We start from the raw sequence: 72,089 nt of genomic DNA, 5'->3' as shown, positions 1-72,089 counted from the left end.
CTTGTGTTTTCCACTTCATTGGTTTTGGTAACCTCTTAAGTTTGACAACAATGCCCAAGTAGGGTATTATTGTGTTGAATACTTTGGCCAGGTCAAGGTAGGCAGTGTAAACTGTTTTGCCTTCATCCATTGCTTTGCTGACCTTCTCAAAGAAGTCCACCAGGTTAAGTGGGCATGAACTGCCCTTGATGACACCAAATGGAGTTGGGTCCATGAGTATAATGTCTATTTTGGCATGTACTTGTCCAAACTATTGGCATAACTTGAACTCCCACAGCATTTTTTCTCACCAAGAAAATAAAGAGTCTATATAATAAGAGCTACACTGATCATCTCAAATTCTTATCCCTATTCTTGGTTTCATACAGGTTGCTGGGAGGTGACATCTGCCATGCATACAGAACCTCAACAGATCCCAAACTCTCAAACCTACTGCAGATCTGCAATTCCACTGGTGACATAAACACCTGCTGAAGAAATCTTAATCTCTCCTACAACATAATTAGAACATGTTGGAGGGATAGATATGTATCACAGAGAATTCCACATCTTTGGAATTGTCTTCTTCTGTACATATAATAAAGTACTTCTCTTACTTTGTTCAAAACTTTATCTGAATAAATGGATATGAAACCACAAATTTATCCTTGGAGTAACACCTTTGTCCCTTATGGAAAGGGATAGCTTGAAAATTTTCTGCCCGCCATGGGTTACTCATATTTAAATTACAAGGGCTAAACAACTTCACGGGAATGCATGGCTATGCTTCTAAAGATCCTTCATGTTCAATAACCTAGTAAGAAACTATGAAATTAAGCTATGAAACCATGTACCAACTTTACGGAAAAAATTCTTCTCTATCCCACAATTAATCACAAAGTGGATCTCATCTAAAACCAAGGAAGTTATTGTTCTCCTGTATTCTTCCCTGGTTAGACCCACTATATAATAAAATCCACCCTTTGACATATATCTTATTAAACACAGCAATAAACCTCAAACAAAAAATAGAGATTCCTAACACAAAAGATATCAAGCCTCAAAAATAAAGTTTAATCATCAGAAAAGGTTGAACTCACTGTCCCTTACCCTATACTTCATGTTGCATAGGCTCTTGATGGGATACCAGGCATGGTTTACCTAAGAGCTGTTGACTGTCATTTTTTGGCATGAGCATGAGCCATAAACCCTGCGAGCATGAGCCAAAAAACTTAAAAAAACACAAATACTTTTTGCAGGGGGCAAGTGCCCTGCATCCCTTAATGTGGGGGGTAATTCCCCCCAAAATTACAATTTCACAGTCAAACTGCAATGAAAACAAAATGAAAAACACTGAAAGGTGTACAATACACTGTAATACACAATGCAATACATTGTGGTAAAACTTACAGTGACATTAAATTATTGTATTTGAGCAACTCAACCACCAGCAATAGTCTGTAACTATATCCTCGTGTCTTTCTGTTTATGCCAGCAGAAACCCTATTATTCAAAATCTCATCTTTTTTGATGTAGCAAATAGAGTGGCCAACACTAGAACAAGATATCTCAATTTATTTCACATAATAAATAAAAAGAAATATAGGTTTATAGTTAAGTAGTAGGCTACCTGCCCTTATGGGCATTTTAAGTCTAGCCAGTTTTCCCCAATGGTGAGAATCAGACCTTCTATCTTGTGTATGTGAAGTAAGCACTTTTACCATTATACCAACTCCCCACCCCTGAGATAGATTAGGTTGATGATAGAGATAGGTTCATTACCCACTGCCTCCCCTTGCTCTGAAATAGACTCCCTTGCATGTCAAGCAATGTGACTTCATGTCATCCTTCAAACATAGCTTAGACAAATGGATTGTGCCCTAAAATACAAGCCTTGCCTTCCTTGAAAAGTTTGGTAGAGTCTGAGGGCCCATCAGGTTTTAGAGTCTGAAGGCGGTTATCGGCAAGGCACACATGGCCTCTGTTTGAATAACCTTGCATTTCCAATAATTCCTACAATTCCTATGATATGGTTTCTGTGAATATTTGCTTTGTTCCTGTGAATTTAAGGTATACACATCTGACATAGAGTTGCATAGTGTTTCAAGTAGTAAGTGCTACATGTAAAGCTTCTCTTCCAGTGTCTGATGGAGGCTACACATGGTAGACAGTCAGATCTTGAATCTTCATTATGCAAATATCACCACTCTACCAGATCATTTACCTTAGCTGTCCCATCTGAAGATTTCATAGCCTAGTACTGCATATTCATCATCCTGGATATATGGTCTAAGCCATGTTATAGGATGGCTAGGATGCAAGGTTGAGCAGTGGAACCCAGATAAAAAGTGTGATAAAAGTACATATCTGATAAAATCTGCATACATGCACACACACACACACACACACACACACACACACACACACACACACACACACACACACACACACACACAAAACAAAGAATACCAATAATGTTGCACATATAGAAACTAGAAAGATCATAGAGTGTGTGTTTTGGCTGCAGTACTCTCCAGCCACATGTGCACATATGTTCACAGTATGTGCTACGCTACACACTATGGTCCTCTGGGCAGCTGGAGAATGCCATGGACATTTTGGGTGAAGTGCAGTACTGCAGAAATAGGGACAGATGTCTGTAACACACAAAATCCTGGACTGGAGTACAGGTAGGTGTGGCCTGAAGCCACTTTATAAGTACTGATAGTTCCACTAGGCATGCCCATACAGTTAGTTAAAATAAGGGCAATCCTGTTGCCCCTTGATCAAAATGACTTGTCATGTATACATATGTTTATATATATACATACATATATTTATACATATCCATCTGTCAATATCTCTCTCTCATATACATAGTATATCTATCTCTATGTATTCTCAAACAGATATATAACTATATATATATATATATATATATATATAGAGAGAGAGAGAGAGAGGTATATATATATATATATATATAGTTATATATATAGTTATATATGTGTGTGTGTGTGTGTGTGTGTGTGTGTGTGTGTGTGTGTGTGTGTGTGTGTGTGTGTATGCGTGTGTGTGTATCCCCCTGCCAAACAACTGCGAATCCCTCATTGGCTATCAAACTGCAATGGTCATGCACGTTTTAGCCCTGTAAGTTGCTGCTGGTTTCCAATCTGCCCTATTCTACAAGGCCTGATGATGTCATGTACCTTAAGACTACCAGTCTCATTGTAGCATCTGACTTAAGCCATAGTGCATGCGATAAGTATTGTGATCTGTAGTGTATAAGACTAGATAGGTAAGGGCTCTGATCTCACTGCAGGCCACTTGGTGCATGTGTGTGTCCATATGGTATAAATATGATCACCTCAGTAACATAGAAAGAGGTAGGGTTTTGCAGAATTTTCTTTGTAGCAGGTGATGTGGCCCCCCAAATACCTGACTACAACTAAGTCTGCTGATGTCATCAAGCATAATATGTCCTAAACCAATAGTACTATCAGACATGATGTTTGTTGCATGCATCATGTACTGTGATCTGTAGTGTGTACCATTACATAGGTAAGTGCTCTAATCTACATACAGCCAACTTGCACTATGTGTGTGCCGTGCCATGTCCTGTAAGCAGTAATTGGAAGTGGTGCTATCCTCAATGTAGCCACATTTCTGTGTGTGGCTGTTAGAGCAATTTACATCAGTTTATGGAACCATAGGATGTTTGAACATCACTAGCATAATGGCCATACAGCCATCACAGTCATAGACAACTGAATACCCTTATTTACATGATCAGCACATACTGCCCCAGTCTAAGAGGGACACAGGCAGAAGCCCTGTGTTGAAATGATGGTCGCCCAGCCAGTCATACAGATGGCATGTGCTGAGGTGCACTGAGGTGCTCTGCTTACCATTAACCAGGGCTCTGTTTCAAAGGTGGGTAAATATTTGCTAGACAAATCTCTCCCACCAGCATGTATTACTAATGTCACATACTAGGTTAATATCCTTAGAGTGATTAATCCATGTACTATGCCACCTACAAATATGCAACATTTACAATCAAGCATGGTCACTCATTGCCCTGTATGCAAGGCAAAGGTCACATCTGCATAGTCTATATGCCAAAGACTACAATGACACTCATTTCAGACAACTCCCATTGAACACATGCTGAAGACGTGAACTTCCCTTGTGAGGGACAATACTGTTGTGTGCAAGTGCCAGTACTGCTTGAAAAGGTCCATTACCAAATGGCCCTTGCACTCAGATATTGGCATGTTGAGGGAAGAGTATATGGAGGTTATGAGAATGTCAATTATGGGTGATTGTGCCCTCAGCTATGACAAATGATTCCTGTCATACCACTGGGGAGACATGGTGATCTCAGGAACATTAGGTGCAAATCTCTGTGGCCAGGTCAGTGTGCCCAGTTCTTTCACCCCTGAGTATATACATCACATGTTGCAACTGATGTGCTACTTACCAGGTACATACGTTTTATAAGTTTTAGTGAGGGAAATGATACTATATATATATATATATATATATATATATATATATATATATATATATATATATATATGTGTGTGTGTGTGTGTGTGTGTGTGTACATGGAGTTTATGGCCATTACTATGTCAACAGACATTTGCTCAGCAATACCCTCTTGTAAGATATTGACATTACACACAGACTCCACAAGTGCTCACAGTTTGCAGGCATCAGCCACATTGTTAGCCACAGACAGTCAGTATTCAATTGTATCATGGTTAAATGGATTCCAAGCAGTAGACAACCCAGGACCGAGCCTGCTGAACACTGCTGCTTACAGATAAGCTATTGAAGGCAGATGTCCCTATGCTGAGTATGTGTGCCATCAAAGAGCCACAATGTGACCCCTACAATGATAGTACAGTGGATGCCTAACTGGGTGCCTTGTAAACTATGCCTGAGTGGGGAATATAGTCAGACAGCTTGGCTCAGTCTGGGGGGTTGTACGTCCTGATGTCCACTCATCCAGAGTGGGGAATATAGTCAGACAGCATGGCTCAGTCCAGGGGTTTGTACACCCTGATATCCCCTCACCAAGGTCCTTGGTGACTGCCACAAAAATGTCCACCAAGTTTAACAGTCATGAGCTCCCTGTCAAAGATCTACACTGTGTACAGTCAACTGTGTGTAGCTCACATATATGTGTGTTGAGCAGCTCCATGATAATTAATACATGATGCCTGTACTCTGGCCCAGCAATCAAGGAGCGTCAATCCTCACCACTAACACCAGAGAGGGCATCTCATATCTGTGGAAAGGATAATAAATACACACAGTAAAGTGCAATTTCCCTTAAGAGCAAAGAGAGATCACAGTCAGTCCAGGGCTGGTCGCTCCCTTGCTCTCCAGGTCCTCAATAAGACTCCACACTGGCACAGCTATAGGGTCCAGAACTCAGCTTAGTGGGCAAGCTAAAACCTCTAGCACCCTCTCTGTCCAACCAGTGCTTCATGTCCCTGCCCATGTAGCTGACACACACACATGCACTTTGAGATAAGAGTTTATACAACCACACAGACACTCCTGGGAAAGGCTCCCACAGTTTCTTCAGCTGTGCCCCTTTCTCCCAGACTATATGGTAGTTCCACTTGCCACCACCCACTAATACTTATCAGCTACTCAAAGGCCCTTAAAAGGATATGCAATTACTACTGTGCAATATTAGTATCCAATTGGTAGTTGTGACTAAACAGTCAAGGCTTATTTAGAGTGACTTGGACAGTAAACTCTATAAATATGCAATGTACTCTAGAGCTTAAATTATCTCTACACAAAACAGCCACAGTTAAAAGGGTTTAAAATATTTAATAATAAATAATTAAAAACACAAGACAATACTTTCTACTACAAAGTGCTAGTCAAGAGTTCAGAGATCACACAGAAATACTTAAAATAAATCAGTAGTACAGTTCTGACATCACAGAAAAACACTTAGTCTAATCTTTCTAGTTCCTAGATATTTCTAAAAGAAAACACAAGTCTAGGATAACTTACATATGAGCAAGACTGTGCTGTGAGTTGGATGATCAAGACAATAATGCTTAATGCCTTCTGATTTTCTCTGTTTAAATTGCTATTGCAGTCCTGATTCCTGTTACATCATTTTTTTACACTTTCCTGGTGTTCCCAGGCTGACAGAAACTGCATTTACATTTTTTTACACCTAGGCAGGAACCGGAGCAATAAAGGACATTCCACATGTAAATTCTGGTCATTAACTTTAGCCTTAAAACAATAGGCAGGAAGCCTTCATCTAGCCCAGCCGGAGCCGAATTTTAAACATCAAAGACAGTCATGAAATAATTTCAATTTCAAAGGACAGACAGGAAATGCTTGACTTAGCGTGCTTTACAGCAGAGGGCAATGTTGCTATATTGTTTTGAGTTCAAAATTTCACAGCATATTCTTTCATTTAAGAAAACAAGCCTGTAATTCAACATTCATATTTACAAATGACAGAATTATGTACCAAATTCTATTTGACTATGCTAGTAGCCTTCCCCCATCTCTACCAGTCTTCACATCCCCGGAGAAATCAAGCTAGTTTTTCAAGTGACCCTTGAGAAATGCTGCTTGAGAGGGTCAGGCCTATCTGAGTATACCTACCCCATTCCCTGTCTTGAGAGCCCATCTGCATTTGTATTGCTACTCCCACTGCGGTGCTGCACTGACATATCATATGCTTGCAACCCCAGGCTCCATCTTAGCAACTTGGCATTTTGCTGGCTGGCTCACCATGTTAAGGGGTTGTGATCTGTCATAACAGTGAATTTCCTTCCATACAGTTAAGGCTGAAGTTTCTGCGGTGCCCACACTATGGCTAGACATTCCTTTTATACAGCTGCATAGCATTCCTCCCTGGGTTGGAGCCTACGATTGAGATAAACCACTGGGTGCTGTTCTCCCTCTGAAGAAATACAGCCTCCACCCCATGGTTTGAAGCATCCACCTGCACAACAAATTATTTGCTGTAATCTGGATTGGCTAACACAGGGGTGAGTCCCAAAGCTTCTTCAAACTTCTGGAATGCCTGCTCATATGCTGGGATCCATGCTACCTTATCTGGCCTGTTCTTCCTTGTCAGGTTTGTGAGGCGAGCAGCTATGGTACTATAACTGGGGATGAGCTTCCTACAATATTCTGCTGTTCCTAAAAATGCCCTCACCTGCTTTTTGGTAACAGGTACAGGCCATGCCTGAATGGCTTCCACTTTGGCAGGTTCTGGCCTTATCTTACCACTCCCCACTCTATGTCCTAGGTAGGAGACCTCTGCTATACCCACCTGACATCTGCTCGGTTTAATGGTCAACCCTGCCCTCTGTAGTCTGCTCAGCACCTCCCTGACATGCTGAAGGTGGTCTGGCCAGGAATGGCTGTAGATGGCAATATCATCTAAGTAATCAAGGGCAAACCCTCCTGCTAGGATATGATCCGCCAGCCTCTGGAAAGTCACTGGGGCATTCTTCATCCCAAACGGCATCTTGTCAACTCATACAATTCAAAAGGAGTCACAAAGGCTGACTTCTCTCTAGCACTGGGAGTCAATGGCTCCTACCAGTAACCCTTGGAAAGATCAATGGTTGTAAGATACTTAGCCCCACTCAGCTGCTCTAGAGCCTCATCTGTCCTAGGCATGGGTTAAGCATCCAACTCTGTGTCCCCTATAAGGGGCCTGCCTAATAGGCCTTTGGGGCCCTGTATCCACCTGGTGCTACACCAGGTGGGTGCACCCTGGTTTCCCAGTGAACATGTCCCCAAATTCCTGCAACACTGCTCAGATTTCTCGAACCTGGGTAGGAGATAGCTGCTGCGACATTGCTATCCCTTCCACCAAGATGTCAGGCCGAGCCTCACTGAGGAGATCAGTCCCCAGATCTCCCTCAGATTTCTCCTGCAATCCACTGCAAACTGTCAACACAATGGCCTCCCTATCTTGGTAAGGTTTCATCATGTTAACATGGTACAACTTGTGTCCCTGCCTTCTGCCTAGCAGTTCCACCATGTAGTTAGCATCACTTACCTTTCTTACCACCTTTAGGGACCATCCCAAGCTGCTTGCAGCTTGTTGTGTCTGACAGGAATGAGAACCATTACCTGCTGCCCCACAGCATACTCTCTAGCTCGAGCATACCTGTCATACCACACCTTTTTCTGTTGTCGGGCTTCTGTCAGATTCTCCTGGGCTAAGCCCATGAGTTCCCTGAGCCTTGTCCTGAGGTTTAGGGTGTATGCCACAACAGACTCCTTGTGAGACTCGCACTCACCTTCCCACTCATCTTGAATTAAATCTAGAGGTCCCCTCACCCTATGCCCACACAGCAACTCAAAGGGTGAAAAACCTGTGGATTCCTGGGGAACCTCTCTGTAAGCAAAAAACAGATGGGGCACATATTTGTCCTACTCCTTCTTAAACTCATCTGAAAATGCCTGTAGCATGGACTTGATTGTAGAGTTTAACCTCTCAACAAGACCATTAGTCTGGGGGCAGGGGGTGGTCTTCATGTGTTTCACCCCACAGGACTTCCATCACCCCACAGGACTTCAACAGACAACCCAGCAGGTCTGACATGAAATTGGTATCTCGGTCAGTCAGTATTTCTTTTGGGAAACCTACCCTGCTGAAAATCTCTAACAAAGCATTTGACATCTTCTCTACCTCAATGGAGGACAGAGCCACTGCTTTAGGGTATTGTGTAGCATAATCCACTACCACTTGGATATACTTTTCCCTCTGGAACTTGGGGTACTCAGAGGACCCACAATATCCATAGTTACCCCCTGAAATGGCTCCTCAATCACAGGCAAAGGCATCAAAGGAGCTCTCACCTTGTCTCCTGCCTTGCCTACCTTTTGGCACTGCTCACAGGTCCTGCAGTACCCTGTTACATCTTGGGACATTCCAGGCCAATAGAAGTTCTCATAATATGCCTCTTTGTATGTTTTATGCCCATATGACCTGTAAAGGGAATATCATGGGCTATGGCTAGAAGCACCAGACAGTAGGCTCTAGGCACTACCAACTGCTGTGCTCTCTCACCTTCTAGCCCTCCCTCAGGGGTCCACTCTCTGTATGGTAATCCTTTGTCCCAGTATACAGATTCCTCCTTTCCTTGAGAATCAGGTCCCTTCCTAGCTACCTGCATCGAGCCTTGCAATGTAGGGACTGAGAGCTGAGCCTGTCTCAACTCTCTACTTGTAACCCTTCCCAGCTCCCCTTCCACAGGAAGTCTGGCATCCTCTGACAGTGGTGTCTCACTCCACTCTCAGCCTGGGTACTACTACTCACCTCTACCTTTGCAGTCACTCTGTCCAAGGAAACATCAGTATCCACAAGCAGCTGTGGCTCACATTCAGTCGCATTGCTACAGACAAGCTCCCTCCCTGAAGTAACCACCTCACCAATCCTGGTTGCAAGTATGCAGTCTGTCTGGGTCTCCCCCAGGCTACCAGACCCACATGCTTGTCTCCTAGCCTGACCGTGTGTAACTGCATAAGCACATGGTACTGCCTCATCCAAATCCTTCCCTCTCAGGACATCTGCAGGATGGTAGTTCGGTACCCTGTTGTCTCAAGACAACCTACTATTGGCATTTTGTCTTTCCCACTTACTGGCTCCCTCACCTTTGGTTCCCCACCTTGCCTCCATGGACACATGTATGCCACATGGCCCCACTGGTTGCATTCAAAACATTTAACCCTAGCTCCTGGATGTGTACCTGTACTAGTGGCTTCCCCTGCTACTTGCAGATTCTGTTGTGGCAGTCTGTGCTGCCCACCATGGGTTCCTTTAGACCCATGAGCAGTACTGGGGGTCCCTTTCCTGTGCAGGGCTGCCCTGCTTGCCAGGTATAGGTCTCCATTCTTCTCCAACTCATCTGAAGTAGCACATTGTCTATCAGCTTACCAGATCCTCATGTCCTCAGGCAAAGTGCTAAGGGATTGTTCCCTCACCAAAAGGTCTGCCAGCCCTTCAAAAGTGGTGACCTGACATCCACTCACCCACCTATGGAAATAAGTGCTCAATTCAGCAACATATTCATACACACTTTCATCTGCCATGCATCTATGCTCACAAAACTTTTTCCTATACGTTTCAGGTGTTAGCTTAAAAAACTCTAATGGACATTTTTTTACAGCAGTATAATCAAAACATGCAATGTCAGACATTTTAGATAATACAGTTACAGCTTTACCATGGAGTAAGGGGGTCAGGAACCATACCCAGAGCCCTTGGTCAACTTCATACTGTTTACATACCCCCTCAATAATATGAATGAAACTATCAAAATTATCCCCCTCTTTAAAATGCGGAAGAAATTTACTGACCTTTTGTGCTTCTGGGTCCAGTTACTCCCTTCCCCATTACCTCCATGACTCTGGTGAAAAGTCAGCATCTCCTTCTCATGCTGCCTCTGCCTCTCTTTTTCCTCAGCTTCTAGGTGTAACATTTTCTCATTCTTCTCACTCTCTAGATGCCTCAGTCTCTCAGCTGCTTCTAATTCCACACGCCTGGCCTCCAACTCAAGTCTCTTTAGCTCCAGCTGGATTTTTAGGTCCACTGCAGAATGGTTGAACTGTCCATTCTCCGAGGGTATTATATCTCCACTGCCAGTCTGATTGTCCAACTGGTTGCTGTTTTCTGATGCAGCTGTAACCAAGACTGCAATCAGGTCTGCCGTAGTCAGTTTTTCATGCACCAGTCCTCTTGCCTAGCACATCTCCACCAGCTGGCTCCTTGTCAGCTTTCCATACTCCTCTGCTGACATACTGCCTACTCACCCTGACAAACTAAGCTAACAAAAGAAATAAAACAATTGTGATCTGAACTGAACTGATGAATATTCATTGTGTGGCTGTTTTAGAGTACAAAAACACCTTCAAAGCTCACAGTACACAAGCTACAGGATTCACTCTATCCACACCACTACAAGCCAATTAGTATTTGCCAACTAATTAATATGTGATGTGGATATCCCACCACTGCCAAACAATTAATATGTGATGCCTGTGCCCTGGCCCACCAATCAAGGAGCCTCAATCCACACCACTAATACCAGAGAGGGCATCTCATATATGAGGAAAGGATAACAAATACACACAGTAAAGTGCAATTTCCCTTAAGAGCACAAAGAAATCACAGTCGGTCTGGGGCTGGTCACTCCCTTGCTCTCCAGGTCCCCAGTAAGACTCCCCACTGGCGCAGCTATAGGGTCCAGATCTCAGATTAGCGGGCAAGCTAAAAACTCTAGCACCCTCTCTGTTCAACCAGTGCTTCGTGTCCCTGCCCAAGTAGCTCAAAACATACACACACACACACACACACACACACACACACACACACACACACACACACACACACACACACACATACACACACGCATGCACACACACACACATACGCCCACACATGCACTTTGAGATAAGAGTTTATACAACTACACAGACACTTCTGGGGAAGGCTGCCACAGTTTCTCCAGCTGTGCCCCTTTCTCCCAGACTATATAGTAGTTCCACTTGCCACCACCCACTATTACTTATCAGCTACTCAAAGGCCCTTAAAAAGGTGTCCAATTACTACTGTGCAATATTATTATCCAATTGGTAGTTGTTACTAAACAGTCAAGGCTTATTTAGAGTGACTTGGACAGTAAACTATAAATATGCAATGTAATCCATAGCTTAAATTATCTCTACACAAAACAGCCACAGTTAAAGGGGTTTAAAATGTTTAATAATAATTAAAAACACAAGGCAATACTTTCTACTACACAGTGCCAGTCAAGAGTTCAGAGAACACACATAAATACTTAAAATAAATCAATAGTACAGTTCTGACATCACATAAAAACACTAATCTTTCTAGTTCCTAGCTATTTCTAAAAGAAAACACAAGTCTAAGATAACTTACATATGAGCAAGACAGTGCTGTGAGTTGGATGATCAAGACAAAAATGCTTAATGCCTTCTGATTTTCTCTGTTTAAATTGCTATTGCAGTCCTGATTCCAATTACATAATTTTTTTACACTTTCCTGGTGTTCTCAGGCTGACAGAAACTGCATTTACATTCTTTTACACCTAGGCAGGAACCAGAGCAATAAAGGACATTCCATATGTAAATTCTGGATATTAACTTTAGCCTTAAAACAATGGGCAGGAAGTCTTCATCTAGCCTGGCCGGAGCCGAACTGTAAACATCAAAGACAGTCATGAAATAATTTCAGTTTCAAATGACAGGCAAGAAATGCTTGACTTAACTTTCTTTACAGCAGAGGGTAATGTTGCTACATTGTTTTGAGTTCAACATTTCACAGCAAATTCTTTCATTTAAGAAAACAAGCCTGTAATTCAACATTCATATTTACAAATGACAAAATTATGTACCAAATTCTATTTGACTAGGCTGGCAGCCTTCACCCATCTCTACCAGTCTTCACAGCCCTTATGGCCATACAGATATGGATACTCAGGCACAGGGGTCTATAATTCTATAATTCTTGTGGTCAGTGCATGCACCACCTCTGTGCAAGTGTATAACAGTTACCATTGTCCAGTCTGCTGGGGTTCAGCCAGTGGTTTCCATATGATTGCAAGGTGTTCCCAATTGTGTTAGTAATCCATGACAGATCCCCTATACGATACAGTATGGGATGTTAGCATGTCCAATAGATGCTGTGAATCCTCCACAGAGAGGACATTTATGACCTGCTCTGCAGATATGGAAGTTATGGGACAGGTTGTAGGAATGTTATGTGGCACATGAGGTGGGGACAGGGGAGTGAAGTTGACACAGAACATGTGGGACTACAGGTTAGCTATGAGTACAGACCCATTCTATGTGGCATAATGTATGAGTTCACCAACAATCTGGGCCTGTCCTTTGAGGTTACACATGTAACTACACTGTGCATTGTGGTTCTGTTTTGTATAGGTGGCTAATTTTGTCACTTACTGTGTCTACACAACATCACAACAACACTATGTGGTTGTTTTAGCTGAGGAGATTGTGCCTCCATTTTAAGGGGGGACACCCTCACCCCAACTGTCACACAGCAATGTCTACCTCTTATTGTATAGCCTGATAATGCCAGTTGTCCACCAGGCATATTTGCTGTGCCATGAGAGGCATGTGTTGCCCCTGTCAGGTAAAACTGAGTTCATGCAGTTGTATTGCTGCTGGTATAATGCATGGGTGTAGAGCTCTGCATAGTTGCCTGTCAAATCAGAGGGGGGAGGTGCAGTCAAGCTATGTAAACCATCCCACAGAAGGTAATAAATGGTTTTGTTGCAATATATGTCCGCATTTTCTGCAAGGGGGGGTTTAGTGATGGTAGTTTTAATGACACTGATCTGTGGTCACATCCCACTAGGGAGTACCCCACATTGGGAAGCTGCAGTGGTCACCCATATTGGTAAGCACATGATGCAATTCATTGGTTCTCCTTGGGGGGAAGTCATGGCACTGCTCCAGGGCATTGTAGTTAAGGATGTAGACTAACCTTTGGGCAAGTGAGCTGCAGCATGACTGAGCAACACAGTTGCTGGTCACTTAATTCCACCCCACAGCATGGTGTAATGATACATCTTGATAGACACACATACATACAAATACACACAATGGATGTCTGGATTCATGGAGCTGCTCCTGTAGCCAGTTATTGCTTCATTATGTGCCCTTCCAGTACTGAATGGTACTTGCAGTGTCTCTGACTATGTATACATCACCCGCATTACCTTGAACACTGTCATTTTGAGGTGTGAAGATGTGGATGGATGGGTAGTCTGGTATGGCTGTAGTGTTGTCCACAGCCTTGAAGCAGATGTCCTTGACTGCACACATGTCTGCATAATCCAGGGTGGAGACACTCCCCAGAGTGGGATTCAGTATTGCCATACCCACAGTGTAGCAGCATAACCTTGATGTTGTATAAAGATGGTGTTCTCATTGCCAACTTTTACATGAACAGTGCATCTAAGATGCATTGTGGGAGTGTAAGTAGCCTTGGCTGGTATTCCAAATCTCTGGGGTGAGAGATGACCAACACTAATGAAGCATTGATGTCTGTTGAGCAGAGCATCCCTGGCAGACATGTAGTAGATCCCCAGACAATGATACCACATGCTAAGGAAATTATTGACTTCCATCAGTTTCCATGTGTATAGAGCCATCACCCTAGGTGAAGTTCAACTGCATCTGAAAGCTATGCGTATACCCACGAGAGACACAGACTGTGTCTCCATACAGGCCGGTGATGTATGATCACCATCAAATACCCTTGTAGGAACTATGATGTCAACATTATATTAACTGATATTCCTTGATTTGCTACAATGTGTGATAAAGCCTATTGTGTCCACCCACAGACAGCTATCTGTGATCTTTCCCATATGTAGCCACTTGACACAGACATCAATGTGTCTCATAACGTAATCACCTATAACTAAGAGGTGTGATTTTGTGTTTTGCCTTGGATGTTTGACCAGTGAGAGAGTGGTGCATGCAGTATTATGTGTACTGTGCACTCCAAAGGCAGGATTTTCTGAGGTGTCTGGGAATGTGTCTGTTAAGGAGCTGCACACATGCAGATGTGTGTTGTGGGTGTAGGTGGTGCTGGATGTGATCTGTGCATTTTGGCATAATGCTCATTGCCATATGTAATGACTGCTGTTGAAGATACCATGGCAGCTAGGTTAGAAATGCAGTCACATCTGCACATGTTGTGTTTGTGTGTCATAGGAGTAGAGGGGTGAGGACACTCCCAACATCTCAGCAGCAGGTCCTGCAAAGTTAGGGTCAGGCTGAAATACCTTTGGAGTTGACAGCCTCATATACAGTATTTGTAGGCACACCTGGCAGTGAAGATGTGGATGCCCATGCATGCATAGAGGACTTGTTCAACTTTGCTGACATTACATTGGCCTTGCAAGCATATGATGCCTGTCAAGCAACTAGACAGCACACTGGTTGTTGTGTGAAATGATGTGGGAACACAAACATGTGTGTCAGGTACATAACTGTATAATATGACACGCCTAGAACATGTGGCAGGTGGACACACATTGGCCAAAGGGGGCCAGTCTCCTGCAGTAGGCCTTATAGCCATGCCATGCAGATATCCACTGGTAATCTGTTGAAGGGCAGGATGCATGACTAGCTGTGAAATTTTCACCTACGATGGCTCATCACCAGTGTGCTGATTGCTTCAGCAAGACTAGACATCTATGTTACTGGACATTATACATTATATTCTGGCACTACAGCAGTGCTACTAATCCCCCTCTTGTCAGTTCCCTAGTAACATACCACCAATCCTGGAATAGAAGGCATAAGACATGCAAAAGCCAACTGAGTGCCCAGGTTGCTAATCAAGGCATCTACTTGAAAAAGGGTATGTGAAGTCTCCAGATCCTTTTATGATGTGGGACAGCTATATGGATGAACAAACAGGCTGTGTCCAGATTGTCATAATGGGCTTTGTAGTAAAGTTTTCTGTGTGTTGACAGAAAACGTATCGGAGCATGGTATCCTATGTGAGAGTGGTGTCGGTTAGACCAGCAGTGGTAGTTGCCAGGCACCAGCAATTCTGTGGACTCCCATGCTTAACAAAGACTTCACAAGGTCCTTGTGTCCTTCCAGTACACACTGCTTTGGTAAATGTCCAACTGCAGAATACCTGTGCAAAGCCCCCACCTTACCTTCACAGGGTATACATATTACACTTCCCAAATGTGTTTGTCTGCGCCCTGTACAGACACCTTGGATGACTCTCTTCTTGGAGCATGCTGCAAGCAACTGCAATACTTAGTTGCACAAAGGGCAACTAGCATATCATGCCAAGCAGTGTCCTCAGATCTCTGAGTCATGTGACATGAAATGCCATGAAAGGAGTTGGCATGGAAACAAGCAGTAACACTGTCATACACCTACTGACACTGGAGCACACACTGTTTGTTATGCTCAGGACCAAATCATGCCTACCACCTCTAACTGGTGGACCCCATTGAGTGTTACACTATGCAGTGGATGATGGGAATATTACTCACTCTACCTACCATGGCTTGACAAGGTGTTTGACAATATTAGGCCAGCAGGCCTTGCTGGAAACTGTGTAGGTTATCTACAAAGTGTTATGTCAGCTGGTGGATAGGCAAGGGTCTGACAGTCATAATCTGGGAAGATAGCATTGGGTGGCCTATGCTGCAATGACATGAGTCACCAGTGGATTTCCCCAGACATCATTAATGGGGTACCCCTTCTAGCCATTCCCTCTCTGCAGTGACAGCCACTGTCACTGCCCTCTGAGTGACTACATTAGCAGGTGATTGCATGTCAGGAGCTGTCACTGCATCTCACACAAAACCAACAGTTATCCAGGATGGCCTGAGGCACACATTAAGTTATTGTCTGAGCCACTGATAAATACTAAATGCCAACGACTGCACAATACTATCCTGTGGAAAGTCATCCACCACTGGGAAATATAGTACCGTCCACACACCACACACAATTTAGCCATTACACATGGACTTATGGACACAGAGAGTAATACAGCCTTTGATTTTCACTGGTCGGTAAGATGTGGGGATGCGTTCAATGTTGTATAACCTAAACAGAAAAGTACATGATGCAAATCCCAAACTTTCATTGCTATATTGAATGTGGCACTCATCACACGTATCATTGTGTACAATGGCACCCTTGCTATGTCATTACACAGGATATCTTACAACTGTAGCAGCCATACAGTTTCCATGGTACACCAATGCCCATTGCAGACAACATGTCCTATGGAGTCTGTCTCAAGACCATACATGTGTAGTCTGTCTCCTAAATGTTTTGGAGGGAATGTGTTTGGCTGCCATACAGGGAGGTGTCAGATCCCACTGTGTACCTCCCACGTATCCATGACAGGACGAACACAAATCTTACCTGTTCTACACACCTACACCATCACTGTGGTATAAATAGTACATGCTGGAGAGTCAGGTATGTAACACAGACAGTACACTCTACATGTAACAGGCCCCCCCATGCATGTGAAGCACACATATGCTGTGATATACATCATGTAAAGGTTACACCATGGAATGCAGAACAAGACAATCATAGCTGTTGTCGCACAAATGTCTGTACTGGACACAGGAAATTTGTTGATGAGTCATCTCCAGCACCATAGCTTGTAGATGTGTCAGCTCCCAAAACCCTGGTGACACTTATCAAGGGTATCAGACCTTTTCACAGATTAGGGATGCCTGCATATTCTGAATAATGCTATTGTCCTTGTTAGCTTGTTATGCACATATGGGCCTTTGGAGCCATGAACCTATACTGCCGTACCTTGCTGAAGACATATTTCATCTGTGCTGACATTCTATCCTGTGCTGTGGCATCTATGGCTTTATTGCCACTGTGTATCCATAAGTGTCCCCAACAGAATCCTGAAACAGAAACAGAAACTGGTCCATGACACACCTTTCATTGCATAAGTATACAGCCATTACAACATCATACAACATAAGGTACATAAAATTATGTGGCGTATTCATTACAAATATCAGCATACAGTATCTGTCAGTAATTGCTACAAGTAGCATGGCAAAACAACAATGCATTACACAAGTAAATGTTAATTGTTATAGTCACCCTGTGCATCAGACACATTGCTTCATTTCTCTGCATCAGTGATGATGCAAAGCCATCATCACTTGCACAGGGTGTTGTGTGGAGGTGCAGGAGGCCTAGGCTGACCCAAAAGGTTGACAGCATGTGTGTGTGAGTCAGGAATGGAAGCAGGCAAGATGGACCATGAAAATGGGTGCCATGTGTGCCTGTAGATGACCTGCATTTGACAGTGGTGTGTGAGTGTGTGTGTGTGTACACAGTCAAGCTCAGTGCTAGCTCTACATGTGTGTATGTTGGACAGCTTTGAACTGTGCATGGTACAGCTGGCAGTTCACTGTCACTGGCCCCGAACATGGGAACTGGTTCAGCCAGAAGTCGCACTGGCACCTCCATGCCCAAGGTCAAAAGCGATGCTAGAACCAGTCCATGACAGCTGTATTCTGACACCATGTACTCCACAGGAATGCCAGAACCATGAGCCCATGGCCTGCCACATCTTGGTGTGGACAGCACACTCCACTATGAAGCTGTGGTTGGGAGCATGATTGTGCATGGCCTTGTGGACTCTCAGCAGATGGGTTTGCTGACTGACATCCATGAGGTCAACACTGAACTCCAACCACATGTTCCAGCACATATACTGTGCATTACAAGACAGACACTGTCTCAGCTCACCTTCTTTCCACTGCATCATTGAACTGATTCAGGGTGTCACCAATGCGGTGGAGGCAGTCACAGATGTCAGACTGTGCTGCACCCATAATCCTGAGCATACATCTGAAGTTCCTTTCAGAATGTGCCTGTGCCTCCATGACAACCCAAAACATATGCTGAGTGAACTGTGATGTGACACCTGCAACAGGTGGTTGAAGGACATCGAGCACCCCTATCAATCTGCCTGTGTGTACCCTTGCCAGCTCTCTGGCTATGGCCAGTGTCTACAGTCACTGGAGCCATAGTTGCCACACTTTCTTATTTGATGTCCCCACTCTCTGATTGTCCAATATCTGTGACCTCCAGGTACTGGGTATGTGTAGGCATACTGACTGTGTGTGATGACAATGAGGCATAAGAGTGATGAGTTAATTATAAATAATACTTTTGATGCAAAATTATGAACTTTCTAGATAGTAATGAATTGAGTGACTCAGTAGATAGTAAGAGTAAAACTTTGTTACTTAAATCAGTTAGTCAGACTTCTTCAAGTTTATACTGGAAAGTTTTTATATGGAAATATATGCATATGATTTTTTTACTCCCTATATAATCTCTAAGTTTAATAAAATGACTTCTTCAGTTTGTTGGAGATGTAGTAAAGATGTAAAAGCTGATTGGATACACATGTTTATGAATTGTGAAAAATTAAATGTATATTGGAAGAGATAAGTATGTTTTTAAGGGATTATGGTCTTGTAATTTTTCTTTAACTAGATCAATAATACTAATGAGTGTTCCACTTCCTGTATCTGTAAGAGCAGAAAATTGTAAAGTTTTGGGCTATCTTGGCAGTTTCTAGAATAATTATTAAAAAAAAATGGAAACTGAGTTCAGTTCCTATGTGCAAAAAAAAAATTTTTAAATGTAACAACAACACTATGTAAAACTGAAAGTAAGTGATCAGAATAAGGTCTAGGAATCATACTGAGACTTTTAGTAGTTGGGATATCCTTGAAATGTTGCTATTGAAATACCAATATTCTTAATGTGTTAATTGTATAAGATTACCTTGATGATTCAATGAATTCTTATCATTGTATAAAAATATGTGAAGTTGAATGTTTTCCTTTCTGTACATATATTGTAAATATGTTAAATTAATAAAAATTTCTTAAGAAAAGAAAATGCTTGCTAACACAAAACCTATTATACAAGTGACTTTCTTAGTATAAAACCAATATTTAAAATCTGTTCCTGATTCTTTGTCTTTTCTCTCTGATTATTGAGTTAAATGTCTGGGAGGTAATGGGGGTTGTAAAGTATACATCCAAGTAATTATCTATGTAGTTTTTCATGCAATTGCAGGCAAACATCTGAGGTGTACACAGTCATACAAAGGGCTATACTTGTCCACATCTGTGTGTGTGTGTGTGTGTGTGTGTGTGTGTGTGTGTGTGTGTGTGTGTGTGTGTGTGTGTGTGTGTGTGTCTAAATACTTGGTTCCCACATCTCACAGAAGTTATGGTGTAAAGGAAGGAATTCATTTTATTTTATTTTACTTATTTGTTTGACATTTTTTACTGGGATTGTCCATCTGGGTTACATAACTCATTTTCAGCAGAGGCCCTGGGAAAAAAGCTCCACAGTTATAAATTGTTCACATATTATACAAGGCTTACATGTGTTATGCAATAGGCTCCACATTTAAACATTGTTCACATATTATACAAAGCTTACACATGTTATGCAATAGTTTACTTATAGGAGAAACACACATATGGATATTACCAGTATATTACTGGGCTGGCATGTGCAGTTGTTTATATAGTAATATAGTATAAACCTTTAGAAATTATACTCATAAACAAGTTATATACATCTTCTTTAGGGTAATATTATTAGCAACAAGTGTATTCGATTGTCATGATACAGTTAGGGGTGGGTCAGTCATGGTGTTGGACCTGAGGTAAGTGAGTAGTGTTTTAGAGATAGGAGCTACACAGTTTTGTTAACTTAGTAATATTTGTTGGTAGTAGAGATTATAAGGAGGAGGTTGGTGTAGTGAGAGGAGTAGAGGGGAAGAAGTGGGTTAACCTGGAGTTAGGCATGTACATAACCATGATTTGTTTAGGTGTTCTTTTAGGGAAGCTTTGAAGACTGGTAGATTGAGAGTTTGCCTTATGCTAGATGGTAGGGTGTTCCATAACTTGGTTATTGTGTATAAGTATAGTGATTTTCCTGGTTTCCCAGAAGGTTTGTAAGTTTCGAGAAGGTCCTTGTCTTCAGATCTAAGTGGTCTATTAGGTTTGTAGTGTTGGATTAGATTGACTTGGGTGGCACAGTCAGAGGGCCTATAGAATAGCTTGGGAGTTGTAGTTAGTAGTGTATAGGCTAGTTGGTTTGGTAGTTCCAGCCACTTTAGCACCTTCGGTGGTATACAGTGATGTATATGGTTGTTGGAGTTTGTTGCAAACTTTGCTATTTTGTTGTAGCATTGCTCTATTTTAGTCCTGATGGAGTTTTGGAGATTTGTTAGTATACAGGAACCATAGAGTAAGGAGGGTAGTAGAAAGGTTTTAGCCAGTATGATCTTGGTTGGAATGATAAGGAATTTTCTGTTTCATTAGAGGAGCTCTGTTTTTTTATATCTCTTCCTGATGTTTTGTTGGATATAGAGGTCAAAGTTGAGTTTGCTGTCTGCAATAACACCTAGTAGTTTAGTTTGTTGTACTAATTCTATGGTGGTTTTTAAATTGGTCTGGGCTGACAGTGGTATTTTTGGGGTGAAAGACTATAAGTTTTTATTTTTTTGGGGGGGCTAAGAAAGAGTTGAGCCTCTGTGAGACAAGATTCAATTGCTGAGAATAATTTTTGGGTTTTAATTGCTAGTTCAGGGATGGTTGAGAAGTACAGATTAAGGCTGAGTCATCTGCATACTAGATTAATGTTTATGTTAAACAGTAGGGGTCCTAAGATGGAGCCTTGAGGGAAACCTGTGAGGTTTTGTAGGAAGGAGGAGAGTTGGTTAGTCAATTTCGCTGCTTGCTTTCTATCATGTAGGTAGCTTTGGAACCATTGAGTTGTGGCAGTGGAGCATCCTAGGTTTGATAGTGTGTCTAGCAGTAGCTTGTGAGAAACTGTGCCGAAGGCTTTTGAGAGATCCAAGAATACTGTAGATACTAGGTATCCTTTGTCTCTGGCCTCATTAACAGTGCTTGTGAAGGATAGTAGTGCAGAGGATGTGCTATGATATGGCCTGAATCCATGTTGAGTTTGTGTAAGTAGATTGTTTTGGAGTAGATGTTTCATAAGTTGTTGGTGAATGCACCTTTCCAAGATTTTGCCTAATGGGGATGGTATTGATAAATGGGCAGAAAATGGATATTTCCATGGAGTGTCCCCCTTTATGTATTGATGTGATATGTGACAGTTTCCATACTGCGGGGACTGTGCCTTTGAAGAGTGATCTGTTTATTAAAATGCTGAATGGATATGCTACAGAGTCTGCAGCAAGTTTCAGGTATTGGTGTGGAAGGTTGTTCGCTGATACGGAGCAGAGTTTTAGCTAGAGCAATATTTTTTTTTATTTTAGAGGTGGATATGGGCTGAAAGGATAAGGTTGTGTTGGAGTTATTTTGCAGGTAATTGATGTAGCTATGGGCTTGGTCTGTTGTAGGAGATGTTATGTTGTTAGTGTGTAGGTTCTTAGTGGGGAGTCCTGAGTTGGTTTTGGTCATGAGTAGGTCTGCTGTAGATTTTATAAAGTATATGTTAAATTCCTCTGCTATTTGTGAAGGGGGGGCATTTGGTGCAGGGGAGTAATCCTTATTGTTTCCTGGGCTAAGGAGGGTAGTAATTGAGTGCCAGAATTTCTGAGGGTTATTTTTGTGTTGTTGCTGGAGGTTTGAGTTGTATGATTCCTTGCATTTGTCTACTAGTTTGGTTACTTTATTTCATAGTGTTTTAAAGCTGTGGAGATTTTGTTGGGTTCTATTTTGTTTCCATGCTATGTCTCTTTGTTTCATGAGATCAATACAGTTAGTAGCTAACTATGGGGTTTTAGTGTTCTTTACTCTTTTTGACTGTAGAGGGGCAAAACTGTCAATTATTTTCATGAATGTAGTATTAAAGTATTGTACTGCATCGTTAAGGGGAAGAATTTTTAAAGGTGTCCAGTTAATGTTTAACAGCAAGTTTTTATTGTTTGTTGGTTTAGATTTTTTAGTATTTCTAACTGTTTTTATGATATGTTTTTTTTTTGGGGGGGGGGGGTTGGTGATGGCTCTGATAGTGAAAGCTGGAAGATGGTCGACTAGAGAGATCGGGAGTGTTCCTGAGGGGGTGAACCTGGTTGGGTGGGATATAAGGATCTAGGGTTGAGTGTCTGGTTAGGTCTTTGTTGAACCTTGTGTGGTCGTTGATTAGTTGTTTGTAGCTGTATAAGTTTAACCTTGTGGTGGGGGAGTTTGTTGTGATGAATTGCCAATTTATATTTGTGTCACCTAGAATGATTGTTTCTAACTTGATGTTTACAGTGGTCCAGGACAGTATTTCTTCTAGGATTGGTATATTGTGTCCTGGTGGGATGTAAACTGTGATTATGCAGTTTTATGTAGTAAACAGGTATATCATAATATGAGCCATGTTCATTGGCTATGGTCCTTGTTTTCTTGAGTGTTAACAATGTATTGAAGTGTAGGAGAATGAGTTTATTTAGCTAAGAATAAACTGGATAGCATGATAATTCCAAATTTAATGTTAATATTTTAACTATTAATGCATTTTTTATTTTATTTATTTATTTAGGCAGACACATTGGTGTGAAATGCACTATGTTGAGCTACAACAGTTTTGCCTGGTACTTAGTACACGTGAGTTATGCTATGAGCTCTTAATCAGCTGTTTCTATATTACAAGACCTGATCCCTACATACTTCATTTGTCTACTGTGTGATTCCTGGGTTGCCTCTGAAAAGGGACACTTGCATGCAGTGAGATGTTCCAAGCTGTTAGCAAATTCATTACACATTTGTCTTTGAATGCCTGCCCCCTTCACATAGCCAGTAATTACTGCTTCACTATATGTTGTTTACCTCTGAAACTAAGCACATCTTTTGTAGTTTAATGGTTCACCAGATGCACTTTCAATGAACGTGAGTTTAAAAATAAGAAAAGTTTACTGTTACTGTTACTTATCTTAAGTCTGTTTTCAATATGAGGCTGCTTTCTTTTGTTATGCAAGTAGTCATCAGTATTTGGGTTATAAAATCTAGTGCAAAAGTTTTAAATTAAATCAAAATCTCTTTAATCATTGTAAAAGTAAGGAAGAAAATAGTATTCACATTAACAACTTTGAACAGTGTTTATGGTAATAGGAAGAGATATCCAAGCAATGGGAAAATGGAATGGCTGATGGGATCCATAGCCAATTACTGTACACAGATCCCCATTTGGCCATGATATGGCACTGACTACTCATGAAAGAATTTATAAATCTGCACTACATTAAAGTATGAGTGAAGGACTTTACTTAGGTTCATAGATTCATAGATTAGCACTAGGCTAACTGTCCTTGAGGGCCATTTTAAGCCTAGCCATTACCCCAAGTGAGAATCAAACCCTGTACCTTTTGTCTATGAGGTAAATACCTTAAACATTATGCCAACCTCCCTAATTTACATATTGTATTATAATGTAGGTGAATGAGTTTAGCACTACATTACATTACCAAAAGGATGAGGCACTACAAGTGAAGGAGTTTACTGATTAACAATACATTGCCACACATTACCATTAACATACTTCCCTATACCCATATTACTTTGAAAGTTATGGAGCAGGAGTATTTAGGAGCCAGTGTTCACCATACCATGTGGTATATTTTAAGATTATTAACTGAGTTTTACAGACAAATGTGATTCTATGTGATTTCAAAAGGACATACATTTTTGTAACAAAGCTGAATCCATTGTTGATAAAAAAAAGAATAAATGGGTGCACTAAAAGGAAGCTTTATGTAAAGCAACAAACCACTGCATTAAACAATTCATCCCATAAGGCTGAACCATGATCTCCTTATTAATCCATACATATACATAGACCTTTAGTAGTTACCAGCAACTATCCAACTTTTTTCTTGTTCTTTCTGTTCTCTTCTGTTTAACCCCTTCACCCCCCCAAGGGTGAGAGACCTTAGATATTTTCATTGCCCTGGGCATGAGGGATAAGTGTGATGGGAGGAGCGCTATTATCTGCATGGGAGATTAGTGATTTTACTTTATGGTCTACTGTTTCCCTATGTATGCCCATCAATATCTCTGGAGTTGAGCTTGCAATGGGCATTATATGGGATTATCACTCACTTTTGTGAATGATGCAGTCCTGCAGACTCTGAGCCCTCTTCCCTTGAGACTTCTGTCAGCTGTCTGGTTTTCACAGTGGAGTTCAAATGGATTATGCATTTCTTGGTATGCTCTTTTCCACTGTCATCCTAACAGATATGAGTGAGCTTAGCTCCATTTCTCTCCTCCCACTAGTAAGATAGTTATTCACTCCTAGGTCACCTGGGTTGAAGTCTGCACTTTAGCTCTCCATGTCAGGCAGCTAGCACTATATAATTTTTCACTCACTTGCACAAGTCTAACCCACATGCATTTGGCATGCCCATTTTTTTTCTTCTCCAATATTTGCAGTTATATTTGTTCCTTACATTATACTTTATTATTTTCTGACAACATTTATTGCTGTTTCAACCCCTTTCAGTTACCAAGGTCATTGTGTCAGACTTTTTATAGCTTCTCTTTCTCTCTCTCTCTCTCATATCAAAAGTACTCTTTTTTAGCGACACAAGTGAAAGTCATGATCCATACTGCCAGACCTAGTGACCTATCAGACTATGGAATATGAGAACAAGCAAGAGTTTTAAGTAGCACCCCTGACCATAACCATGCAAGAGTACAGATTCAAGGAGGCTGTATAAAGTGTATCTGGTTTGAGTAGCAGTCCCTCCTACTGTAGAAGAAAAGGATTTGAAAAAATTTTCTAATCAGGAAGTCTATCGTTTTACTTGAGGTTCCTCATTATTACACATAAATCTGGATACCCAAGGCCCATTTCTGAATTAAAATATATGAAATAATGTTAAACACAAGAAATCCTAATGGTGATAATAAAGCCACTTCTTACATTGCTGGGAAAAAGGGTCCGGTTATGGTCCCTTGACAATCAGAATCCCTAGCTTCATACACTTGCATTTGATACGTAATTGCTTCCACAAGTTCCTGCTCCTGTAGGATGGTTTCCTGATTTGGCTAATGGCCTTTCAGTTTTAATCCTTTAGCCCCTTTTCTGCTCATAAACTACTTAGGTGTAGTAACATATGTTCTTTACCTGAATATAGTCCTCTGCCTTTCTCTGGATAACAAGCTTATATAAAGTAGTGTGTGTATCTAAAGGCTTTTTAAAAATGATCTGTTAATATTATTGTTTTACGTTTGTGTAGATTCAAATTTAGTATTTTTGCGCAAAGAATAGCAGTTAAAATAGTTATTAATACCTTTTAAGTGACAGGTATTTGGATTGTTTCCTTGGTAGCGTTTGAGTTCTGTAATTGGATAATTAACAATATGAAGAGTATATAATGGATGATGGGAATATTGGTTAATTAATCTGATGAAATTCTAACATTGAACGAAAAACACGGTGAGCAAGTTAAGCGTTTTATTTTTATTTTAGTTTGTAATAAACTTTTCAGTCTGCAAGTTTGTAGTGCTCCTGGTGTCTAATTACATCTTTTTAAGTAGGCTTATATATAGAGCTTCATCAAAGTAGTTAATTTGTTTTTTTCATTCATTCATTCATTCATTCATTCAACAATTAATCAATTATTTTATTCTTTTATTTATTCTTTCTTTTTTTTTCATTCTGTAATACCTGTTTTACTCTGTTCAGACATGTGGGGCAGCTGGAACTTATCCCAGTAGTCAATAAGTAACAACACATACAATCAGTCCTTACTAGGATACCAGTCCTTTCCAGGGCACGCACACACACACACACACACACACACACACACACACACACACACACACACACACACACACACACACACACACCAGCAGGCAATTCAGGGGATTTCCATTTCAACTGTTGCATTGTGTTTGGGAGAAAAACACTGACCGTCACCACAAAAAAAAAAAAAAAAACTTCTATATACAAGGAGGACATACAAGCTCTGGAGATAAAATACTAAAACTGGAAGTAAACTGGAGAGTCATGCACTGTAAGGCATCAACTCTGAATGGTGAACGTTCAGCTACATTAAAAACAGGTGAACTATGCATCCTGATTCTCTGCTTGCAAAAGTCAGACGCAGTGATGGAAAAAAAAATTATATTCTGTTAAGAAGGCTGTCCAACTGAGTTTAGGACCATTTGCAGAGGAGGCCCAGCAGCACAATCTGGTTAAGTGAATTGTTCAGAATCACACAGAGAGGACAAAAGACAAAAGGAATCAAATCTAGGGCTACAGGATAAAGCTTGTTAGCAGCTAATAGCTCTAGTCCTTAAAAATAATAAAGTCTGGAGATCCATAACAGAATATGCTGATATCTATTAATCATGTGCCGCAGATCACAGAGACCCAGAGAAAAAGGGGACAGTCATATTCATATAAGGTGGAGTTTAATGTAGGTCATGATGTCTCATCTAACATCCACTTTACAATTAGGGAAACATCATAATAGTTACTCAACCACTGCATTTGACTGATATTTGGTCAGTATACCACCAGACAGAAATTAATTTGTGGAAGAATCAGGGAGTAAGCAAGCAACGGTACTTTTTTTTCTTCTTGCTGACCTTTAAGAGGATCTGGAAACTGATATGAAACATGATTCATTCACCAGTTCATAAGCATAAACCTTATTTAAAGTTTGACCCTTGAACTTTGAGAGGTAAGCGTTTTATTGGTATACACCACCCTACTTACAAAAGACTCATCCTGGCTACAGCTAATGAACAAGTTCACCAAAGTCCAAGGGTGGTATTCATAGTTCAGAGTTTTGCAACTGTATAGCGAATCTCTGTGAAGAGCACCACTATGCATACATGCAAATACAATAAATGCAGGTTATTTGCGCTAAGGCAATGCAAAGGCATTTTGATAAATATGCCTACTTGCAGCAAAAGCATAAACTTATTGAACTGAATCATTAAGTACATGCAAAGGACTACATGAAAGCCTTAGGCTTCAGATGACTTCATATATACTGAGAAGTTGTGGGCAAAGTGGCTATGTGCAGTCATGTTTGAAAGACATAGGGAAGCGGCAGACTCCGATGCTGTTATTATGAACATTTTTTTAAAAAAGAGGTTTAAAATGTTTTATATAGGAGTAACCTTATTTGGACACCCTAATGGTTTTCTTAACAGAATAAAATGGGGAGATAGGAAATATTGAAAAAGGGAAGACATAACAAAGAGGGGAACACATAACGGAAAATATCAATATGGTTGTGCTGCAGAAGGTGGGACAGGAGGGGCACTATGTTTTTGTCAGGGATAGACTCCCTAGTTTTTCAAATTTTTTTATATAAAAGGGTAGTTTGGATAGGAAGTAGCTAAGTGGGTGTAGGATAGAGGATAAGGAAAGGAGAATGAAGAGGAGTGTGGTCCAAGAAACTTCCCCTGTTTGCAAGACCTCAATCATACCTCTCAACCTCTTAGAGCAAGAAATCTGGACAAAGCCATATATAAAAGTGGAACAAAGGCCCAAAAAGAGGGACAATTTTTAAATATTGCTCTTACAAACTTAGAAAGTTGATAACATAACAGGTTTTGCATTATCATGCATTTTCTGAAGGGTATGAAGTCTGAAACTCAATTGCTTGTCATTTTTTTCTAACTTTAATCTTTAATGATTTGCCACTAATTTGCCAGAAAACCACAATTTTATGAAAAATGAACCAAAAACATAAGGCAAAAATCTAGACATTATGTGAAAATCTGTACAGTTGAGACGTATAACTCAGATGTTCCACTGCCAGGTGGTGTTGCAGTGGAAGATTTCTATCATCGTTGAGCACATCCTCAAACAAGTCCCAAAGCCCCTGTTCAGTGAGGCTTACCTGGCTGCCATGTGCCAGGGTGCCTACAGGACTACTACCATTGCCCCAACCCTGTGAGGATGTCCCTGGATAAACAGATGGTGAATGTTCCATTACCTGGGAGCATTTGGCTGGGCTCTTCCTAAGGAATTTGGATCTGAAAAAATAAACAGAAATGGGAGAGAAAGAAAACAAAGAAGGACAGAGGAATGCATACTTTAAAAAAAGAGAGAGAAAAGGGGGAAGAGGCAAAGAGGAAATAAACACTATAAATTCACAAATAATGTTACACATCATTTAATTTATTATCAATCAATTTTATTTTTATTGAGTCGTTATTCAACAAAAAACAAAATGTATGGTAAGTGCTTATGCATACATGGGAAGAATGAGTGTATTCCTATCAAGTCTTTTGGGTTTTACATGAGCAGTCTACTGGTAATAACATAAGAAATGCTAACACATTTGATATTTCTGCCTGACATGGATTTGGTTACAATACTATGATGCTGAAAGCACCTAAATCCTTCTATTACCATTCTTTATAAATACTCCAGCAGTGAAATCAGTTATGACAGAAAACAGCAGTTATTACTTTATTCATACATACCAGCAAATTCAACCAGTCTTTTAATTCTCTGACATTCTCGTCCACAATTCTACTCAATTTTCTTTTGATTGTTGTTTACCTATATCTCTCCTTTTTTCCCTTAACATTTCTGATGTGATTACTAGTAATCTGCAAGGCATTTCATTTACTGTTACAGTTGTGTAGTATATCTGCTTATTTCTTTAAACATTTATTCACATTTATTCACATATGAATTCTCATACTGTGCAAATGTTTCCTTTAATGTAAGTTGAAAATGTTGAAATAGTAGGGCTGCATCTTTCTTCAAATTGTTACACTTTTATATGTTTGCACAACTTATCTCTTTGGGGAAAGGGTATTGTCTAGAATTTTACCATACACTTTCAACTGTTTGGTTTGCATACCTAAGTTGCAGTTAAATGTAACACTCTGTGAATTTTCTTCAGGCAGAAGCAGAAGATGCACACACCCACATTCACTTCCTTTCAATTCAACCTTCATTAAACAAAACATATTTATTCTTACAGATCGATGCAGTGCATATACTTTTCAGACAATAATGCGTGCTTGGATCATTTTCTGCTTAATAACTGTAAGGATACAGAAGTAATACAACTATCAGGCCCTCTGGGATTGCTATTTAAATGCACCCTCCAAACAGGCTTTGTGCCTCATGAATGGAGAAGAGCAACAGCCATCCATCTGCACAAAGATGGGTCATCTACAGACCCTGGAAACTACAGACCCACAAGTCTCACTAGTTTTATATGTAAATCCATGAAAAGAATTATCATGGAAATGATCGATGGTGGTATAGTAAACCTCCAGACACTGGACCCAACCCAGTTTGGTTTTGTCAAGTGCAGGTCATGCCTACTCAACCTGGTGGACTTCCTTGAGAAAGTCACCAAAGCAATGGATGAGGGCAAAATGGTTCACACTGCCTACCTTGACCTGGCCAAGGCATTTGACACAATACCTGCCTCTCAGGGCATTGTTGACAAACTCAAGAGGTTAGGTACAAATCCATATGTTACTCAGTGGATATTCAACTGGCTCACAAACAGGACCCAGGAAGTTAGAGCTGGGGAGTCCTCCTCTACAAAGAGGCTAGTCACAAGTGCAGTACCTCAGTGCTCAGTCCTTGGACCACTCCTTTTTGGTGTTTACTTCTCTGAAGTCAAGATCAATGTCAGTGGTCTCTGGCTGACTAAATTTGCAGATGATTGCAAATTAGGAGCTGTCATTGAATCCCACACTGACACAAATGTTCTCCAGGAAAGGCTGACACAGACAAACAACTAGTGTTAGAACCATGGACTAACACTAAATGCCAAGAAATGCATAATATCATTCCTTCAGGAAGTCATACACCCCTGGCAACTATCACATTGACAACACTCTGGCCTTCTTGTCACTACCTGGTCAACCCACTCAGCCACCTGGTCAGTGCTATCCTTCTGCAGGAACTTGTGTCTGCACTGAGGGGGCAGCATGGGTAATCTCTGTAAGATATGCCTGACAAATGTCAATTTTTTTCTAGTTAGACCCACAATGACACACCTGGATCTTATCCAGGTATGAATCACTCAGATAGTAGAGCATAATTTTGGTCTTCTTGTCAGACCAGCTGGGAGTGTGGCATCATGCCTTCACAGGTGCTGCCATCATATGAAGTACCAGAATGAAGGGAGAGTGTGACATCACCCTACCCAAACCCAGTTAACCAGCAGGGGAATTAAACCTGGTGCTGTTATTATTGGCAAGATTGGTTTGACCAAAATGCTTTGTCACCTACATTTTTAAGGGATACATTCACACTTCATTTATATGGTAGACAAAAGTCATTAATAGAATCTTCAGTTTTTTCTTACTTACAACTGCTACTGCTGGTTTGCATTGCTTTTGTTACTTTTTTGGATTATTACACTTTAATAAATTATTTAATTTCTTCTTGCAGCATAGTAGCAATGTCAGCAATAGTATTTTTATGGAGGGGGGGGTTGCAGAAATAAATATTTCTGTGTGTGTCAATACCAACTTTTGTTAAATGTTGAGTGCTTTGAGATGACATGATGTGCCAGATCATGTTAGATGGGCAGGGTTATACTTCAGGGTTGTGCAGCCTCACATTCAGATGACTCCATTTTGTCTTTTCTAAACATAGCCAGGATAGAGAATAACTAGGTAATCTGCGCATTCCTGTGGTATTCTCAGGATTGCTGGGGACTGCTGCGGACTCAACTACTGTCTCTGGCACATTCCCATGAACATGAGGCCACGTTCATGAGTATCTGAGGTCTGGTTAATCAGACAATTTGCTTTACTGTGATTCATATACATAGCCTTCAAATGGCCTAATTTGCATATAAAAAGCATAAATTACCCCAAGCAAATAAGTTTAAGACTGCCATATTAACTTGTGATTACTCAAGCTACATAGCAAATAGTTTAGAAAACCAATGACTTTATAAAATAAGCAAAAATAATTGAAATATTTCAAACTAATATGAAACAATTCAAAATGATATAAGATTGTTGAGTTTACTTAAAGACATGTTTACTTTACTGATATGATAGGCATATTACAATGGCTTAAGTGAATAACGTGAAACTGTCTTTTTTAAATGGAAATTCATTACAGCAGCAGTGGAAATGATTGGTGATCACTAAGAAACTAATTTATTTTGGTGTCATTTATTGGTTGTGCACACATTGTAGAAATGCAGTGATTTAATTGTGAAGTACTGAAGTGGCAAGGATTTTTTTTGGCTCAACATACATGTGTGCCCCCAGGAGATATCTGGGTGTCACTGCTGAATGAAAATGACAGTATTATGAACAGAAGAAAGTGGTAGAGGCTAGGGGAGAGATGGATCTGTTAACAAACTGCTTGCATTACTATTGTGAATGTATTCTGGATAGTGCAAAACTACTTCAGCACAACCTTACTTTGACTGAGACATAGTGTGTGTATGTAATTATGAGGTCTGTGTCATCACCTAACTGTTTTTCTGATGATAAGAGGTATTCTGTCACTCTTGTATTGTTTGACTGATGATTACATCAGAGGTCTTGGTGTATAACTCTAGCATGTTTCTTATGTGTGGTAATGATGTAAAACCAGTAGTCAAAGCAAAGAAATGACAACTTCAGCCATGAGGGGAACCATATATGGCAGCCATGAGGACATTGGACAAATGTGTTTTCAGGAAAGGGGAGTGGTCAAAAAAGCTAAGAGGGCAAAAGTCTGAAATCAAGTTGTTATAGACATTAATCCAGTCAGTGAAAGGAAATGCGCATCAATGTATTGCAAAAAGAGGGCCGATGATATGGAGGTGATGGATCCAAGGTGAGGTAAAATTCAATTTTCCATACCAGTACTGGGGGTCTCCAACACTTATTCCTTTAACACCAGATAAGGAATAACTTTTCTCCATTCATGGGGATGACTGAGACACAGAAGATGATGGGAATGGAATAATCAGAAGTGGTGTGGACACTGGCTATTACCAATGACTGCAGCAGGAACACACGTTTACTCAGGAAGGTTTGTTTAAAACCAGTAATGTATATTTATATAAAGAACTGAATGCTGACTTGGAATGATTACATTAAACACATGACAATTACTATTAACAGTTGAACCCTCCACTTCTGCACAGAATGACAATGAATACATGTAAATGGTAAGTGCACTCCACACCTCCTTAACAAGCAAACAGCAATGTATGCCACTTCCATATTGGTAATGTTTTCAAATAATTTTTTACTGAGTCAGCAGATTTGAAGGATATCAGCAACAGAATGGCTGCTGAAGAAGATGATGGCGATAATATATTTATGAGGCAGCCTGAGGAAAGTGTCATGCAGTCCTCAAGTTTAACACCAGGATGACACACCCCACAACATGTTAGTAACTCTGCAGGGAGTGAAAATGAATCACAAGGACAAGCACATTCTGACATTATACTCACACTTATACAGGAAGAAAACTCATGCACATCTACGCCAGTATCTTCAAACCAGATGAAGACTTTCAGGAGGATGGCAGAAATTCAGAAGTAACAGTGTCCACGGTGATATCTTTACAACAGGGCACCAGGCACAGCAATTTGTCACAGCTACCCCAGGAAACGTGTAAAGGTCTGACTGCCCAGCAGCAAATGTGCTGTGACATTATTAAGGCTCATAGCACTGCCACAGTCAGCTGAAAATGGTTAGAGTCTTCTAGGCCATATGTGATGATTTCCAGCACTACATGGAAATGGCAGTGAGTAGGGATAATGCCATGATTATACGGATGCATAATATAATAGCAGACAATGCATCTGTAGCCACCTCCATTTGTACACTAGTTAGGACTTACCAGACCCAATACTGTTTGGACATATGGGGCAGATCACATGAAACTACAACTGTTTCTCAAGAAAGTGTTATAATTAGTTGGGGGAAACAATAGGTTTCATGCAGGCCATGTAAGAGTTCCTCTACACCTAGTAGAACCTCTCATTTGAGGTCACGGTCACAGTACTGCAGCACAGTCAGATCAGTGTCTGCTGGATCACCTGCATCATGTAGGTCACAACATTGAGCCAACTATCTTCAGGAGATGTGTATGACACATTTGACCTTGACCTACTGTGATACAAATGAAACATTTCTGTTACTTACAATTTGACATTCACACACATACATATCAGTGTTTAACTTGTTATTAATAAAGAAATTAAAACACAAAAAGGGGGATAATAGAACACTTTTCAACTGTATTCGTATCATTCCTCTGATGGTACTGCTTAAAACATCATGGAACTGTAGAAAGAAAGTTGTATGTCATAACATAAGGTTGCAGTGATTCACACCATAAATGCTCTATGCATTATTATTGTTACAGCTGGTGATTACCTACAACTTAAAAGTAGTAATACACAAGTATTCAGGGAAACACTAATAAGAAAATTAAAAAAATGAGTATCCTGCCATGTAAACCTACACTGCTGCCACTTTACCTTCACCATTGCACAAATGATGTTTTGGTCTCTGACGCCATAAATTATTGTGTTTCACAAAATGAAATAATCTGTTATACAGTACCTTAACAGACAAAATAGTTCAAACTGAGGAAAAGTGCAAAATAAAAAACAATATGATACATTTCCTTTCAGTTACAAGGTATGAGCTTGTGTTAAATACTAAAGTAACACTTTTTACTAATTGTACCACTTCAGGACATTCAGTTCATGCATACTTAGGTACACACATCACTAGAATGTAATGTGCAAGATGGCTGAAATTGTGATTATTCTTTGTATGCTGCCTTGAATGAGCACTCAGGCATGACTTTCACAAAGAATAATATGAGTACCTGTTCTGAAATAAAAAAAAATATTTAAAGATATGAAGGAATGTCTGATGAACAGTGACTATAGACCATGCACTACACAGTATAACCCACAAATATCACTGCATGCATCACTTATATGTGTATTTACAAGAAAAGAAACACTAACCTGAATGTCATGGTCCATAGTTCTAGACTAGACACTGTTTCTTCACCTGTATGCTGTCCAAAGCCTGCTGCATGGAGTCCCTTACTACTGCTGCTGGCTAGTCACCATTAGTCATAGCAGGACTGCAACTGGGAACTGCAGTGACAGCATGAGTCACTTCACCACCAGACCAGTGCATCATAATGTTGTGCAGAAGGCAACATAGAGTAAATATCCTGCATGCAGTAGCTGGGCTCATACTGACCAGCACCCCCTGACTCATCTATGCACCTAAAATGAGTCTTCAAGATGCCAAAGGCCCTTTCGATAACAGTATAGGTCTGGGTTAGAGCTGTATTGTAGTTCTCTTCAGCAGCTCCACTTAGATTTCTCACTGGTGTCATAAGCCATGGCTCCAATGGATATCCAGCATTAGCTGAAAAAAAAAAAGAAGGTGAAAAGTGGGGAAAAACAGGGAAAAAGTGGTTCAGTATTCAGCAATGCATTTTACCATGAATAAAGAGAAAAAATATATATTTCTTCTTACCAACAAGATGATCATTGAGCATCTCACCATACAGGAAGAGGCAGAAGATTGAGCTAGTGTGTCAGATATGGGAATCCAGTGCCAGGATGCTGGGTAGAGATGTTTCTGATGCACCCCCATGCATCACACACTACCTGGCATTTGATGGAATGGTAGCCCTTCTTATTGGTTATTGCTCTCCCCATGGACCAGAAAGGGCCCTAATTGAAACATGGGTCCAATCTATCACACTAAGTATCTCAAGGAAATGTGTCACTCCATGAAAGGTCCTGGCTCAGTCCCAGTGGAAACAGATGTACTGATCCACACATGCCAAGAGAACTGCCAAGAGAACAGCCAGGAAATAGTGGGGTATCCTAGAGGCAGAATCCCGTGAGATTACAGCCTAGTTATATCTCCAGGTATTTCTGCAGTTCTATCCTACTGATGCCTGTAGGTGTCAAATTTTGCTTGTTCATATTTGCATTAATAATTCCAAACCAATGCTACATACAAGGTATTAGAAGAACACAACTATCTTGATCTTTGACCTCTTTTAAGTGCAGATAAACAGATACTGAATATTGTTTTTATGCTATTTTTTGTATGGCAATAATCTTCATATTTCTCTAAATATCTCAGTAATTAAATGACACAGACAGAACTGCTTAGCCTTATATGAAAACTGACACCTGTATGAAGAAAATGCTGCTGGCAGTAAGTGTGTTGCTTGAATGGCTACTGAGATATTATAAGTTCTTTATACAGTGTTACATAATTAGTATTTAACTGTGGTTATTGTGGCTTATAAAATCTAGTTTAAGACCTAGAAATGAATTAATGCAACCATTGTGAAGGTTACTTTTTTGCTGAATAGTTTGTCTTCTACAGTTTTCAAGAAAACTTGTGGTTCAAGAGAAATGAACATAAGTTTGAACTAAGAGTCAATAACTTCATGTTTTTTTAAAAGACTCAGGCCACACCCTCTGGGATTTAAGAGTATAAACCCAAAAGAGCACCACTGGAGGGAATGAGTTAAGACCTTTATAATATCCCTGTCCACTCTGAACCCATCAAGTGTCTCCAGACTGTCAAAATTATATTGTGTAATTCTTAGTCTGTATCTCCATCTTCTTAACAAGCAAGTACCACGGTACACAAGCAGTTTTGGCCTGGGCAAGACAAGCAGTTTAACATGGAAATAGCAAGCCTAATAGCAAGTGATAGCATCATTGCAGATTGGCGAGCAATAGATTGTGTGCTCTGTCTTTTATAACAAATCTGTGGACAGTGTAAAGCTTGAAATCATGGCTATGAATATCAAATAGGCAGGAAAACACCTCATTAGCATATATAATTTTGCATCATTTCTCATTTGTATCTCGTTATTATTGCAGTTTCTTATGCATATCGAGACCATTGCACATTAGCACAAGGGACTTATATGAATCATACCTTTGCTGCATTTATTCTTTAACCATATGGATAGCCTTTGCACATTTGTGCAATGACTATCTTCAGTAATAAAAGATCCTAGCCTTAGGTCTGGTATGCCTGAATTTTTCCAAAGAACATACAGTTTTTCTAATAGTAAACATGAGGCAACTTCTTTTCTCACATCTGCTAAATGTGGTTCACTCCAGAAGCACTTCAGTGAATAACATGCTCATGGCTTATGAGTGTACAGTCATGTAGGTTTTTCCCTTTCACTTGCCTATAAGGGTCACAGGGTGACACAATAAACTTTTCACCCTCGAGTGGGTCTGTGGCAACTTGAGTGATGCCTGTTCAAATTATATAATACCGATACTCAATTCATTCAGAAGGAAAACTAAAAAGCAATAATTGACACCATTACATGGACTCAACATGCATATTTTATATAGATATATATATATATATATATATATATATATATATATATATATATATATATATATATATATATGGGTACGTATCACTTCACCTAAACTCATTTCACCTAAACCAAATCACCTAAAGTTCATTTCACCTAAAACTCATTTCACTCACAAGTAGTACAATAAGGCAAATCAAAGGTATATGTCCTTTTCCCCACTGTAGTGTGATCCTGGTGTTAGTATATATAGTTAGGGGGTGTGGGGGTGCAGCCCCCCACATTGGGGGGCATGGGGGGACATAGCCCTACACTTATTTTGGTTTTATGTTGTCTGGTTTTGTTTTACATTATTTGGTAAAAGCCAATTAAGTGATTTATTGTACTGCTTGTCAGTGAAATGAGTTTTAAGTGAAATGAGTTTAGGTGAAATGAGTTTTAGGTGAAGTGATACGTACTCATTTATATATATATATATATATATATATATATATATATATATATATATGGATTCACTTCTTAATTTCGAAATACCAAAATCCCAAGGTTCAGAATATCTAATTCATAACCTCAAGATCTTGAAATCTCGAAATTAAGAAACCCCCCCCAAAAGCAGTCAACACATCCCAAAATATGTTTTTGCTGGATGGCAAGCCCTCCCGCACCCCCACACCCCCACTACTTAAATATATCAACTTCGAAATCACACTACAGCGAGGAAAAGGGAAATCTCCCTTTCCGTGCTGTATGCTGATCTCATTCAGGATTTCAAAGTTTTAAAACTTTGATCATATGATCTTCAATCATATGAATTTCAAAGTTTTAAGCTTCAAAATTCTGTAGGAGACCCATATATATATATATATATATATATATATATATATATATATATATACATACATACATACATACATACATATGCACGCACGCACGCACGCACACACACACACACACACATATATATATATATATATATATATATATATATATATATATAGATATTATTCATCAAAAGTCAAATTGTATGGTGTGGCATCACAGTACACTGGGGATAGGGGAATTTGCCCTTTCCTACTGTAGTGTGATGACAGAGTTGGAATATACAATTAACACAGGAGGTGGTGGTGTTTACTTTTTTTTTTCTCTTTTTACAGTTTTCGATCAGCTGATAATTGACAAGTTGCGTTCAATCACTTGCCATTCAATATGTTGATTTTACTGCATTGTGACAAACACACACACATACACACGGCGCATGCACACGCATGCATATTTCTCCATTTAGAGAAGTTTTTAGCAAAGGAGTTCTCCCCTCTTAGCTGGAATACCATCTTCCATTATCGCATCTGCCTTCAAGAAAAACATCACCATTAACCCGATTATCTCCAATAGTATCTGCTGTGTCATTACATACTCATCCCTCAATAAACACCACTGTCTCATTCTAGAAAAAGCCAAATAGTTACCAATAAAGCAAACAGCCAGCCTACTATTAGGTTCCTAACTTTGGAAATTACTCCATCTCAGAACATTTACACCCCACCCCCTTGCAGCTAAACGTCAGGAGAAAACCTCCTCATACAAAATGTGCCACTACTTATGAGCCACACCACCTTACAAATTTTTGCTTCCTCTACCCTTACAGTGCCATTTTTAAGGCAAATAACATCTAATAGCTAGTTAGTTATTTTTTTAAACCATTTGTATTTTTTGATTGGAATATTTTTTGATTAAAGATAAGTTTTATATATATATCACAATCACCCCACCAACATTGCTCTTACCAAGTTAGGCTACATTGTTCTCAGTAAGATTTAAAAGTGTTGCTATTTTAATTTATTTGTGCATCTTAAGAAGCATCAAATGTTCTGAAAATGGGGACAGTTTTCCCTAGAAAGTTCAGTAGCAAACCCCACTAAACTCCTTCCTTACCTTACCAAATACCACCTTCAAGCAACTGAAAGAATACAAGCAGCTCATAATTCCATTCAGTATTTACAGTAGTGAGTGGAGTTTTTTAACTCTTAAAGGTTATTGCCCATATTATAAAACCTTTTTATGCTCAGAACACAACGGCTAAGAAATCTGTCTGGCTCCTGCACAATGAACAGTAATTCACTGCTGGAATTACAGAATATAAGGTGGCTGCTGCCCTCATCAGCCCTCACACATCACAATATTTATTACTTATATTAAATTTAATGTATAAAATTTGACGTGTTCTGCTACTGCAGGAGATTAAGGGGTGGAGTCCTCCCCACTCATATTCTGTTTTAACAGCAGCAGTTTGCCGTCCACAAAGCATATAATATAATGTATGCCAGCATAATAAAGTAAAAAAAATAAAATACTTTCTCTTGTTATATACTGATCTGCTGCATTACAAGAAGTGAAGGGGCTACCATCTCCTGTACCCCTCAACTAATTGCAACACTAAATACATTACAAAGTAAAATTTAAATTAACAAATAGATGCTGGGGGGGGGGGGGTTGCAGCACTCACACATGTAATAATAATGGCATTAGTTTAGCAACAGCACTAAATTAGTATAGGCTGTAAAGAAAACAAGTATCATGGAAATTAAACATTAAACATTGATATTCATGAGTCCAGTATTGTTTATGTATATTTATAGTTGTTCTGCAATTCATTTCTGTATCTAAAACTGACAATTACTATTCCTGTTAATCATTCATGTCATTATGTCAGACATTGAACCCTCGTAACAGCTGCATGAACAAACATAAGGGGTCACTCTCATAAACAGTCACCATGAAATCTTATCCTATTGTAATACAAGTAAACTTCCGTGCAATAGATTTTAGAATCTGCACAATTCCTAAATCTTATACTGCAGAAAACCAGGGTGAGTGGCAGTATGTTTAAAAGTAAATATGGCAAGGCATGGTATTCCCTGGAGGCAAAAATAAGCATTGAAATCTATTTGAAAGAAGCCAGACACAATGGTGCATAAACTGATATGTAGTATTGATTCCAGTTCTAACCTGGATGCATCACAAAATTTAACTCAAATGCATAGCCTGATGAGCTTAATATGAGATATTTTTCATAACAGGAAAGCATCTCATGTTAGGCCTTGTTAGAGACAATAATCCAAGATTTTATATACGTATACTGTCAAGATTAGCACAAGTCTAAACTATTCAATTTACCTTCAAGTGTCAAAGGTTATAGAATTGTCGTATGAGTCATTCAGGAGATTAACATTATTTAGAGCACATGGAAAACAGAAACATGATTGTAACATATAAAGGTAAACAATGAAGGAACAACAGATTTCACAAACATTGCCAATGGGAATAGCTGCTTTAAAAACATCCAAATGTGTATTGTTCTTATTATATCCTCCCGATCCAGTCTGGAACTTTCTCTTTTGTAATATTGCGTGGAATTTACTTCAGCAGGAGAAACTAGCATTAATGATTTCATGATTGCCTTTTGCATATTCACTTGCAATCTTAATCAATGCTGTATAATTTTATTTATTTGTTTTATCATTTATTAACCATTAATATGTGTTAATTCAGGGACTATTAGAAACAATGGCTTAAAACAAAGGCAAATTAAAGGAAAACTGTAGGTTATAGGAGTTAATGATTTATAAGTTGTAAAACACTGTACAACACAATGGCCTGCATCGCCTGGGGTCTTCAGATTAGAATGCTCTGGAGAAGTGCTTACAGTTACCTGGTAGAAAGTGAATTAATTTTTAAATGCTAATTTGTGGACATAGCCTATTTAACACATCAAAAAGTGTTTCATTTACTTGACACTGAAAAAAATGGAAGGTCAGCCTTCTTGTCTCTTCTATTTTGCCAGCCTCATATCATGTGGTATCCTAAAGCAGTGATGCAATTACCTTATGTTCTCAGATAATGAGCACTTACTAAACACAAATAACGTCTGCAAGAGGTGCAAATATTTAAAAGATATGGTGGCCTCACTCTCCCAAAAATAAACACAGACTGTGAGCATCACACAAACATCACATGTTGTGCACCCAATGCTGACACAAAATAAAGCTGAATGTTAATGCTGAAAGAAATCCTTACCTAAATCTCCTAGACTCAAAAGGATTAAGTCTTAGCAAAAATCAAACTCAAACATTACTTCACATATCTGAACTCTAATAAAGAATCAGTATTAGACAAATAAAGGTCCTCAATTCCAGTACACAAGACCACTCCACAAACAAAAGTGCTTTAGTGAATGGTGACTACATACTGAGACATAAGGATTCTCCATTCATTAAGCTGGACAAAGGCAATGAGTTTTCTTTCAGGTGTCTGGATTTCAGTCATCTCAAGTGCCTTTAGCATGCTGCACCAGACAAATATAAGTATAACATGGTAGTTGCTCATGTAGGGGCGAATTAACTGGAGTGGATGAGTGAGATGCAGAGAGACATGTCTGAACTCTCTATGCATGTCACAAATGCATGCAAAGCCGTGTTATTGAGCAGAATCCTCCCTTAGCCACATATAATACCATGGTACAAAGAAAAAGGTGACTTGCTTCAACAATTGACTAAATAATTGGTGCTATTCCAGGGAAATCTGGTATGTGTCAGCATGGAGCAAGATGTTTGACAGCTCTACTTACTATGCAAAGGTGTGCACCTCTCACTCAAAGGCTTCTGTATACTACATAAAGCTCTTGCTGTCCCCACAATGCCTTTTTTAAACAAAGTTTAGTTAATGAGCATTCCACAATAGAAAATGTATCAATATCAAACAGGAACAAGTTAAGATGGCTCTGCTCAATGCCAGGAGTCTAAATCATACGCTTCCCAAACTTGAGGCACTCCTGTAGCTGGAAGGCATCTAATATGTGTAGTCACTGAGACACTGTTTAAATGCCCAGAAAGTACTCACACCATACTTGGGTATAACACCTACCATGTCTTCAGACATAATGGCAACTGTGGTGACATGTCCATATTTGTCAGAGACCATATAACTTCTAGATAGATGTCCAAAGACCTACAAATGGAATTTAGCAAACTCCAAATCATACTAAACAAAATCAGCTATCAGTTTATTGCTTGTTAAGGGCCACCAGCTATGACTCCAGAAATTTGTGTCAGATTAGTAAGCATCATGGATGAAATCTGCATAAATAGGAACTCTATCATTCAGAGAGATTTTATCTACCCATCAGAGTGCATACACATCCAATGTAGACTATTCAGAGAAGTTTTAAGCTCTACTAAATAAAAGTTTAATGGATTAGATTGTTACTATCCCAAACAGAGGACAAAATGTTCTTGACCTAATACTTAGAAATGTAGAGTTGCCATGCACAGTTCCTCTAGTGATTCCCTCACTGTTTAAGTCAGATGATAAACTGGCAACCTTTTCCATCAAGCTATCTGAATCCCATGAAACCAGTATATTGGAATTCAAGTAAACAAATCTTCTCAAAGTGAATGATGAAGTACTGATATTCACTTATAACAAAATCACCCAGACATTACCTCAGTGGATAGATTTACAAAGGAGCTTTATAATTATTATTATATAAATAAATTAGCAGCCCCATCAAGATCAAAATACTATGGGAAATTTATAAGCAAGCCACCCATCTATAATAAAAGGCAAAAAATGCATTGGAGTATTCAATAGATCTAAAAAATATTAGGAATTTGGCTAAGAATTTAAAACTGACTATTAGATCTACAAAGGTTTGCAATGAGCTCATGCTGGCATTTGAAGCCAAGAAAAAATACAAATAATTTGTTAGTAATGTTAGAAAACAAATAAACAATACTTGGCAATGTACAGAACTCATAATAAATGGCAAAACCTATTCAGACCCAGTGGATATTGTCATATACTAGCAAATAGATTAAGTGCAAATTTCAAATTTCACACCTGAGATAACTATCTAAAGTGTTACAATAACCATGTCTCTCAAATTCCCTCATCATCATTAAATAATATAGACTGAAAGTGCTATCCAAGATTAAGAACACTTCTTCCATGGGACCATGCAACAATGCCAAACTGTTTATTAAATAGTACCAAACATGCCAGGAATAATGGTTGACATAATGGTTAAGTTGTTTGCCTCACAAACACAAGGCATACAGGTTTTGATTCTCACCTTTGAAGGAAAATTAGCTAGGCTCAAAATGGCCTGCAAGGGCAGCTAGCCTAGTACTTACCAATGAGCCAATGCCCTGCCTAAATCTTTCCAGAAGTTATTTAACAGGAGACTGGATACAGCTTTAATTCTGGAACTCTGGGATGCAGTACCAGTGATGACTCCATAAAGGTAGCATTATTACCGACCATAGAAACTATGCCAGTAGCCTGGTAAGTGTTATTTGTAAGGCCATGAAACACATTATAACAGATTTGATAAACATAGACATTAAAAATCTCATCAGGCTAAACCCATGGCAATTTGGTTTTGTAAAAGGTAAATCCTGTCTAATACACCTGGTTAACTTTTTGAAAATATATTACAAGCCTAGGTGCATCAAGAACGGATGAGCACTACCCTCCTGGTGGAGGAGAGCAGTCTCAAGTGTGTTCCCCACATGATCCCTGGTGGAGGTCGATAATATGTAAAGAAGGGGGGCATAGTTCAATAGGAGGATTAATTTGGGGTCCTTGACTGAGGTGCAGCAGGGATGGGGTGATATATCAGCATGTTGCCAATGTGCCTGCCCTCTGGATTCTATCAAGAGACCATGATGGAGAGGGGGAATGGGTTAGGGCATTACTGAAAATTCTCCTAACCAATTTTAAGATAGCCAGACCTGCCAGAACATCCTTAGGTTCTGTCCCAGCCCCAGCCCATATAAAGTAAAGTCTGAGGGTGCTGGTGAAGACTAATAGGCCCGACGATGGACATGGAGCACTGGGAAAGGGAGTCACTTGGTGACAAGAAGGGGAACAAAAACAAAAACAGAAGCAACACAGTGCAGGTGACAGGGACAGTGTCAGAGAACATGAATATGGCCAGTGGTGTTCTACAGGGCACATTGCTGGATCCCCTCTTGTCCGGTATTTACTTCTCTGATCTACAGACTAAAAACCAAGACCTATGGCCAAACAAGTTTGTGGATGACTGCAAATGAGAGTAATTGTCAAATCCTCCTTTGACACAGCTGCACTACAGCAGAAACTTCTACTTGTAATACATTTCAACTGATATATTGGAAATGTGCTTTGATCAAATGCTAAAAAATCAATGTTATCACATTTGGCAGGCAAACTTTCCCCCATCATATAACATAAACAACTCCCCACTTCAAACTGAAAAAGCAGTTCAAGATCTAGGAACCTGGGTTGATGACTCACTCTCCTTCTATCACCATATTGCAACAGTTGTCAAAAGCTCATTCTAACTGGCACATCTTATTGCCAAGGGAATATCATCCAGATCTATAGATGCTATCACCTCCTTGTATTTAGTATTGACAAGAGCAGCTTTAGAATACACTACCAAACAGCTGGAAAGACCCCAGGGATTAATAACAAAGAGGATCACTGGCTTAAAATTCTTAAACTGCCAGAAAAAGATTACAAACTCTGTCTCTGTTTTCTGTGTCTTATAGACTCAACAGAATCTTATCGGCTTCTGAGCAACCAGGGACCCAGAAGTCCAGAATCTCTTGCACCTTCAGAAATCAAGGAGTTTCACAAATAGCAGAACAAGGAATCTAAACTTAATTCAGGAGATCAGTAAAAAGGTAGAGAGACAGATTTATTACTAAGCATTTCCCTCATTTCTGGAATAGACTCAACTGCAGATAAAGCAGTAAGATACATTATCTTTCTTTATTCTGGACCTGGATAATTGGATGGGTATTCATAAATTCACCATGGGTTTGATTAGCCTAGCCCTTTTTATGAGGAGAGGTACAGTCTAAATGGGAACTGGCAAAGTGTAATGGTCACATGACTCAGTAGCTTTGAACTTATGATTCCTGTGATAAATGGATAGGCATAATGTAGTGTACGTAATTAAACTGAATGAACAACACAATACAATGAGCAGATTATATTGAATTATTATATTATTTATATTATAATACTAGTGCTACAGATAGGTAAACATAGATATAGCTATAGATATAGAAATTGTAACACAGTATCAGAGTGCTTGCCTTATGATGTGTCAAAATGCTGTTAAACTTGAAGAGAGAATGTAAATCACAACTACAGTAAAGAGAGTACTGCTGTAAAAAGTGTGAACAGTATTGTTTCTTTCAGACAGGCATCTACATGTTTGTATTAGCTGGACAGGTTTCCCATAGGGATTGTCATTACTGAATAATTATTCCATTACAATTGTGTTTAAAAGGAGGGCTGTGCCCTGTTAGTTACAGATACTGGCATCTTGATGCAGATGGAGTTTGTGCCTGGAACATTGTTTTTGTGTAATGTGCTGAAGCAAAGAAGAAGACATTCTGTAATAATCTGAAGAAGCCTGGACAACTTTCATTAGGAATCCAGAAAAAACGAAGCTGGTTGAAAGCACATTTTGCCTGTTTTAAACTTAGTATGAGAAACTATTTTTTTTCTTTGTTGGACAAACAGAAAAGGTCCTTTATCTTTTTCTTTTGCTTTTCCCGTATATACAAAAAAAATGTGCACCTGTATTTTTTATTCTGTTCAATAAAACTACATTATTTGATGGCCTAGTGGTTGGTATCTATGCAGCATGCTACAATACATACATTGGCAGACATATAAACCTATACATGCATACAAACACTCACAGTGATGTATTTAAATAAATCTAAGTGCAACAATGTTGACAGTCACTACACTGACTTCTATATGTCAACACCTGCCTGCATCAATCACTAAAAATCAGTCCTCAACCATTCAAAAAAGAGAGTACCCTCCTTTTCCAGTGATTATAAAAATACAAAAGCAAGACCTCCTCTCTCTAACTTACTGTGCTAAGCCTAACCCTGCCTGTGACCCCCAGCCCTATGCATTATCTTATGAAAAACACTGTCCTAACAGTACCACTACACTAAATGCTCACACTCCCTTTATATAGTACACATGTAAAACAATAATATTTTCTCTCTGAATTATCCAATCAAAGTAAAACAGAAACTAGAATACACTACTCTCCCATATCCTGTGACAAACCTACCGCTATGCGGAGACATACATCCCAACCCGGGTTCCATCTCCTCTCCTCTGCAACCTCCCCAACTCACATAAATCAATAAACTTCACTACAATTAACATACAAATCATCAGAAATAAAATAACTGACTTCCATGCATTGATAGGCCACAACAAACCCGATATTATTGCCACAACTGATACATGGCTAAAACCCTATATTAAGGGCACAGAATTCCTTCCCCCAGATTTCACCTGTCTTAGGGCCAACAGACCCTGAAAAAAAGGTGGATCCATCTCTTTAATATACCCCATGTCCTTCACTATTGTCCTATATACAAAACCTATCCCACAGTTCTCCACAGCTGAACTTCTAGTTTCTTTCCTTAAAATAAATAATTGTAAAAACCTCTGTGTGATAGTCATTTACATTTCCCCAGGCAATAACATCCCAGTTCTTGAGGAAATCCTTGCCTGGGCATCTACTAACATAAGAAATGAGACTATCATACTAGGAGACGTAAATATCAACTGGCTAGACATATTCCCACACCACTCTAACTGCAATATCAATCTATATAAGTTCACCCAGCTAGTTAACACCATAACAAGGCCCAATAAAATTAATACTAATGCCTCAATCCTAGACTGGATTTTAGTGTCCGACTCAAATAAGATCACATCCGCTGGTACTCTCTCCAATAGTATGTGTCCACTTACCGCCCTTTATACAAAGTGAATGTACCACAACAATTAATAAACATCACTACAGGGTTACTAGAGATGAATCCCAGTTCTGTGTATCTAGTTTGCACTAAAATCACTTACCCTTGATGAGGCAGTTGAGTTCTTCAACTCAACCTTCCTCAGCATACTAAACAATCTTGCTCCCCTTAGACAAAAGAGAGCAAAGACCAACCATGCCAGTTTGCTGACAATATCCACTAAGGATTTCATGAAACGCAGGGACAAATCATGAAAAATCTGGCAAAAAAACAAAAACCCATCTGACCTTGCACAATACAAACAGCTCCAAAACCAGGTTAAGCGCCTAGTACTGCAAAACAAAAAAGAACACTACCTTACATTACAAAATTAACACAAGCAAAACCCAAAGAAATTCTGAAGCTCTCTCAACTTTTTATTAACCCAAGTTCTAGTAATAATCCTTGCCCAGTCCCAAATAAAACACCCATTGAAATTGCTGCTACATTCAACTCCTATTTCATAGATACTATAGCCAAGCTAACCACTACCTTTCCCAAGACCAACCTGTCCACCACAGACCTCTCCACAGCTAACATCAGTGCACCCTCTATTCCCAACTTCTCTCTGTTACTTATACCCACCTCGACTATTAAAAAATTGCTTCTAAAACTCTAACCATGCACAAATGCCCCTGACAATATACCTGCCACATACATGCAAATCTCAGCCAACTCAATCACTTACCCTATCAGCATACTTCTCAACAGATCTATCCAAGAATCTTATATGCTCATCATCTGGAAAAAAAGCTTATATCCTCCCTCTACACAAGGGGGGCCCCAACATAGACACTGCCAACTTCCACCCCATTGCTATACTATTACCCATTTCTAAGATTCTCAAAAATTTATTCATTCTCAACTTCTTCACCATCTGAATCACAACCACATCCTCTCCCACACCAACATGGATTTTGGCCAGGACATGGTACCACCACTGCCCTCATATCCTTCATAGACACTGTCAACCAAGCCTGTGATGCTGGTAAAATTGTATCTTCACTATTTCTTGATCTTCCTAAAGCTTTTGATACTATATCCCACTCTCTCCTTCAAACAAAACTCTCTAACATAGGTACCTCACCTCAAACTCTAAACTGGTTCACTAATTACCTCACTAACAGGCAACAATCAGCTAAATGGCAGAACTCTTACTCCCCTTTCCTAAACACCACCACTGGTGTTCCTCAAGGCTCTATTTTAGGCTCACTTTTATTTAGCATATTTATCAATAACTTCCACACCACACTCTCTCAAGGCTCAGTCATCCAGTATGCAGATGACTCCACTCTCATCTGTACTGCAATCAGCTCCTCAGAACTATACCAACTCACCCAAAATGCCCTCACCTCCACCAAAATTTGGATGTCTAATAATCATCTTGCCCTGAACCCCAACAAAACTAGTAGTCTTTGCCCCAAAAAAGTTCACACCCCTACAAAAAGAGAACTTCACCATTCAATCCCTAAATGGTACTACCATCGACATTGTACCTAGCACAAAATTCCTAGGTGTCATCATAGATGAAAACCTCACATTCGACCTGCACATCCAGTCCAATGTCAAAAAGACACATCAAAAGCTTGGCACTCTCTGCTGACACAAACATCTACTCAGTGCATCAACCCAACTTTCCCGTCTCTTCTTTTCTATTACCCTGTCTTTTATGTGGTGCGCCCATCCTCACCAACATTCAGTCCTCTCTAAAGTCCAAACTAGACTCATGCTACAACAAAATTGCTAAGTTTGTAACTAATGCCTCCTACTCATCCTACCACTGCTTATCATTATGCAGCCTAAAATGGCATGAACTCCCCAACTATCTCACCTTTATCCAACTAACTACAGCTCACAAACTCATTCATAATCCATCCATGTGCCCTGCTGTATCTTCTATGCTTACTTTATACCATCCTAACAGACCACTCCAATCCAACAACCAACTACTCGTAAATGTAGAAAAAGCCAAACTTTTGTCTGCCTAGATGCTTTACTCCTTTACCATCACAAAACTTTGGAACTCCCTCCCCCCAACACTTAGATCCATTCGCTCAGTAACCCTCTTCAAGACATCTTTGAAATAACACTTGTCCTCTTCTTGGCTGTGCACATGTGCTAACACCACATCTCATATAACCTAACTTCAACCATCACAATTATTCTCACCCCCTACTCTACTACTTTGGTATCCTCCTTTCACATTCACCTGTCTTTTTACTTACTCCGCCTCTCCATCCTGTCCACTTCCCTCTTCTACTAACCCCCATTGTTTTACCATTGCTCCATCCTGTCTACTTCCTTCTCTTCCTAACCCTTATAGACCTACCACTGAACCAGGTGAGGCATTCAGGCACTCTCGCAGCCTACCTTAATATCATACCACCACTTATATCTGCAACAATATCCACCGGCTTTGCTGATTCCTGCAACAGGACTCATATAGCCTATTGCTCAGCTATTACACCTCCTAAATGTGAGAAACGTTTAAGTACCTAGTCTCAAATTTAATTTCTATATCTGCTTTGCACCCACTGAAGGATGTGTCCTATATAAATTCTGCTAGTTGAAAACTACTCATATGGAATGTTCTCATGTATATACTCTGTATTGCTTGTATAATATCTTTGATTTGAGAATGATTACTTGTGTACTGTTTTGTATAAGCTGCCAATAATATGTACTAAATGTCTTTATTAATGTAAATTCTGTATTATATGTGAAATGTCTTATATGTGGAGATTTTCCTCCCCAGGACTCCACTGAATATGGGCACTTCTGGCTCGGCTGGACCATCCTGGTAAACAAATGCAAATAAATAAATAAGGTGGCACAGGGGGATGAGCAGTACCACTGAAGAAGACCAAAGGACATGCACACACACACACACACACACACACACACACACACACACACACACACACACACACACACACACACACACACACACACACACACACACACACACACACACACACAAAATTACTGTATGTAACTCGAAGAACATACACAAACTCAACCTTCAACATTCAGACATACAGTAAACTTAGCATTCAATAAACAGCTCTGTCAATGAAAAAAGCAGTACTTCACTTTGTAAAAGTGGCATTTGACAAAGCAAACATCTTCTATATATGTGCATACATCTGAATAATAACAAATCATTACAGATGAGAATAACTGACATAATACACATCAAACACTTCACTAACAAATTACAATAACCGTGACTGCAATTAAAAATAATCTAAAAACAGTGATTACAAATGTAAACTAATGCATTATATATACAATCACCAATAAGCATTAAATAAATTGCTTTTATGTGGAAAAAAGCCCTACATTATGATATAGTTGACCTCCTGAAGTTGGACTGTGACATAATTCAACCACATTTACCAGGAAAGAATTTTCTTACAAATTCCACATGAGATAAATACTTTTACCAATCACATCTATAACACCTATATACGTACGTATATATATATATATATATATATATATATATATATATATATATATATATATATATATATGGGTCTACTTCATAACATTGAAATTTCATAATGCTGAATTTCATAACATTGAGACCATAGCATCGAAAATTTAAAACACTGAAAACCCAGAACATTGAAAGTGTGCTTCACAACATAGAAAACTACACTGCACAAGTAAATAATATCACCTCCACCTACAACACCACCTAACTAACCAACACACTTTCTACTATGTTTCTGCTGAGGAGCAAGCCACCCTGCACCCCCCCATGTGGGGGATTCTGCCCCACACACTCCCCACAAATGAAATATACCAACTCCAAGATCACACTACAGTGGATAAAAGTTAATTTCTTAACCTCATTGTATGGTGATTGTGATACAGTGAGGTTAGGAAATTATTTTTTTCCACGGTAGTGTGATCTTAGAGTTGGTATATTTAATTTAAGTACATAGAAAGATAGAGATCAAAAGAACACCTTGTTTATTTAAACCATTATAAATCAAATAGAGATGCACTTTTGTTTTTCCCTTACTATTTATATGTCCTTATTGTATTAAAGCAATGATGTACAAGTCACTTTATATTTGCACTAACATTATACTAATATTATTATAATTATTATTAATTTCTTAAGCAAATAAGTCTACTACACACACAGCACCCTCTTTTTACTGATGTCCTTGGAGTCAGAGCCACCTGTGGTTATGTGATTTCTTCAGGGTTACACATTTTGTAAGTGAGACTAAGGGAATCAAACCTATTAAATAAAACCATTAACCAGGTAAATCAACAATGTTTATATGTAACAGACCTCTGGCCATCATTCATTCAGCTATAGATGTTTTGTCCAGCTGTTGGTTGTTCCTGGTGAGTAAAACATTTTATTTTATTTTATATGTCGCAGTTCACAGTCATTCACATTGTGATGATGTGAGCTATTGCCAGCTATGCCAGGAGAAGTAGAGCAGTGGATGTGTAACATATGCCAGCATAGCTAGCTGGAGTGTTATAAAGAATTATATGTCATTTGTATATCAAACTGATTTGTACAGGTGCTTGTGTTGGAAATCTACCAACAATGGGTCCTGCTGGACAGAAAAGAAATATACCTATTTGTCAGACTGTCTGTAACTGTTGAAATGAATATGTTGTAACAGAGGATGCTGGAAGAGAAGATGTTAATCTCAGTCCACCTAACTTTGAAAAATACTTTGAAATTAAATTAAGTGGTTTAGACCATAAAGATTGTATCTTACAGTTCTGATTGAGCCAGAGACAAAATGTCTGTGAAACCCAGGACTAGGAATCCTACTGTATTGTCCTTAGGGGTGAACTAATTGCTACCCTGGAATGGTGGAAGTTTTTGAAATGGTTTTATAGCTTCCAGATGATATAACACATCTTAGCAAAGCTCTATGTGTGTGTGTATTATGACACATATGTGCTAGATTCTGGTTCAGTTCCTAGTTAAGGGGGTAGTGTGGGAACCAGAATCAAATGACCAGATGTATGTGATGTCATTCTGTAATCCAGCACTGAAATGATATTTTAATACTAGATGAGACAGAGGACAGTCTGTTTATGAAACTTGACAAGGAAGGATAACTTACCCATTTCATCTTGCCTTGCTCTAATAAATGAACTAGGGGACAGTAATTATTTAGATTGGTCAAGAAAATGTAGTGAGATTAGTTAAATATTGTTTTTCTGTATCATTGTGAATCTTTCCATCTGTGTTATTTTTAATATTTCCTGTGAATGAAACTCTGGTGTTTATTGTATATAGAGATGTATTATTTTCATGTTCTTTTTATATATATATATATATATATATATATATATATATATATATATATATATATATCAGCCAATGTTCACCCAATGTCTCTGCTCACTTGAAAGCAGTTCTGGAGCTGCTAGTCTGTCAGCTGGCATGATGTTAGCCTTCGCAGTACAACATTTGATGGTGTAGCCTGCTATCATGTTATGCCCCAGGAGAATGTTACCTCTACTAATGAAATGCTGCTGAATGTTAGCCATTGCTGTTCCAAGTATATTCACTTTTGCAACACTACAAATGTTGATATGCTTTTTACCATTATATTTAGTTGCAACCACCTGCACAACTTCATCCCAAATGACTTTGAATCACAACCTGCTTTCATTAATCCTCATCTGCATGCCATTATGCATTCATTAAACTACACTTCATTTTTATGTTATTATATGGTCACTATGTATACCTTTTACATACATTTTAGCTTGTTTTTTTATAGTGCTACATACTTATTCTATGAACTGCTACCTATATGCATGTTCTCAATTTCAACACAAGAGCACAATACATACTTCATAGTTTGATTATGAGTATAGGCCTGAAGCCATTATAATAATATATACAGAAAAAACTCACTTAATCTTCACAGAAACGTATTTAAAATGGGGTCAAGTATAAACTCAAAACATGACACAAATCTAGCACCAAATAGGAAAGAATTGATGTAACCAACAAAAAAAATTTAATTCAAAAAAGCCAGAAAGAACTGATGATGCTAAAAAAAATGTAAAAAGATCCTGACCTCAGCAGTAAAAACAAAATACCACCCACATCACAATTTTTATACAAGAACCTATAACTGAAATTGTGTTTGTGGGTTATACAGTAGTGCTCTCTAACACACTCACCTACTAGTGTAAAATAATCTCTTTAGCCATATATGTTCATAGGTTCTTAGGTAGGTACTAGGCAATCAGTCATCTCACCATTAACAGCCTAGACGAGAACACCCAACATCAAGAACTGACTCTTCTCTTAAGAAGAGTACAGGCATATGGAAAGTCATGAGCACCCATCCATTTGTCGGGCTTAATCCTGAATGTAGATAGGCTGCTTCTGTGTTTAATATGCTGGGGTAGTTTAATCCATAGGTGGGGAATATGCTCAAATGACAATTTGCTACACCAATTTGTCCTATTCATTTGTTAATAGAGACTGAGATCTTCTGGAGGTATGTTTGAAGAATCATTAGTTTTATGAAGGTATAGTAAGTCTTGAAGGGTATGGTCTTTTACAGCCTAAAACAAAAGTATAGATCACTGTGGAATTTCCAGGAAACAGAATACAAAGGCAGAGCTGCCAAATGGTCTGGATAATAAAAGAATGTGTGTCCTGTGACTTTTTTGGTTATAAACCCATGAGGTTTCTCCAGGCAAGTGGTACACTTTAATAAGTAAATACCAAAGTTCAGATAAGAGAATAGGAGTAGAGTGAAGTAAGACTTCTTTGATCCTGGATGAGGTGCCCTTTGTTGTTAGCTGGGTTAGATAGAAGGATTTGCTAACTAAAATAGAGATATGATGATGAAATGATAGGCAGTCTAGACATGATCCTCTTTAAAACTTAAACAGTACCTCTTAGTTCACGGCTATAATGCAGTGACTGCTTTCATTGGTGTTAACATTTGCTATATGGAGCATAATAATCACAGAGCCCAAATGGAAGGAGTGGGTACTCTTCCCTCATTGCTTACTCTGTAACATTTAAACAAACTCATTTGAATAATACATTTCATAGTCCTAGTGAAGTATTAACCTACATTGTTTTCCTCTAAAATGTATTTACATTTTTATAGCAATGCAGATAGGCAAGCCTAGATTCTATGGCATCATTTATCATATATATAACAGAGGCATCTTGAAGCTTGCAGAACTAAGGAAAGCTAATATTTCCTAGCTATTTTTAAGAACCAGTGATCACAATAAGACAAAATTTCTAGGCCTCTTTACATGTTATCACCCAGTTTGTAATCGTTATTGGTTTCTATAAGGTTACAGTTTCTCAAACATTCCACATTCACAGCAAAATCTTCATCTAGACCTTGTTTTATTTATTAACAGAAGTAAATCTGGTTGACAAAAATAAAATTTCAGGCATGTTCTCCTAGATCTCCTCTGTAAATTGTGCATGCAAAAAGTTCTGTGGTTGTAATTATTTACAGAATAAACTTCTCCTAAGTGAAAAGTACAGAAAAATCTTCCAGAAAATTCAGCTGTATTAGCTCAGTATTATATCAGAAAGGTTCTATTCTAGAATGTTCAAGTCTACTTACATCAATCATGCCGTCTGTCTCATTATATACTAGAACTTCTTTCCTGTGGCTATGCACTTATTTGGTAGATCTTCAAATTGTCCAACAATTGTTCACAACAAAAAATGCACCATTTCTCCTATACTGGGTGATTGTTCATCTCTAATGATCTGTGTAACATAGATCTTGGAAGACTTCATCTATGGGTTGTCCTGTAGCCAGCCAGATCAATACTTTTGACCTTGAATAAGGTTCTAACCCTTTAAAGCTAGATGACTGCAATTGATTGCTTAATATTTACAGTGTTGAGACAGTTAGTTTATGGCTGGGTTTCATGTATTCTTATTGCCTATGATCATATAGCTTTTAAATATTTTTTCTTTTATAACAAAACTTGCTGATCATCTATTTGTTATATTTTGTGCCAATGAATAATTTTCATTGCTGTAAATGTGTTCATTTTATGTTATTTTCAAACATGCAAGAAAACACTGTTCAGAAAAATGCATGAACTATTTTCCTGCTTTTGGTCTACTGTGTGATCTCCCTCCATGGACAAAGAGCATGCAGTAGTAGTCAATAACTAGCCATCACTTGTGTAGAGACCTGACCTTTACCACAGGAAATCTAAATTGTTGTCATCTTGGTATGGCTGGTGTGGTTCCAATAGTCCTCACTATGATTATGGTGAGCAGCACAAGGTATTTAGGAGCACCTCTACCCTACCCATATATACCCACCCAATCACCCCCTCACACGCACACACACACACACACACACACACACACACACACACACACACACACACACACACACACACACAAACCCTGCCACTGCTGCTTCTTTTTTCCCTTCCCAAAACAGTTTTCCAAGTTGCTAAGTGATTTCCTGTCACTAGTGTTACAAGTAGATGCCTTCTCTCTTCCCACTGGACAGGCCACCAGAACTTAAATTTTGTTGCTTACAAATGAATAATACATAGGTTCATAGGTGTGTACTAGGCTAATGGCTCTGGAGCCTTTACAAGTCTAGCCCATAGAAGTGCCCGGGCATTGTGCCGCCCGATGTTAGTTCCCAGTGTCTCTATCAAGTAGAACCACTGGAGTGATCCCAGGGGTGAACTTTCTATTTCCCATCCACTCATCAAGATTTCTCTTGAAGAGGACCAGTGAGGTGCTCTGCTTGACATGTATGGGAAGTCTATTCCAGAGCATGGGCAGTCTCTGAGTTATGAACCTGTCCCTCTAGCATGTTCTGCTGATTGTGGTAATGAGGTTGAAGTCCCTGGAGCTTGTGATGTGGACAGATTGGGATTTCTTTAGATGTAGCATTTCTAACAGAGCTGGCTCAAACATGGCTTTGTAAGTCAAGCAGAGATCACCTCTTAGTAGATGATACATGGCAGAGAATAGCTGGAGTTCTTTGAGTCTGTCCATGTAGGACATGTGTTTAAGGCCTAGGATCCTCTTCATGAGGTACTTTTGTGGCCTTTCCAGCTGTTGCAGGTGTCTAGTGAGGTACATGACAAACTGGACATTATACTCTATCAGTGATCTAATGAGGGAAGAGTAGCGAGAAATGATGACCTCTTTCTTCCTGGATGCAATACTCTTGGTAATGAGATGTGCCACATAGAAGGACTTTCCGACCACAGTGGCAATGTGGTGGTCGAAGGAGAGGTTGCTGTCAACCTGTGTCCCCAGATCTCTTATAACACCTTCAGTGTGCTCCCATCGATGTGGTAATTAGTTGGAACTGAGTTTTTCCCAAAGGGGATGACAACGCATTTTCTGGCATTAAGCTTAAGGCCATGGTTTCGACACTAGTCATTGGTCTCAGTGAGGCCTTAATGTAGGATGTCTGCATCACTTGGGGAGTTAATAATGGCTCCCAGCTTGCAGTCATCTAATTATCTAATTTAACATCTGCTAGAGTGACATTGAATTTAACTAAGATCTAGCAGCCCTTTAGGAAAAAACATTTGAAATGTGTAAGACACAAAAAGACTAAATTTGATAATCTTCTAACAGGTATTTTACAAGGCAAATGTTATTGACAGAATCTGAGCGCTGGCAAAGGACATGAATGGAACTGAATAAAACAGTTCCTCCCATTAAACAACAGTACAAATTCAGCTAGTCTTATACCTCACAAGGTACAAGCAGTGGATGAAGATATAAACAGTAACTAATTACATTATACAGCTAAACCAGCAACTATCAAAGGCTGGACTGAGCAGTTTGTTAGAGATAACAAAAAGATATTCTGACACAGCCCAAGTAGAAAGAACAAATCAGTGAACTATATTCATCAAGATACATTTGGTTTGCATTTAAATACTTAACACCAGATGAGTCCAAATGTAGGGCTGAAAACAACAAGGAGAGTGAACCAAAAACCTATTGCAAGACAAGAAACAGATGAATCTTCTTCTTCTTCTTTCGGCTTTTCCCAGTTAGGGGTCGCCACAGCGGATCATCTGTCCGCTCATGATTGGCAGTGGAGTTTTACGATGTTGAGTTCCCAGCCCGGCGCCCAACCTTCCACAGAAGGCACACACATGCACACACTCACACCTAGGGCCAATTTAGAGCGTCCAATCCACCTACTGCATGTCTTTGGGATGTGGGAGGAAACCAGAGCACCCGGAGGAAACCGACACGACCACAGGGAGGACATGCAGACTCCGCACAGAAAGCACCCCAGCCAACAATCGAACCGGAGAACCTCTTGCTGTGAGGCAACAATGCTAACCACAAGAAACAGATGAATGAATAGCAAAAAGCAATGTAAGAAAGAAAAACTCAACATAACATGTAATGTAAACATTTTTATTATCCTGATTAGGTAAACATTCCACACAATTTTTACCAAGTAGCATACTAAGATGAACTTTTTTATATATATTACCAACATAATGACTCAATAAAAATGTCAACCAGCATCTTTAGAATCCCCACATCTTTATGCATTTTTATCATGTGGCATATCTGACATTATGTAGTATACAAATCATTAAAATAATTATAAAAGAATTTTGGCTGAATTGGGGCTGACCACATTTCATCAGGACTTACAAGTAAATGGTAAAACTGAATTGTAGGATTACATCTTTCATTCCTTACCATCATTTTACTGGTTAGACAGAGCAGTGGTCTGATGAGTTGCCTTCAGACATATATTTATATGCAAGGAAATATATGTCTGTGGTTTGTTCTTTTTTGTCTTGCAGATTCTAAAGCATTCTTGTGCTTCACAATTCCATGAGATGTCTACTAAGGCTAGAAAAGCAATATGCCTTGATGTTTACTTGGCTATGTTTCCATTATACTGGTTATTATGAGGGAAATGCACCACTTTCTGTAGAAGGTAATTTTGCAGAAGGTCTGCAATGAGTTCAAGATTCTTCACTTTCATGCCAAAATTCATACTATAGTCAATCATTTGAAATGCAATTTACAAAGAACCATCCCAAGTGTCTCTAAAGATTGTATACTAACTAAAGTACAACAAATTAATTTAATGAAATGCACATTGTCAAATAATTTAAAAGAATAAATACAAATAATCATAGTGCATGTCCACACAAAGAGTTATGCAAATAAATACCAGTCACAACATATTATCAAAATGGCTGCTTAAATGAAGAAAAAAAAACATAAGCCCTTTTGAGAGCAACCACCAAGGGACACCAGCTGAAATGACTAAAGCTGTAAGGTTTGTATAAAATATTTTGTTTTTTGTTTAAAATAAGATAATTAATTGCAGATGCAGAAAGCTAGCATGCAATGATTTGGGTGTATCCCTAAGAAGATCTTCCATGTTTTATTTACAACTGAAACATTGCGTTAGGGTTACAGTAGTACTCAGAAATTATTTTTAGGATTTACTGTCAACAGTTTTGTCTGTTTGCCAGGACAGCTGTAATAATATGTTAATGATAGTACTTTATAAGGCAAATTTTCCAACAGAGAAAAATGCCTTATTAAAATTAATATGATGAGGCATTTGCTCTGCCTTTGCAGGGAAACTTGTAATTCAAAGACAGAGCAGATGATTTATGTGATCTTCTTGGATAAAGCCCAAGGCTTCCTGGTTAGTGTGTCTGGGTTAGTCACATTTTAAGAATAAATGACCATGACATGTCAACACATATTTTCTTATTCTTTAAAGAGCAATTTATTTTTCAGTTCTTTATAACCAAACATTTTTACAAGGAAATTGCAGTGTTTTTCTTGTGTGTGAAATAGGCTACACCAATATGCATGTCTGAGTATCTAACACTTCTGATTGGCTTAATTGCTAGTTGTCTGCAGTCTGTTATTTACAAAGTCAGCATCACTCACTAAGTAGCTCATCTGCATTTGGCCCAAAAGTTTTTGAGTTTTAGTTCCATTCTTGGCTTCTGATTAAAAAGGTTGGTGGCTACTACTACAGTGCAGATTAAGGCACATCACCATTCTCAGTGAGGTATGTGAAAGGTACCTCACCGTTCTCAGTGAGGTATGACAAATGTACCTCACCATTCTCAGTGACGTATGAGAAAGGTACCTCACCATTCTCAGTGAGATATGAGAAAGGGACCTCACCGTTCTTAGTCAGATATGAGAAAGGGACCTCACCATTCTCAGTGAGGCATGAGAAAGGTATCTCACCATTCTCAGTGAGGTACAAGAAACGTACCTCACCATTCTCAGTGAGGTATCAGAAAGGTACCTCACCATTCTCAGAGAGGTATGAGAAAGGTACCTCACCATTCTCAGTGAGGTATGAGAAAGGTACCTCACCATTCTCAGTGAGGTATAAGAAAGGTACCTCACCATTCTCAGTGAGGTACGAGAAAGGGACCTCACCTTTCTCAGTGAGGTATGAATAAGGTACCTCACCATTCTCAGTGAGGTATGAGAAAGGTACCTCACCATTCTCAGTGAGGTATGAGAAAGGTACCTCACCATTCTCAGTGAGGTACAAGAAAGGTGCCTCACCATTCTCAGTGATATACAAGAAAGGTACCTCACTAGTCCTAGTGAAGTATTAACCTACATTGTTTTCCTCTAAAATGTATTTACATTTTTATAGCAATGCAGATAGGCAAGCCTAGATTCTATGGCATCATTTATCATATATATAACAGAGACATCTTGAAGCTTGCAGAACTAAGGAAAGCTAATATTTCCTAGCTATTTTTAAGAACCAATGATCACAATAAGACAAAATGTCTAGGCCTCTTTACATGTTATCACCCAGTTTGTAATCGTTATTGCTTTCTATAAGGTTACAGTTTCTCAAACATTCCACATTCACAGCAAAATCTTCATCTAGACCTTGTTTTATTTATTAACAGAAGTAAATCTGGTTGACAAAAATAACATTTCAGGCATGTTCTCCTAGATATGGAAGTATATTGCTTCCAGGTCCCCCACATTACTGAGAGCTCCTTATATATATCAATTACATTAGGAAATTAGCTGTCACTTTCCACCCTCAGTTAATAGTTGCCAAAAATTGATATATTGTATCTAGTGTTTCCTGGTTAGTATTAGGCATCTGTTTGAGGTTCCTTAAGACATGGGCTCCAAACCAGTCATTTTACATTAAGAGGGTCAAAGTCTGCACTCTTGTGGCAGGACAGTACTGATTTCACCTATACAAGCTGGAAATTGTGTGTTGAAAGCTCATTTTGTGCTTACCTGATTGGCCTTAGAGCACAGTTAATGTAAAACCTTTTGACTGATCATATATAAGCCTCATGTTTGCAAGAAGCTGCTCTTTCTGCAGCAGCAGTTACTGGTGACTTTTATACATGCAATTACCAGAAGTTGAAATTTCCTTATAAAATCCACCTCAAAATCTTACCTCAGTCCAACGTTACTCACAGGGCAACTAGTTTGCACAGTGAGCAGCATTTACACATTTAGTTAGGTCTATTCAGGTCTACCTTACTTATTATAGCACCCATAACTATTTTTGCTCATACATCTGGTTTGGGTGCTGGGCAGCACCACTGGTTAGGTTTGCTGCAGATAACACCAAGTAAGCACCCTTCCCTCACCCTCAACTCCTATCCCTTGCAAGTACACATTAGGACTTGCAGCCATGGATGGGTATCTTCCTGCTATTTTTGCAACCAGCTTGGTGGACATAAGCATCCTGAGGCAATGTAATAATTGCCTTCTATACACTGACAACCACTTAATTCTCGAACAGGCAGATTATGTGAGAGATATTGTTATACATTGACACTGGAGGCTACACACTCACATACAGACACAAAAAGCAGCAAACAGGTTGGCAGCAACTCACACATATCACTCACCGCACCTACAAAAGACCACACAAGTAGACCCACATATGCGGAGGTCCTCACACATAACTTACCCAAACCTCAAAGGCATCTTAGGTACAGTCCTCAGGAACTCTGCATGCATGCAAGCAAGACAATTCCCATCACTACACAAAAAGCCATATCTCACTGTGTCTCAGCTACCAAGCCCATAAAGTAAAACACTCCAAGGCACAACAGTCTGGTCACAAGAGACTCCATTGTGAGACACACTGGTGTCCATTTTACCAGGCTGGATAAGGGGAATGTTACAGTTAGTTGTCTGTCAGGGCCAGAATTTGCCAGATCATGTAAGCATTCAGGTCACTTACCCTTAAGTGCCAGTATGCCTCAGTCATAGTCCATATGGGTGTGAATGTCCTGAGACATACATCCTTGGACTGTATGAAGAGAGACGTGATTGAGCTCTGAGAATATGTGTCACAAGTAAGTATGAGCCTAGCATCAAACAGCATTCTACCTTCTCCAAGGATGATGCCCCAATATCAGCAAAAAATGATCAACTTGGCTTAGCTACTGGTGTCATTCCAAAGAGTTCCAATAGTTGTCAGATAAGAAGACATGGTTGACAGGCCATGCTGCTTTGCCGGGGATGGTCTTCACCTGTCAACTCTTGGCATTTAGATATTGGCCAAAACATTATCCACCCCTATAGTGCTTTTTATCAAATCTATCCAGACCACTATCCCCTTCTTTCTTGCTCCCAACTACCGATCTTGAAATCCTTTTTTAAAATAAATGCGGGTGACTGACTTGAATTTACTATTAATAACTATTAGTATTAACATATCTCTACTCTATATATACCACCAACCTCTCTATTTTTATATTCTCTCTCTCTAAAATATCGTATTTTTACTCTTTATAATCTTGTACGTCTTTTCAAGGCATTGACAACAGACAAACCTTCCAACATAACAAAAGCTACTCAGGACAAGCTAAAGGTGTTACTGCTCAATGCTAGGAGTCTCAACAAGAAACTACACTCCCTGGCAGCTTTCCTCACCCTGAGAAATACTGACAACTGTGTAGTTACTGAAACATGGTTCAAAGCCATGTTAAGCACTCCAGCAGTGCATGGCTATAACATGTTTCATATGTTCTGATCACCCACTGAACATGAAAGAGCAAAAGGTGGAGGTGTATCTGTCTACATAAAGGATAAGCACACCTCAAGGCTGGTCAAACAATATAACTTACTTGAGCTACTCCATGTCCAATTAACCATGGAAAAATCCATTACCACATTCTTGCTAGCTACAGGTCCCCACCATGAACCAGGAAATCCATACATCATACCTGAAGTTAGAATCAAACATCATCCAGCCCAATACCATACTCCTGGGTGATTTTTAACTTCCCCTCCATTAATTGGGAGACATACATGACAACTAACATAAGATTTCTTGACTTTGTAAATTCAAATACCCTTGAGCAGCTAGGCTGCACTCCCACTAGGGGAACAAATCTCCTAGATCAGGTGCTCACAAATATGGAGAGTGCTGCATCCCCCTAACATGATGTTCTCACTGGTAAGATCAAATCACAAAGTGGGGTCCCTTGAAATAAATATAAAACTAGTCCCCCCACCTAACCCCAAAAGCTTTTAAGAAATTCTGTAAGGTAAATTACTACCCTATTACGGGACAGCATAGCTATTTTCCAAGCTCCCTAAATCCAGAAAGCATAGAAACCTCTGCAGAGGGGTACATAAAAGCCCTGTATGACCATATGAACAATTGCATAGAAACAGCAGTATCAGACCGAAATAAACCCAGTTTAAACCAAAAAAACAGTCCTCCTTGCTGGACCCCTGGCATTAATAGGTTGTACAACAAAAGAAAGAAAATCTTATTGAGAAGTAAGAGGGAATGTGCACAACAGACCAAAAAGTCCCTCATTAGTCTAAATAAGTGAATCAAGAGAACTGGTCCCTCATTAGTCTAAATAAGTGAATCAGAGAACTAGTCCCTCATTAGTTTAAATAAGTGAATCAGAGAACTAGTCTCTCATTAGTCTAAATAAGTGAATCAGAGAACTAGTCCCTCATTAGTCTAAATAAGTGAATCAGAGAACTAGTCCCTCATTAGTCTAAATAAGTGAATCAGAGAACTAGTCCCTCATTAGTCTAAATAAGTGAATCAGAGAACTAGTCCCTCATTAGTCTAAATAAGTGAATCAGAGAACTAGTCCCTCATTAGTCTAAATAAGTGAATCAGAGAACTAGTCCCTCATTAGTCTAAATAAGTGAATCAGAGAACTAGTCCCTCATTAGTCTAAATAAGTGAATCAGAGAACTAGTCCCTCATTAGTCTAAATAAGTGAATCAGAGAACTAGTCCCTCATTAGTCTAAATAAGTGAATCAGAGAACTAGTCCCTCATTAGTCTAAATAAATGAATCCGAGAACTAGTCCCTCATTAGTCTAAATAAGTGAATCCGAGAACTAGTCCCTCATTAGTCTAAATAAGTGAATCAGAGAACTAGGCCCTCATTAGTCTAAATAAGTGAATCAGAGAACTAGTCCCTCATTAGTCTAAATAAGTAAATCCAAGAACTAGTCCCTCATTAGTCTAAATAAGTGAATCAGAGAACTAGTCCCTCATTAGTCTAAATAAATGAATCTGAGAACTAGTCCCTCATTAGTCTAAATAAGTGAATCAGAGAACTAGTCCCTCATTAGTCTAAATAAGTGAATCAGAGAACTAGTCCCTCATTAGTCTAAATAAGTGAATCAGAGAACTAGTCAAGTCTCTGAAAGCAGACATTGAGGTAAAAAATGCCTCCAAAGCTACGGATAACCATAAGGCATTTTTCAGTTATGTCGAGAATCTTAAGAGCCACACCTAATAAAGTACAGAATTAGTTGTAGATGAGTCACCTATACTCAGCTGGAAGATACAGAAAATTTGCTGGCCAACAAATTCAGCTCAAATTTTACCTCTCCATCACTCCCAGTTCTCCCCCAAGAAATACCCTACACCACTCCACCATCAGTTATCACCAAAGAACAGGTTACAACAGCGCACTATAAAGCTAAAAACACAGCTTTGATGGGGCCTGATGATATACCAGGTTGCCTCTTAAACAGCTTAAATCAGGACTGATCAGGCCCATTAGGATCTTTATTTAACCACAGCCTCCAGAGTGGCTTTGCCCCAGCAGAGTGGAGGACAGCAACGGTCATCTCTCTGCATAAAGGGGGATCATCTACTGACTTAGGAAATTACAGACCCATAAGTTTGACTAATCCTATATAGTAAGGCTATGAAAAGAGTAATTAATGACATAGGAAACCTCCAGACACTGGACCCAAGGCAATTCAGCTTTGTCAAGGGCAGGTCATGCCTTCTGAATCTGGTGGCTTGCTTTGAGAAAGTCACTAAGGCCATGGATGAGGGTAAAACTGTACATACAACCTACCTTGACCTAGCCAAGGCATTTGACACAATTCCTTACTCAGGTTTTATAAATAAACTCACAAAACCAGGCATAAATCCCTACATCACCATATAGACGGCCATTTGGCTCATGGACAGGACACATGGTTAAAGTGCGTGGATCCAGATCCAGCAAGAGGCCACTTACTAGTGGTATGCCACAGGGCTAAGTGCTGGAACACTCCTGTTCAGAATATAGTTCTCTGAAGCCAAAGCTAATGTTTAAGACCTCTGAATGACAAAGTTTGCTGACAACTGCAAGTTGGGGGCAATCACTGAATCCCCCAATGATGCATATATTTATTATTTTATTTATTTAACATTTATTTACCGGGAAAGTCTAACTTGGAAAGAAGCCAATTTTCAGCAGAGGCCCGGGGAGAAACTCTCTAGATGCATGTTTTTATAACGTGGGAGAAAACCGGAGCACCCGGAGGAAACCCACACAAATGCAGGGAGGACATGCAGACTCCGCACAGAAGAACCCCAGCCAAGAATCAAACCAGAAAACCTCTTGCTGTGAGGTGACAATCTTACCACTGTGCCATCCAGACAGTTCAGATATCCTTCAAGAGGGTCTAGATAAAACAAATGATTGGTTCCAGAACCATAACCTAAAACTAAATGCAAAAAATGCATTATCAGACCCTTTAGGAAGTCAAATACCCCTGAAAATTAAAACATCAATAGCAGACCCCTAAAAGTAGACTCAGAGGTGAGAGATGTAGGTACACAGATAGATAGTAGCCTGAACTTTGACCACTATGTGCCCACAGTAGTGAGGGAGTCCTTCCATGTGCCACAACTTAGAAGTAAAAGTATGGCATCCAGATCCAAGGAAATTATAGTCCTGCTGTACTCATCCCTCATTAGACCAATAATCAAGTACAGTGCACCATATGGCATGTATTTGACCAGGCACTTACAGAAGCTGGAGTGACCTCAGAGGTTCCTCACAAGAAAATACAGGGTTTAAATAACATGTCCTACGTGGATAGACTAAAAGTCTAATACCTTTACTCAGTCTGCTACTGACTGTTAAGGGGTGACCTCTGCCTGACCTACAAGGCACTCACAAATCCAGCCCTGATAGAGATGCTATGCATCTGCAAGTCAAACAGCACAAGGGTCACCCTACCTAGGGATCTAAACATTGTCAGCAAATCAAACAGAGCATGCTGGAGATACAGATATGTATCTCAGAGGTTGCTTCTTCTTTGAAATATGCTTCCTGTTCACATTAACAGAGGCCTTCCCTAGCCCTCTGCAAACACAGTTTGGATCAATGGATAGGGAATCACAAATTTACACCTGGGTAGTGCCTCTGTCCCTTATGGATAGGGGCAATCTGTAGGATACTCAAGACATAGGCACAAATCCATGCCATACTCTTCTCCCTAGGGGCCATATATTGGGTAACACTGAGTTATATTGGCAAGGCTTGTAGGGTCTCTTAAGCCATTAGTCTAGTAATCTTCTATGAATCTATGAACCTATATACCAACACGGCATATTTTGCAGGCAGTTCAAAGAGGGAATATTTTTAATATCCTGTCCAATTTCTGCAATAATTGAGTAAAATACTTATACCAGCCCAAGTTCCTTTAAAGCAGGCAGAGGCTACCAACTGTGCAAGTATATATTTTTTTCTTTTCTCAGAATTACACCATTTATTTTATTAAACTACTTGAATGATTTTGATAACAAGGACAATCCCAATTGACATAACTGGTTTTCACTGGAAACATGAAAAGAAAAGCTTCAAAAACAGTAAAAAAAAAGAAAGTGAAAGATGTTTCTACCCAAATGTCACATTTCCTCATTCTAAAAAGTGCTTTATCTTCCCTTTAAGCATCAAGAGCGTCACATATAAAGAAAGCTTTATTTAAGACTTGATTAATTTATTTTGCATCTGATCTTGTTGCTTCTTGGTTTTTTTTTTTTTAATTTTGTTTTGTTTTGGGTTTTTTGTTTTGTTTTTTGTGTCAAAGGAAAGCACACTGCATCTAAATGTTGTGTTGTATTGTGTAATTAGCTTAGGTCACCGATACTAGTTACAGGGCCAGTAAAAATCATTAAACCTCGATAATTAAATGTGTTGTCACCCACATATGACCAGTTTTATACCTCGGGTAAAATATGTCTGCAAATACAGCTTCGAGCTGTACAAAAACAAGTGTTTTAAGCTTACTGTTCAAATGTAAATGAACATAACTCTGGCCACAAGCCAGGTTTTATTTATGCTTTTTCTCATCGCAAATTACTTGCTTTTCTCTTTAATCTTTCTTGCAATCAACCTTTAAGTGGGCCACATAGAAAGAAATGTAGTTTCATCTTAGTCTCCTAATTTTTTTTAGCATTTGACTTCTGTCTGTAAATATCTTGTGGCACTTGCCTCAGCATTTTTTTTTTTTGCATTATATACACAGTGTTTGTGTGAGGCAAGTCAGTAAGTAAGGTGCAGGACTAACATTAGATACACAGTCAACAAAAAAATCTTTTTGAGTGTGCAATATAGATCAGCACAGCTTAAGTAGAACCATTTAGTCACATGTCAAATTTCTCCCAACATAGCATGAAACTGTTACTTTGAAATACAATTCTTAGTCTAAAAAGACAATTAATTTAGTTACTCAAAGCATGGCTTCTATTTTTTTTCCTTAAAATGCTGTATCAGAGATTACCATTAATAAAAATTAAAGGCTACAAAAATAAAAATGAAAATGGCAGACTAATGCCAAGAGGTGAAGAGCATTACTCTTACTGTAAGCCGGTGGGCTTTCTCATTGCAGGGCACTTTTTGTCCATATAAATGATGTCACAGTGATAGAAACCTTGACTGCAAAACAGAATAACATAGTGTGGCAGCCCCTGTTAGGCCATTTTAGGGTATTGCAATGTAATAACAGCAAAAATACAATGTTTCCAAAGCGTGTGTCCGTGCAGCCAAGAAACTGTACCAAGAACACCAAAAACAACACTCACGTAGTGCTTCAGACCACTTACAGTCATGCAGAGACATTACTAATGGAGAAAGTTCATGAAGAAAAACTTTTTATTCTCGGATTTATGGTGTAGTTGGCTTTTAAGTATGTAAATATAGAAAGAGGACAAGAGAAGATACCACATATACAATGTTAGTCAATTATAAGCACAAACAATTTAATGATTCTCAACAAAAAACAGTAAAGAAAAATGAACAGCAGACTTTAGTACACCAGCATTCTACTGATATTCACATATGTATTATGTAATAAAGACAACAAAGCTAGTTTACATTCATAAATGTGAGTAATTCCTAGTTGTTGACTCGTACATGTTTGTTGTAAGTCCAGCTTTACACACAGGAAGAAGACCAGCTCAGACATCCTTGATTTATAGAAAATAATTTGAGAGCCACCCCCCCCCCCACCAAAAAAAAAAAAAGCTATAGTAATCTATTTTTAGAGTGGTTATCACAACATTCAACAATGCACTTTTCTGATTTAGCAGTAATACTAAAAAAAGTTAAACTTCAGTCAATCAGAAAGAATCCCAAGGCAGTAATATGTGGATTGCTAATAATATCAATTAATGCTGAGTGACTTTTTTCCCTTTAACTTGGATCTTTGTCCACTTTATCTGTATAATGTTTCTTAAAGCAAAATGTTTGGAAAACAGCTGCAAAATAAACAACATTAAGGTTATTTTTACAGGTTTAGAAAAACAGCTATGAATAAACAAGTAGGGTTATTTTTCAAAGTTTAGTTAAACAGCTACGAATACAGACTACTTGGGTGATTTTTCTTCAATCAACATTGTACTTCTGAATTTTTAAAAGTTACTGTAACTTTTAAAATTCTTTAACTTTTAATATGTATTTATATTGATACGAGTTATGGAATATACATTATAATAGTTTTAAATATTTTCACAATCTTTTTAACATTTTAACAGTATTCTTTAAAAGTATTTTGAACATTGTATAGAATTGGTATGAGCTGTGAATATAAGTATGTGTAACTTTTTAAATAATGGCTTTAAGTGTGATATTCTGTCTACATAGGTGTTCATGACTTTAAATGTGACATCATGTTTTTATTTTTTAATTAACCATTAATTAATTTTCAAGTTACATGATAGGGATGTATTTAAAGGCGATGGTGGTGGTCCATTACCTGCCAGCATTAAAAGACATGCCTGCAGTCCACAGACAAAGAATCTTCTACTGTTCCACATGGAGGTATAAGAGGCAGTCATGACTGTGTGTTGGAGCAATGATTACAGAGACATGCAGTTGACACTTTGAGGAGTAAGAGCCCAGGTATTACTCCTGGAATGCTGACATGGTGGTGATTGGATACACCCCATGTAATTGCTGTGGCCTCCGTAATGTTTTGTGTGGAGGATGGTAGAGTATAGAAAAAGTGACATTTTTGTGTTTCAAAGGGAATGCACTTTTGTCCTGATATGCAGAACTGTCTGTTTTAAATAAGATTATCCATATTTCAAATATTGTTCCTTTACCTTAAACTATGTGGATACCTACATAGGGCATATGGCACTACGTATGCATGACAGACATGCAGACAGCTGTAGTGGCACAGGGGACAGTAGCACATCGTTATTCTTTCCCCGATTCACAGAAATAGCCAGGGAAATTCACCAACTATTTGGACTTCCTGGTTATGCCCATAGAGTTAGGATATTTTTCATGTTAATTAGGGATCAAGTACCCACTTGGAAACTGCTTGGATTGATGTCATCATCATATTGGAATTGGGACATATGTGGATTAAGCAGTATGCTTGAGTGGACTGTACACAACACTAGGACATTTCTGGACATCTGTTTATTAAGATGATCCATTTTGAGATGTATCTTTTTCCTGTGGATTATATTGCTCATTTATATAGTGCTGAGCAGTAAGTCACCACTACTGGGACATAATGATAAGGCTGCAGTAAGTACATCTTCTGCTGTAACTTAGTAAATGCATGCCTCGGGTATACACATCCCTTCATGATTCACATTTTGTGAATTGGGAAAGATGCCAAAGCATATCACTTATACACCAACTCTGTGCCTGAATTCTTACAGGTATTTTCAGTTTTAGAGTCTATACAAGCACTCATGACACCCTTGCTCACTGCCATTTATTCTAAATGGCAGGTGGCACAACTCCCACTGGCCTGATTCTTGTTAGTTACCTTGCCCCACCAGCACCTGAGCTTTAACTGTAACCCTAAAACTCCCACCAGGTCTCTAACACTAACCACACCATTCCCCTCCTGCTCTCTAACCCTAAACTCTGCAATCACTCCCTAAACTTCTACCTCCCTTCCTTCTTCCTAAATCTACAACTCTGCAAGTGCTCCTTAACCACAAACTCCCCTCATACTCCCTAAATCTAAATCACCCCCCCACTCCTTAAACCTGAAGTCCTCAATTTTTCCCTAGCCCTAAATTCCTCTGCTGTTCCATAACCTTAAAACTATCCCTCACTCACCCAGCTCACTGTACTTAAACTCTCCTCCTGGAGTTAAGAGATACCCAAGTCCCCTGGCTCCAACTCATTGGTCTTTTAGTGTCTGGGACTTGTGCACTTGTAGTAGACCTACAGTATATTGTAAGGAGTTTTTCTATGGTATCAGTTCGATTAACACTTAATCTGCACAATTACACTCATTATTTAGTGATGCTGATTTTGGACAGTAAGTTTTTTAATACGAAGCTGGTCCCAAAGCTACCAAATCTTTAGCAGTCACAAAAACAATGACTTGTCAATAATATGATTACCAATAGCAGTTTATCAAAATCAATATAGTATCTTCACAACAAATCTTCTTTTATTCTGTGAAGTGCTACTGTTTTGAGTATTTAGCACTTATGTAGCTGCCCTCCGCCAACATCTGTTTCATATTAATCTAACTATGCCTATTTTTTTTGTAGCCCAGGAGCATCATTTATTAGTACCCCTTGCAGAAGATGAAATGTAAAATACTATGGAACTGGCTTCCTCGGGAAAGGCTCCTGGTATAAATGGTTTATGATTTACAAGAGGAATATAATACATGACAACTTATCAAATGCTGTCTCATTGAACATTCTGTAAAACTGAATGACAATAAATGTTCTCTGAATTAGTCAATCTGGCAAACTTTAACTGAACAAAGTTATTTTGGAGTGTTTCGACAAAATGCTAGACTTAATCCTAGCCTTATGAATATGTCTTATGCTAACATGGGATCCTCTAGACATTAAGAACAATGTTATTTTTGTATGATGGCAAGAACCCTGCATCTTGCATGTGAAGTGTGTTGGCTACACTTGACCCCTTATTTACATATTACATCTCAGAAATCTCATAATCACTCAGCTTCATAGGAAATTGTAGTCTGTTTTATGTTAGCAGCCTTTGCATGGAAGTAATAGATTTAAAACATAGCTCTGCTATATACGCATGATTTAAACAAATTTACCAAAAAAGTATGATTTTTATAAGACTTTATTCATTTTACACATTTTACATATGTTACATTGATGTGGTTTACTAGAAACAATAATTATAAGCTTAGTATGACTTTTTTCTGAAAAATAATTACATTTACCTCAACTTAACTCATCTCTATTGTACTCTTCTTTACCTTTTATATTTAAATCCACTGGACCACACCTTGAGATAAACCAAATCTAAAGACATCTCTTCAGGGTATGTTTCCTGTCAAATGCAGAACAACCTTTTTTCCTGAAATTAATTTAATTTTGTGCCCAGTCAGGCTTTAGAGTCATCACTAAAACACCTGCAGAGGTGAGCATTAATTATTCCTCCTCCCCCTAGAGAATAGCTTCCATTTAATAAGCAGAAAATAAGTCTGAATGCTAGGAGGTTTAAACCTAGTAGACCGCATTTCTCAAAGCAAATTAAATGTCCTGCTATGTCTAAATATCATTTGTAGCTTTCAGTGAAATGCAGCATCTCCAGCATCTTTTCTTTCTTTTTTCTTTTGGTTAAAAAATCAACCCTTTTTTCAACCATTGTTTAACCATAGACTCAAGGCATGGCTCTTTTGAAGGTTTGAGGGAAACCTGACAAACAGCCGGTTCACAATTTCAAATGATAATGAGAAAGAGGGACTTCAAATGTTTTGCCCATACATGAATATATAGTGTTGTCCAGCAAAGCGAACATAGTTCTATGAGTGCTTTTATAAAAGCTACCATTGCATATTTCACAATCAGTGCACAATGCTACATTTCTATCCTCCTCCAGGCTAGAATTAGTCACCAGTATCTATGCCACACTTCCATACAGTGTAATACAGCAGTCATTTAGTTGCTTATAAATGTCCATCTCTGCCAGCTCTTTGTGAAATCAGTTTCATGCCTGAAACTAGGCCTCCACATGAGACAGCATGTTTGTCTAACTAACGCTACAGAGTGAGCTCTTGGAACGATGCCTTACAAAGTAATAAAGCTGCTCATGTACATCTGAAGGTGAAGAAGGCAAGTATCTAATTTTGACACTAGCAGCCCATGTTCAGTGGTGGATCCACATTGTAGCTGGACCAGCCAGAGAGGAAAGACTACAGTACCCAATCAGTTGCCATTCCTCCTTCATGAGGAGAGGGAAATGTAAGTAAAGACTGCACTGGTTCCTGATAGAAGTCACGTATTTTCATTGCTACATTGCAGAGAGTGGGCAGACCACGACACACATACAAGAGGGTTTGCATGAGTATTAACTACTAATGTCATTGCATGGTTGTCTCTAGATTAGAGAAGACAGGCTCTGTAATGCAGCACACAGCTTTATGGACAGAGTTGCCCACACAGTACAATTGTTCCATACTCTTACAATGTCTCCTTGTTAGGAATGGTAGATTGAGAGGTACACAGCTTTTCCCAATGTTCACTGGGCCATTCCTGGATGGTTTACACCAGGCAATCTGACAAAGAGCTTAATGGGATGTGTCATT

This window comes from Protopterus annectens, chromosome 10.part0 (genome assembly GCF_019279795.1).
Source record: "Protopterus annectens isolate FY-2018-M chromosome 10.part0, PAN1.0, whole genome shotgun sequence".
Classification (NCBI taxonomy): Eukaryota; Metazoa; Chordata; order Ceratodontiformes; family Protopteridae; genus Protopterus; species Protopterus annectens.
The sequence above is the reverse complement of the archived record's forward strand: the minus strand, read 5'-3'. Positions refer to the sequence as shown.